We start from the raw sequence: 72,089 nt of genomic DNA on the forward strand, positions 1-72,089 counted from the left end.
TTGAAAATGAAAAATCAAAATTTTAGAATTCTTGAAGAGAAATAACGAATTTTGAATTTAGCATTTGAATTTGAAATGAAATTCAAAGTTAAAATATGAAATGTGAAGTTCAGAAATATGGATTAAAATTTGGAATTTGAAATAAGATTTAAAGCTGAGTGGAATTTTGAAATAAAAAGATAAATTTTCATTTATGAATGGAATTTGAAAATGGTTTTGAATTTTGAAAATGAAAACTGTGTTTTTGAAAATTTATTTCAAAATCACTTAGAATTTTTGAAAATAAAAAATAATTTGAAAAGATGGCAAATAATGATGCAAAATAATGAATGCCTTGAACGGATTTGTTTAAAATTAGAATTTTAAAAGCAAATTGTATTCTTTAATAGAATGGAAATGAGACTAAAATTTTAATATACTCATGACTATGGTCACAAGTATATTCTAATTTAATCTTCATTTAAATTCTAAGAAAGAATAAAATTAATTTTTGTGCTTTTATAGAATTTAAGGCAAGATAAAATTTTAATATATTCATGACTATGGCCACAAATATATCTTGATTTAATATTTACTTTTAATTCTGATAAAAGAGAAAAATGCATTTTTGAAAATATGATGTTTTTCAGAAAGGACCTAAAGTGTAGGTCAAAATTTATTTCATAAAAGATAAAAATCCTAAGTATTGTTCACATTTTGATTATGGCCATAAATGTGAATCATTTACTTAGGGTTATTTACCTCTTATTAGAATGGTGCATATGTCATTCATGTTTCATCATTGTGCTTTTTGAAGAATAAAATAAAAGAAAATGCCATAAACAATTATGAGAATTTAAAATACAACTATATGCTCATACATTCTATTCTAAACAGAAAAGTAAAAATTCTCATTAACATGAAATTATTACAATTGAAATTAAATATTGAAATTCCTAATCTAAGAAAAGAAATAAGGATCTCCCATGCTTACCTGTAAAACACAAGATAACACAAGGCAAAAGAAATGCCAAATATAGAAAAGAAATTGAAAATACCATGTTAAAATTAATATGCATGCCTAAGCTATAATGTAAATGCATATGTTAATGAAGAAGCAATGCCTAATGCATGAATGAAATGCATACGCATTTGCCTAAGTGCAATGCTTATGCTAAATGAGAAATGCATATGTGTCTACCTAAGTATGATGCTTATGCTATGAAGAAATATATGTGCATTTACCTAAGTGCAATGCCTATACTATATATGAAAAGAAAAATACATATGCATTTGCCTAAGTGCAATGCTTATGTTAAATGAAGGAATGCATATGCAATGCTAATGCCAATGGAGAAATGCATATGAGAATGTCTAAGGGCAATGTTTGTGCTAATGAAGAAAGGCATGGGATGAAGATTACAATAGTTCATTGAACTACTGTGAAAAACATGAAGCCACAATAGTTCGTTGAACTGCTGTGAAAAGCATGAAGTCACAGTAGTTCATTGAACTGCTGTGAAAAGAAAGAAACCACAGTAGTTCGTTGAACTGTTGTGAAAAGCATGAAGTCACAGCAGTTCATTGAACTGCTGTAAGAAAAGAAAAGAAAAGAAGCCACAACATGTTCATGGGATGTGGTGGGAATACAACGAGAATATGCAGTGAATGCAATAAAAGGATGATATACAACAAATTTTGGTAGTGCAGGGAACAGAGTGAGTACACAGCAAATCGGAAAAAAAAAATCGACCAGCAAAACATATATTTCTTAGCAGCTCCAAACCTTAGCTCTTTGGACTTCCCTACACTTCCTATGGCAGATTCTCAGAACAGCATACCCAAGTATGCAGGAGATGATCTCGTGAAAGCTGTCGATCCTTATGGATCAAGTGACAATGAGAGTTTCTTTTTTTTTTTTTTTGGAAAATCAAATGTTTCTGGTACATCTAGAAGTGCAACAGATTTCGCTTCAACAATGAACCGCCAGTCCAAAATAATCATTGGACAATAACATAGCCAATAAGCATTTCCATGTTATTTTTTTGAATTTTATACAGGGAAGAAAATTTCCACATAACTATACCTTGTATCAACTTTTATAATACAAGTTGCAGAAACCCTCTGTGATTCCAAACCAAGACCCTTTCAGCTTGTTCACTCTTTGATCATCTATCTATCACAGTGAACCCAGACACGAATACGAAGAATTCCAATTTCTACAGTAAAGTCTCCATTCACCACCTTAAGTAGTGGAGACTGCAACGATGATGAAATGTCATTCAAACATACTAAGAAAGTAGCAAGGTCTTTTTATGAACCGAAACAAAAAAAAACTCTATGTTTTTGGAATGCAACTCATTTTATAGTGGTTGTTCAGCTTGAAGCATCAACAACAAAAGAGTTAGTCTTGGACTATCACATTAAGCCAAGGCGAATGGTGGGAGGTATATCCAGGAGACGAAACAAGAATCTTGCTGACAATTAGACTAGTGGAAACATGATTCATCTCACCCTAATGACAAAGAAAGAGAGTAATCTGAACCAATAAGAATGCTTTCATCATCTATAAATTGCAATTGTTATCCATATATATATGTACATTATATATATATATATATATATATATATATATATATATATATATATATATATATATATATATATATATATAAACTGCGATAAGTAGCTCATGAGAGTTCCTGACAGAGCATTCTCTAAGAACAAATACCTTCTTATTCCTCAATTCAGTCCATTGATATAAGACAAAATGAATTTGTCGCAGATTTAGAAGAGAAAAGCACAGGAATCAAAGTCCCATAAGAATATCTATGCTTGCATCTTCAGGTACTGCTCCTGCAATATTCTCTTAAGCATATAAAACAAATGCATCTTTAATGATCTAGAAATACCAAGATACAAGAATGCTAGAAATCACTTGGACATGATATTGAATATATGTATGGTTAAAAACAAGAAGTGTTCCCTGATCAAAGTATATGATAACGACTCCAGGTTTCAGTACATCAAATATAGAAAGCAAGATAAGCTTGCTTATGCTGGATAGAGTGGTAAGTGAGACATGACCGAAATTTTCTCTTCATTGTGTAATCCGCAAAGTTTGGATCAGTGGTTTTAAGTTCCTAACCTCTAGGAGATTTAGGCTAAAGAACTGGCTAAGTATCTTGCTATACTATTATGGTAACGGGAAGGGGATGTCCCCACCATCATCAAGATATAGTTGGAATTTAGAAATAACTGTTGATCTATAGGAAGTAGGAGCATGACACCTGCGCTACAGGATTTTCAAAATGCATTAGGTGAGTCAAACTTTCTAGCAAGCAAAAGGACCTTTATCATGTAAAATGATGATGATCCAGTTGCAATGCTCCATTGATTTTCCTCCTCATTTTCCCATTCTCATTTTGGAGATCAAAGCACTTTAGTTCATTAAGTGTACCTTATCTGGTTTTCCACAATCATAAAAAGCTCACAAGGCATGAGTAGGGTCACCGTGGATTTCTTCAGCCCAGAAATACCCCTGAATAACTAGTTTTCTGGTCTACTTAATGAACCAGATCAGGAACTCTTACTCTGTCAAGAATGCTCTTATAATAGAAGATCCATCCAGTGTCTCTGTAAAAGATGCATAGATAGAGGATACAGATGGATGCTGGATGTTGTGATGCTAATACAGAGATGTAACTAATGAAATGATGAAGATGCAGAGAGATGAAAATACACAGTAGGTGTATGCAACACCAAAAAATGAAAACAATGATCAAATGAAGTGTAGAGGATGCAAAAAAAAACTGAAACATGATTGATGCAGACATTAATATGATCCATGGAATAAAACATAGCAAATCCGACTACTGTGATACAAATGAAATGTTAAGTGCTGCTACAAAGGATTATCGATTCTAGTAGTATAAACATATATGTATGCCAAAGTTTCAGAAAATAAATTGCAAAGAAAAAAAAAGTGTTGGAATATAAACATTCTGATGATATTGCAACATGTAGATCAATACTGCTATATGCAGATCGATACTACAAGGATGCTTGCCATTAAACAGTGAAAGACAAACCAAAAAACTCGTTAAAAAAAAAAGAAAAATAAAAAAAAGGGAATAAGAGAGGGGATAACTCTTACCTTGGATACTGTTGCAGGGCTGATTTCCCTCAGCCGATCAAGAAGAGCCAAGAAAAGAGAGAGAGAGAGAGAGAAAGAAAAGGAAGAAGGAGAGGAGGAGAAGAAGGGCAATGGGAGATGCGAGAGGTCCTTTGCAAAATGATCGATGCTTGATGATCTCCCCCTCCCTCCCACAATGGTGGTTATAAAAAGGGAGACCGTTACCTTTCCTTCGAAAAAGGTCCCTCAATATTTTAAAGAATTTCAAAAAGAGGTTTTAGTTAAAAAAAGAGTTTCAAAAAGCGGGTAAAGATACTTTTTTGAAATTTTTTCTTTTATATTTTTGAGAGAAAAACCTAAAAATATGAGGGAAATGCGAGGGATTTAAGAGATGGGATCCAACTGAGGTTTTTGAAAGTTTTACGAAAATATTAAATTTGAAATTTTGAGGATTTTACAAAAAGAGAGTTTTTGAAATAACAGAGTTTAGTTTTTTAAAAAGTTTGAGTTTTAAAATGGGTCTGGATCTGAGGTTTTGAGCAAATATCGAGTTTGGATCTTGAATTGAGGAAATATGATGAGATTGGATCTGGATAAAATACGTGAACTAATATAGAGAATTGTTTTTTGAGTTTTGAAAATAGAAGATTCGAGCACAGAATTGGATTTGGATATCTGATCTGGATTCAGGATTGCGTCAAATATAGAAAATGAAATTGGATTTCGGATCTTCAATAACGAAATGAATCTGAGAAATGAATAGAAATTAACCTAATTGCTCAGAAGGTGGGGGCCAAAGGCAAAAAGGGAATTTTTGAAAATTTAAAAATTTGGAGTGTTCACACATTCTAATTGTCATGAACTTAGAAACAAGCTTGGTTGGGTCAGACTGACAGAGTGTCTAAGGTGACCTAGGGGTAAAATAGAATTTTTTCTAACAAAAAAAGCAAAATGACACCTAAATGAGGACAAACTTAGGGCTAGACTCCTAAGAAGATTGGCATCTACTAAAGGGAGGTGTCTGGAATGAACGAGAAAAATTTGGGATGTTTACAATAAGCAATTGATTGATTAATTTGTCATATACATATCAAACATATTTTTAGGATAACTTGACTTAGTATAAACATACATTTACTAAAATGACTAGTTTTATTCTCACAATTCATTGATTAATTTGGGTGTAAATTTGAGTTTGAATTTTACACTATGAATTGAATGTGTAAGATAACTAGTTTGAAAGACTATAATTTGAACTTTGAGTTGGAATTGAATTATAAGTTTGAAGTTGAAACTGAAATTTAATTGTACAAAAAGGATATCTAGATTAGTTTGTATTTTAATTTAGAATTTTAAATATTAATTATAATATAAAATTTAAACTTCAAACAAAATTTAAATGGTGAGTTTAGATTTGAATGTAAATTTGACCATCACCTTAGAAGACATGTCATGCATCACTAGACTGAAGTGCCACAGGGAGTTAGTGAATGTACCACAGTTTAGAGATTTGAAGCATCAATATAAAGTCTTATTGGGAGCACCTGATGATGCATTCAAAGGTGAAACATTGAAATTATCATGGTTAAGGAAGACAAGACAACAACAAGGCCTGAAAAATAAAGAAAAAAAATATTATGTGTTGGAAGGAAGGTCAATCATAGGGTAGAGAGAGAGTTGAGGGCATTCTTGCTCTACTTCTTGAGTACCTGTTTATTCATTGACAGTGATGAAAAGTCAATCTATGCATTATATGTATAACTACTGCAAGACCTGATCACGTCGATGAATGTGCATAGGGAGCAACTTCACTTGCACACTTGTATGCAATATTAAGTCAAGTGAAGTGTGAAAAATAACCCTCACCGAAATGTTGGTGTTGTTGGAGGTACAAATATTGATTTTATTTGATTAATATAAAAACATGATTTTGTTATATTTATTTACTAATTTGTGTATTAATCCATGTATTGATCCTTGTAAGTTTGGATAAGAGAGCACATATCCATTAGAAGGCCCTTTGAATGTGTCCTACTACCGTATTTTTCATGTATTGCTATATAGACTAGGTCATGCATTGGGGAGTAAGAGTTAAAGAAAAAGTTGCACATGCTGACCAAAGCATATGTAAGTATACATTAAAAAAATGATTCTATTTTTATAAATAATGTAATATAGGATTAACCATGAATGAAACTTCATTCTTTAGTTAACATAGTGCCCCCACAAAAAAGATGCAGTAGAGGAGGATGTGGTTGTCCAAGCCTTGGACTTTGTGAAGAAGAACATTTGGTTGCACAACATGAATGAAGTTGAATGCCAAATGACCAGCCAAGTTGTCTGATAATTTGGATATACTCAACAACAACAACCCTATCACCCTCTCATTGTTAGCAGAAGCATGTTAGCTTATTTGAAGAATAGGTCAAATGATTACCCCATGTTGTTCTCATTCGAACTGAAAAACTGGCATGATGACAACAATGATATCAGCTTGTATTCCATGGGACTCCGTCGCCATGAGAATATACCTATTGACACCTAGCACTTGCCAAGCCATTCCGTGATGAAGAGGGGCATTGAGATGATAATGCATGTATATATATATATTATAAATGAAAGAAGGATGGACAAATAAGGGCAAAAAGACAAAATCAACAAATGACTGTAAGTGGAGAGAATGCAAACTTAGCTCTTGCAAGAGCTGAAATCCATAGGATGCAAGATCAACTTGAAGCAAAGGATATGGATCTCTCTAGCAAGGACCTCATTATATATAGTCTACAAAATCTTTCTCAAACTCATGCAACACTACTTTCTAGCAAGAACCTCATTATCTCTAGCAAGGATAGGGAACTTGAGGAGCTAAGAGCACGAGGGTAGTAGTTGCAGCCTCCACAACATGGTGCTTCTATTTATTTATGTTATATAGATACATTTATAAACAAATATAATTTGTATACATATATTCTTTTATTTATATATACTTTTTTTTCATTGTGAATATATATACTGTCGATGTGTGGATGTATATACTATTTTTAACAAAAATGTATACACTATGAATGTTTGTAACAAGAGTTTATATACTATAAATATTTATAACATGTTTATTTTGAATAAATGAAAGAATGTATGAATAAATATTTTTATTTTTTAATAAATAAAATGAATATATGTATGAACAAATTCATTTTTTAAAGAATAGAATAAATGTATGTATGAGGAGGTTTATTTTTTAATAAATAGAATGAATATATATATATATATATATATATATATATATATATGAGCAAGTTTATTTTTTATTAAATAAAATGAATATATATATGAGTAGATTCATTTTTTAATGAATAAAATGGTATGAAAAGTTTATTTTTTAATAAATAGAATGAATATATGTATGAGCATGCTTATTTTTTTTTAATGAATGAAATAAATATATGTATGAGCAGGTTCAATTGAACGACATTCATACATCAGAATGTGTGAACCTTGGTTCATTTGGAACTGAGGACAACCTTATCAATTGGATGACATTTGCACATCAGAATGTGTAAACCTCATGATAATTGGATGATATTCGCATATCAGAATGTGGAAACCTCACCTTAACCTTATCAATTGGTCAACATTCGCACCTCAAAATGTGTGAACCTCATGACATTCACAACTAATGAATTAACCTTGTCAATTGGATGATATTTGCAATCAGAATATGCGAACCTCATGACAATTAGATGATATTCTCATATAAGAATATGTGAACCTCACAACATTCACAACTGATGAGTTAACCTTATTAATTGGATGTCATTCACATATCACAATGTGTGAACCTCAAGACATTTGCACATAAGAGTGTGTGAAAAACATTTTGTAACAGACAGAAGATTCACATACAATCAACACATTTTTGTGCACCTAAAAACATATTTGTGATTGTGGCAACATATTTGTGGATGTGGGGACCTTCGCGCATAATTTTTATGTGGATCTCGCAACTCTTGAAAATAGACATTTGCAAATATGTGACTATATTCGCAAATATGGTTTCTAATTCACATATTCTGATATGTGAATGTCATCCAATTGATAAGGTTAACTCCTCAATTGTGAATCTCGTGAGGTTCGCACATTATGATGTGCAAATATTGTCAAATTGCCTTAAGGTTTGCATATTCTGATGCATGAATATCATCCAATTGATAAGGTTGTCCTCAATTGCGAATGACCTGAGCTTCGCACATTCTGATGTGTGAATGTCGTCTAATTGATATGGTTGTCCTTAGTTGCAAATGACTTAAGGTTTATAATTTTGATATATAAATGCCCATGGTTTCACACACTGTGATATGTATTTACATTCATACATTCATTTCATTCATACATTCATTTCATTCATTCAAAATGAAACTGCTCATATATATATTCATTCCATTCCTTAAAAAATGAACTTACTCATACATTATTCATTCCATTAATTAAAAAATAAACCTACTTATACAATCATTCATTAAAAAATGTCCTGCTTATCTATATATTTATTTTATCCATTCAAAATATGCATACATAACTTTGTAATCAAAGTAAATTTAACAAAAAAATAACACTAAAAGTGCATAATTTTGTAATAAAAGTAATTTACAAAGTAATTAATAAAACATCTGATTATAATGTTGTCAACGACTCAAACAATCTCATATTTGCTTCATGTCAACTTCCTCATCAAGGTCCTATAGCGCCTCCTCCTCTAGATCCCTTTATTTTGCCTCTGGACCTTTTTGCTTTGTTGCTTCCTCCACTGCCTTTTTTTGGGCTGCCTCTTTTTCCTTATTCTTTCTCATTTTCTTATAGTAATTGACCACATTCTTCCTTCATTTTATTGCATTAGCCTAAAAAAATAGTTATTACCAAATAACTAATTAGCTTATCTTACATCACAAGAACTTTTCAAAATAAGATATATAAACACATACCTTTGTGAAATAGAGGTTCATGTTTCTGCCCAAGTCTAGCATGTACATCAAGACAAATATATCATAATCTTTGTTGTAATAATCATATAAAAAGTCAACATGTACAAGTATATATTGAGTTTAGATACATGTGCAAAGTAATTACTCATTATCTTATTCAGAACATCCATGAGACAAACTATCCAATCAAAGTAAGTGACATAGCCAAAGCACTCTGCAAAAAATTTAACCTACAACCTAACATTAATCCTACCTAATATAAGAGAAAAATAAAGATATTATTAAATAAGTAATGACTTCATACAAGATTTTTGATGTTTTTATCTACATTATATACATACCACGTAGAATTTTGGAACTTGAACTTATTTTCTCTCATAGCTATCTCCCATATAAACTAGTGTTCATTGCCCCAATTGAGAGGAATTAAAATCTGCAACATATATCAAGTTCAAGACATAAGCAATTTATATCGTATGTTGTAAACACCCCAAATTTTCACTCTTATCCAGTGCTTACATTTCATGTGTCATTGCATATCATTGCATGCATTCAGCATGTCATTTCATTGCAATGCATAGCATTGCATGTCATCCCATCCCATTTTCGAGATCCAGCACTCCTGTTTTCAAAACATTCAATCTAGATTTGAGTTTTAAAACTTTTCTTTCAAAAACAATTTTAAAACCTGGGTTTTTATTCAACATTCTGTCATTTTCCAACCCCCGGGACCTTATATTTTGAAATACTTTCTTAGAAAACGATCTGGATTCATTTCAAACTCAATTTCAATTGATTTTAATTCTCAGATGAGGCCCATTTAGGTGGTGTCGCTTCTGGATTCCTTCACTTATCAAAAATCTCAAAAATCTTAGAGTCCTAATTGGATCAGGACTCTTTTTCCAGAGTCTTAGTCGGATCAAAACTCTACTTTTCACTACCTTTTTACCTGTTTTTGAAGAAAACCTTTCAAAATCTTCTGTTTTGGCCAAAATTTTAGAGTCCTAGTTGGATTAGGACTCTTCTTCAAGAGTCCAGTCGGATCAGGACTCTTCTTCAGAGTTTCAATTGGATTGGGACTCTAATCTTTTACAGCTATTTTATCCATTTTCAATCAAATCTTTCAAAATCTTTCAAAATGAGTCAGAAACTTAGAGTTTTAGTCAAAATAGGACTCTGTTCAAAGAGTCCTAGTTGGATCAGGACTCTGATCCTGATTTCAATTTTGAGAAAATCTTTCAAAAATCTTTCCAGTTATCAAATTTGTTACACTTTTATCAAAGAATTTCAAAATTCTGAGGTTTTATCTCAGAGTCCTGATCAAATCAGGACTCTACCCCAGAGTCCTGATCGAAGTAGTACTCTATCCAAAATTGATTTTCTCACTTCATTTTCACTAGTTTTCAAAAAGCTTTGCTTAAATTTCATCATTTACTTATCAGAAAACCAAAATTTTTTAGAGTTCTGATCGAATCAGGACTCTTTCTCAGAGTCCTAATCAGAACAGGACTCTGAACCAAAACTTCAATTTCATCCCATTTTTAACTGTTTTCCAAAATTCTCTCATTTGTTTTATCAGAAAATCCAAAAATCTGAGAGTCCTAGTTCAATCAGGACTCTGTTCTCAGAGTCTCAGTTGAATCAGAACTCTGTTCTTTTTCAATACTTGTCATTATTTACATTGTTCTTTCATCTGTTTTTCAGAAAATACCAAAAAAAATCTAAAGTTTCAGTCTAATCAGAACTCTGTCCCAGAGTCCTAATCCAGTCAGGAGTCTGTTTTGAAGTCTGTTTTTATTCCATTTTCATTTATTTCCATTTATTTTCAAAAATTAGGTCATTTTACAGAGTCCAGTTAGTTCATGACTCTATTTCAGAGTTCGGTCGAGTTAGGAGTCTAACCCTGACTGTGTTCTTTCAACTCATTTCACCATTTTCTGATAAAATCTTTCAAAAACCTTTTATTTGGCTTTTTAAAATCTAAAATCTCAGAGTCCTAAGAGTTCAGGACTCTAGCTCGGAGTTCCAGTTCGCTTGAGACCCTATTTTCAAAAATCTTGAATTCCAAATATTGATTTTAACCCCTTTTCAAAGCTATTTTCAGTGTTTATCTCAAAATTTCCAAAACTCGATGTGGGCCCACTCAGTTGGCACGATGTCCAGAGAAGTTCTAACCCAGTTAGAACCCTATGCAATTTCAAAACTTTTAATTTCAAGATTGCTTTTGAAAATCCTTTTGAAAATGCTTTCAATTTCAGGTTTTAAAATCGCTTTTTGAAAAACTCAAGTAGGGCCCACTCGGGGTGGCGCCATATTCGAGTAAGTCAGGGCTAGACTAGGGTTAGTCATTGTCCTAGTTAGGTTAGGGGTTTAGAGGAGTCAAAATCAATTTTAAAAATCCATTTTATTTAAGTTTTAAACCATTGGTTTTTAAAGGTTTTAAATTCAGGTTTTAAAAACCAAATGTGGGTCCATACTAGGTGGTGTCACATTTGGACTTTTTAGGGTTTAATTAGGTGTTAATTAGGGTTTAGTTAGAGTTCATTTAGGGTTAGTAAACCATAAAAAATCGTCCTCCCTTGGTGGTTTTAGATAGAGTTTGAAAAAGTCAAAGTTAGGTATTAATTAGTCCTAATTACATGGGTTTTGGAAATCTATAAATAGGGGACCTAAAGGGGGGCCAAAAGGGTTCTTTTTCTCTCAAATTTTTGTGGCTTCTCTCTCCTCTCCAGCACCTCCACCTTCCTCCATTGCAGCTGCAGCCCCAAGGTGAGTTTATTTAATATTATTTTATTATTATTTTTTTAGTTTTTATGATTTTTCAATAGATTTCACCATGGAAACTCTTGTGTTCATGGATTTAACCATGGATTTCATTCAAGAACCCCAAAATCGACCCAAAAAGATGATCTAACTCAGTTTGAGGGTGATTTCAAGGATTCTAATCCATTAGAATCGATAAGAGGTACGTTTTTCATATTCTTAACCGACGAAACGTGAGATTTACCCGTTAAATGGGTTAAATCCATGATTTCAAAGGTGAAAGCAAATTCCAGCCATGGATTCCCTGTATTTTATTTTTTTATTGGCTTATTCATGTTTATTACACGTTTTCCAGCATATAAATCATTTTTATTTTACTGTTTTAGTGTTTATTTTATTATTTTTCATTAGTTAATGCATGGTTTCCTATGTTTCTTAGATTTCTGTGTGTTTTTAGTTTAGAACAGAAAAGAGTATGCTGTTTCGGATTGAAATATGTGTTGTTAATTTTGGGTTTTTTTATATGTGATGCATGCATATGTGATTGAACTACTGTAAAAAAATCAGAGATTTTGGACTTCGGGAACCCTGTCAGAAAAATCAGACACCAAATCGGGTTTTTAAAACTTTAAAATCGTTGTTAAAATCAAGAGGGTAACTTGTTGTTATGATATTTTTTTTATCCTATGTCCGATTTTAGATCTGTAAAGTGCCATGGATTTACATTGATTAGGTCTGTTTACTGTGAAATTTTCAGAATTTTTTATTACAGTTCAGTATTTTTCCTCTGTCAGAGACTCTGATTTTCAATTTAAAACTCGTTAGGGTTTTCCAAAACCCTAATCAGACTTGTGTTGTTTATAAATCCCAAACTACAGATTCGATTCATGATCTGTAAAAAGTGAGTATTGTTATTTTTCTGTCAACTGTTCACTGTTAAAATATTATATTTTTAATGAGTACTGCTATTTGTCCCAGAATTTTCAATTGAAAGTATCAGTCAGGACCAAAGTTAAAATCAATGTATTCAAGTCCAGATTGTCGGATGGGGATCTCCCTGGTTTTAAAAGCTTTTTCATATCTGTAAAAAGGAAAAGTTATGTTTTCTTGTCTATTTGTTCTCTGTAAAATTTCATAGATTTCCATGGAGGTTTGACCCCTGGTTCGGGTCTTGGACTGAGACTGGTTAGTGAACTAGGTCAAAAATAGCATATTTTTAGGGTTTGATGCTATTTTCGGATTAATTTAATGCCAAAAAATTATTTTTATTATTCTAATTTGATATTAGGGTTATACCAAGTTCAGGTACCAATTTTATGGATTTTGGAATCCATTTGATGCCTGAATTAATAAAATTGCAAAACAGGGTCCCTGAAAGATCCAAAAACACTGCTAAAATCACAAATTTTGTGATATTCTTGGATTTTCGTGCATAAGTATATGTTTTTAGGGTGTAGTCATGTTTATAATCATATTAGGGTAGTTAATGTTTAATTTTATGTTCATTTGATTTCATTTAGTACATAAAACCTAATTTTTACCAAAATCTATTTCAGAAAACCCTGATTTCAAGGCCATAGTCTTGCTATCAGGGGTAATTTGGTCATTTGACCTCAATTTCCAAATACCTAACCCTAATTTTCTTATTTTTAAGCATATCATATCATATTTAGCTTGATATATTTTTATTTGAATTTCAAAACTTGCATTTTACCAAATATCTTTCTAAAAACCCTAATTTCAAGGCCATAGTCTTGTTATTAGGCGTATTTTGGTCATTTTAACCCCAATTTCGAAATTTCATATCTGATTTTCCTTATTTATTCAATTTTATTTCATACTTTATCATTTTGATTTAAGGGAATCATGGCAAAAAGGCTTATATCTAGCAAAATCCAACAATTTCCTGATATTGCTGGATAAATCTAGAAAAGCCAACATATCATCACTAACAAAGTTTTCTAGTTTTGTAGGTACATTGAAGACTTTATTTTTCATGTATTTAAATTTCAATAGTGATGTAATTTATAATTAAACTTTGGAATAAGAATTTACATTTCTTGCTTAGCTTAGGCATCATTGTATATAGTTTACTTTTTTTTTTAAATAATGTTAATGTGTGATGGATGATGATTCATGCATATTCAAACTCACTATGGTCCACACGAATGGCACATACACTAGCTTTTATGAAGTTTATAAACTTGGTGGAATTCGTATTTATGGCCATAGTCAGAATATGAAGGATATCCAGATTTATGATCTTCACATTAGCCACATTCAGCCTACACTCTTAGGCTAACTTCAAAATGCACTGCATTTCTCAAAAATACAAAAAGTATTTCTCAATTCCTCAAATCCATATTCATTCATTTCATGCATTTGCCAATTCCAATTCAAATCTCAATTCAAAGAAGTTCATTTTCTCAAAATCTTCTAAGTCTTATTCAAAAATCGATTTTCTCAAAATATGGATTTGCCCATGATATTCCAAGTATTTCCCAAGTTCCAAATTCGATTTTCTAAGTTATATTTTTAATTTCAAAGTTTGAATTCAAAGAAATCAAGTTTTTTAAAGTTATTTCACATTTTGCAAAATCAATTTTCACAAAATCTCAAGATTTCTTCAAAAACCGATTTTTACTTTTCTCAGAAGTACATTTCAAATCCCAATTCATGTTTTTTCATGTGATATCTATTCTAAGTGTTTCAGTTATTCAAAGCAAACATCATGTTTTCAAATGTGCATTTTCAGAAAATTCATAGCACATGCCTGATTCTATGTGCATTTAGAAATTAGAATATGATTTAGATAAGTTGAATAGAGCAGAGCAGTAGATTGATCCTTGGTTTGATTACCCCTGTTAAAGGTGGCAGGAACGGTCGAACCTCGTACCGACAGGCGAGTCCCATTCTACGGAATTTTCCCGCATTTTAAAACGGAGGCGAGTTATTTTCAAAAACTATTTCAAAGGTCAGTTTGACTCGCAAAAAGTAAACAATTTTGCGATGATAACAGATTTGGCGACCGTGATGGGACCTGTCTTCGCCTGATCAATCTATTGCTCTACTTAGTTCAAATTGTCAAAATCGATTTCCATGGAATGTCAGCTTTACTTTATGATATCATGTGAACCTTGGAGCCTAGACCTGAACCCAGCTGACATGGAATGCATATAGACTAGGTATGGTTTGGTAGGACCATATTGAGGAGGAAATTATTCATGCTCACATAGACTTAGGTCTAATACAACACTCCTCAATCTAGGTTTGTATGAAAACAATGTTTGCTTCTTTAAATATTTCAAAATTCTATCTCTATAGGACTTAGAGCCCTTTGTTTTCTTGCATGTGCTCATATTTCAAAAATCACCCCACCTATATTGTCCTGGTCTTCACGTTGCTGGGCTCTCTTCCAGAACCATAGTTCGGGACAGAGCCTCACAACTGAGCCACCTATTTGGGTGAAAACCCCGCTGCCACGTACCAAGGGCCATAGTCCAACGTATATCGGCAGGCGCTCAAGGATGTTGGAAAACTTGAACTTAGAACCGGAGGAATTGATTTTATGCCACGTACATCGAGCCTTGGCTTGAGTATATAGGCATAGCATGATTGGACACAGATGATCTGAACCTTAGAGTTAGGATTAAGGTCCTACAACTATTTCAAAATTTGTGCATCTAGAGTCAGCTTTTAGGGAATGCTGTATGTGCATACTTGTTTATGCAAAATGTGATTGAATGTGTTATTTCCTTTTTATTTTCTATATTTTCCCAATTTTCTAAAATACTGGACGATTTTCTCATAATTCCCCAATCTATGTCCATGTACTGTCCATGTTTTAAACCTTGGACGATTTTCTAAATACTTCATTTTCCATTTATTTCTTCATATTTCATCAAACCCTGGACGATTTTCCAAATTTCCCTTAATTTTCTTCAAAACTCCAGGTGATTTCCCATCTTTCCTGTATTCTGGATCTCGAATTTCCTACTTTATTTTTATTCTGCCTGCATTTTCCTCAAATTTCCTGTATTTTCCTAAGTCTTATTCCAATTTTCCATATTTTCCAGTCTGATGGCATCCAGTCAGCTTGATTCAGTCTTCCCTGAGGGTCACATCTCCTACGAGGTGCGACAAAGTCTTCCCGAGCATCGAGTCCTCAGCACCGGATCCTTCTTTCCTCGGTGGTACTATTTATGGTTCAAGAATTTCTCTCGTATGTTTCCGGACCACTTGGACGATTGTAAGTTAGAACTGGCGTCCGCAGTGGGAAAGCAGACAGTCAACGACAACTTGATCCATGCACTAGCAGAACGGTGGAATCCGAGCACTTCTACCTTCTGGTTCCCGTGGGGCGAGATGACAATACTGATGGATGAATTTTCAGAAATCATGGGATTGCCTGAGCCAGCCGGTCAGCCTGGAGATCCATTGGAGAAACAGTTTTTGATTAATGTCAAGGGTCTGGACCCTAAAGATGCCTTAGCTCGCATGACGGGACACAAGTCTTGGCCTTTGATTGAAGAAGATGGAAATGAATATGTGGACCTGCTCGAAATCTACAAACAGTATGGAACATTTGTAGAGGTCAGCTCATTGTCCAGGACAGCTCGAGAGAGAATCCAGCATGCGATGGTTCTGTGCACGGTGGGATTAGCCTTCTTTCCTGATGGGCGGAATTATATAGATATCAGAATAGTTCAGCTTCTAAGGAGATGGGGAAGTCGACAGACCAGCCACCTCTCCATAGCCATGGCCGCACTCGCTTTTCTATACCGAGGGTTGACCCATTTTACACTCGGAGAGTCGATCCTAGTCGAAGGGTGCACCTATGCCTTGCAGTCTTGGTTCCTCCGGCATGTGCCAGTCCGAGCCAGTTCATTCAGATACAATGGAAAAAAGCTTTTGCCAGTTGTGCGATACTGGTTCTTGATCGACAACCTTCAGGAGGAAGAAGTCGTATGGGATTACTTTGATCGTCAGGAAGCGCCTCCCAGATATACTTATGCATATGGCAAGTGATTCAGGATACTTGGTCCATTCTTCTGCGCATACTATCATCCAGAGCGGTGTGTCAGGCAGTTCTCTCAGAGGCAGAAGCGCGTAGAGATTCGTCCACTAGCAGGGGTTCTGCCAGAATTCGACCTCGCATCAGATCAATTGTTCGAAGCATACCATTCTGCCAGACATGGCTGGGATTCCTTTGTTAATCTTACTATTTTTTCTGGCCCTCGTGTGACTTTTGATTATCCGGAGTGGTGGAAAATTGTCTGTCCCCCTCCCTTTTGTCAAGTGTATTATTAAAATCATATTCCTTTAATCTTCATTTCATCTTGGTTTGACGACCTCACCTAGGTAACAAGGCATATTTTCAATTGTTTATTTTGCAAAGAATAATAGCGCAATTGTCGTAATTTCAGCGACGACTCAATCCCTAGTAATGAGATATTATTTCAATTGTCTACCAAAATTCTCAACAAATATTTTCCTTCAACCAAATTTCCTTCAAAAGCCTATTCATCAGTTCTACCTTGCAGAGAGCATCAGTAACATTCAGGAGAGCATTTGTGATACTCGATGGGTCAGACAAGGTCCGAAAAGAAAACCTCATCAGTTGAAGGCGTTGCATACTCAGTCACTTCAGAAGAGGAAATGGACTCACCTCGATCAGTCAGAAGTCAAGGTCAGCAAACAGAGGATGATGTTGATCCTCAGATATATGCTATGTTCAAAGAGATGATGACCAAAATGTTGACAGAACAAGCTGAAGCTAGTACAAAAAAGATCCAGGTCAAGCAGAGGGCAAAAGGCCGGTCAGCCAAGAAAGTTTTAAAACTATCCAAGAAATATATCCAACACGAGGATGCATCTGATGAATCAGAATCAGTAGTTGGCACTGATGAAGAGTATAAAGTCTGGCAAGCACTTCAAAGATCCTCTCATAGATAAGGGACAGCCTATAAATTGAAAGATCAAGCAATGGATGATCCAATCCAAATACAGCTGAAGGAAATGGCCAAGATGATTAAAGATTTGCAAGCTCATGACAAGGGAAAGAAGGTCTTCAGGAACAAAGATTTTCATGATGGCATCACCTCCGTCAGGAATAATCAAGATTCAGAAAAGAAGACAAAACACATCTTCTTCGTTGATGCCAATCGCAGTGATTGCAAAAATAACAAAGGCAATCATACAAGTCAGAAAGAGAAATCTTTAAAGCAGAGTGAAAAATTGAGTCAACAGAAAGAGAAGAAAAAGCATGACGGTTGGGGTTACAATCACGAATTCACTCCTCTAGATCAGCTCCTCGAAGAGGTCCTTGAATACATGCTGAGCAAAGGAATGGTTAAGCTTCCAAGAATTGCTAATCCTCTGGTCGCCCTAGGGAAATGGAAAGACCGCTTCTGCAAATTCCACCAAACAACGGGGCACGATATTGAACATTGTTTCATCTTTAAGAATATCGTCCAAGATTATATCGATAAGAATTTCTTTGTTAAGGGTGAGAAAGAATACCAGTCGACTGTCTTTGCCAAGTCCCAGCAGAAATCAAGCACTCGGCAAGAGGTACAACATGATGATCGAAATCAGGACCGCAAGATGGCCCCTTTGGGTCAAATATTTGAAAGTTTTTTGGAATACATGCTCGCGAAAGATATGATCCGTTTACCTAAAGCAGCTGATCCCGCAACAATCATGGGCAGATTCAAAGGAAAATTTTGCAAATTTCATCGGGCAGTGGGACATGACACTGAGAATTGTTTCGTCCTGAAGAATATCATTCAAGATTGTATCGACAAGAATATCCTTATTGAAGATGAGAAAGATACCAGTCGACCATCCTGAGCAAGTTTTCTAAAAATTGACAATGTCGAGACTATGTCACTTTCATCATTTTGTCATTTTGAAGGGACAATGTAGTCCCAGTTCTTCTATCAATTTGTTATTTCCTTCTTCAATGCATTAATAAATTTATCAATCTTTCTTATGGCTTGGCGTCATCTTTTATATTCCTTATTTGCAAATGTTTAAATGTCTTCTTATAAGGGGTAACCTTTTTCAAAGTGCCTCTCTGATCAACCAAGAAGCTCATTGTCAGTTTTTACCTCGTTATCCTCAGAGAATTCTCATCAAATATCAACTACTTATCCTTTCATCCAAACTCTCACTCCCCAGTTATACTGGGGCATTATTTTGAAAATTGGCTTCAAAACTTTCTGTATGCAGGCAAGATCAAACAAATCTCTCATTTTGCACACATGTGCACCCATCTACATTCATTTGCATTTGCATGCATTCATTCGCATTCATCTGCATTCATCTACATCAATTTGCATTGAACTCCCCATTCAGGATAAGGGATAAATCCTGAGGCCCCGACAGTCGCCCAAGTTGTCGTAAGGGTGAAGACTGAAAATTTCCCATCAAAATCAATTAGTAATTCCTCAGAATCCAGTGTTCATGCTGGTAATTTTTCAAAAATCCAATATTCGTGCTGGTAAACTTTCAAAATCCAGTGTTCGTGCTGGTAAACTTTCAAAACCCAGTACTCGTACTGGTAATCATTTAAAACCCAATGCTCGTACTGGTAACCATTTAAAATCCAGTGCTCGTGCTGGTAATCTTTCAAAATCCAGTGCTCGTACTGGTACTCTTCCAAAATCTGATGCTCGTACTAGTTGAACTAGTCCCAAATGTCATCTTTATACTTATTAACTTTTCTTTCCTTTTAAATGTCTTGAATTGGTCTAGAAGAGTCGAGTTCCGATTCGAATCTTCTTCCAAATCCAATTCAGAATTGGTTTAGAAAATCCAAGTTCCGACTTGAATTTTCTTACAAATCCAATTCGTATAATTTTATTTCCTCTAGATTCTAGAATTGGTCTAGAAGAGTCAAGTTCCGATTCGAATCTTCTTCCAAATCCAATTCAGAATTGGTCTAGAAAATCCAAGTTCCGACTTGAATTTTCTTACAAATCCAATTCGTATAATTTTCTTTCTTCTAGATTCTAGAATTGGTCTAGAAGAGTCGAGTTCCATTTCGAATCTTCTTCCAAATCCAATTCAGAATTGGTCTAGAAAATCCAAGTTCCGACTTGAATTTTCTTACAAATCCAATTCGTATAATTTTCTTTCATCTAGATTCTAGAATTGGTCTAGAAGAGTCGAGTTCCGATTCGAATCTTCTTCCAAATCCAATTCATAATTGGTCTAGAAAAATCAAAGTTCCGACTTGAATTTTCTTACAAATCCAATTCGTATAATTTTCTTTCCTCTAGATTCTAGAATTGGTCTAGAAGAGTCGAGTTCCGATTCGAATCTTCTTCCAAATCCAATTCAGAATTGGTCTAGAAAATCCAAGTTCCGACTTGAATTTTCTTACAAATCCAATTCGTATAATTTTCTTTCCTCTAGATTCTAGAATTGGTCTAGAAGAGTCGAGTTCTGATTCGAATCTTCTTCCAAATCCAATTCAGAATTGGTCTAGAAAATCAGAGTTCCGACTCGAGTTTTCTTTCAAATCCAATTCGCTTAGCTTTCCTTTACAAGTTTGAAGTTCTACTCAAACTATCCTGCGAGTTGGTCTAGAAGATCCGAGTTCCGACTTGAATTGTCTTTCAAAATCCAATTCATCTAGTTTTCCTTAAAGAATTGAATTCCGATTCGAATCTTCCCTCAAAAACCCAGTTTAGCACCTGGTCCATTCAAAGCTCACAAGTTGGAATCATTCCTTCTTAAGCTATGATCCTTAGGTTGAATTCCTATAGAATTGATAGTTCGTAGGTCGAACCCCTGCGGAACCAATGTCGTTCTTAGGCTGAATCCCTATAGAACCCATGTCGTTCCCAGTGAACCAATGTCGTTCTCAATTGAACCAATGTCGTTGTTAGGCTGAATCCCTATAGAACCCATGTCATTCTCAGTAAACCAATTCACAATTTCGACCTTCGGGTCAATCAATTTCCAATTTTCAATTATCAATTTCCAAATTTCCAATTTCCAATTTCCAATTTCCAATTTCCAATTATCAATTTCCAATTTCCAATTTCCAATTTCAAATATCAAATTTCAAAATTCTAATTTCCAAAATTTGACCCTTTTGAGTCACCCAATACCCAATTTCAATTATTTTCTCTTGCGAGAGACCCTTTTTATAGGGAGAGTTCGAGGGAGCTCGCTCTTTTCGCATGCTATCCAATTCGTTCACTTAGCCCCTTTTTAGGGAGAGTTTGAAGAGACTCGTGTCTTTGTGAACCGTTTGCAAAACAAAATTCCAAATTTCACACAAGGAACCCTTTTTATAGGGAGAGACTCGACAGAGACTTGCTTTCCTTGTGGCCCCATAATTTCAGACTAGGCCATTTCATCATGAAGAACCCTCTTTTCAGGGAGAGTGTGATGAACTCGTTCCTTCATGACCAATTTACCAACCTCACCAATTTCGGCCCTCTTTCCATAAGAGAAGCCTAATGTTAGGAAGTTTTGACGAAAGCTTAATTTCTCTTAGAAAGTTCATTTTGCAAACACCTCCTCTTCAGGGAAGAGAGGAGTAATTCCCAATTCTAATTTCTGAATCTTCTCCTTTGGAGAAAGGAGAAGAGAATTTCTGTCATGTATGTGTTGCGTTGCGCTTCAAATGCTCGCTTTCACAAAGGATTTCAAGAAAATTTTGCCAATTTGTCACTAAATATTTGTTGATTTCAAAAATCTTTATTGCACAAAATTATTACTTCAAAATACCTCCACTATTACTTCCGAAAGGACAATGCTTTCACGAAAAAGGATTCAAAGTTCAAAATCTTTTTATTGGCCAACCAAAAGGATGAAGAATAAATCCGCGATATGGCCAGCAAAGAAAATTCAATGTTGTTGCAAAGCCATGAGTGATCGATATTGATCGTAGTCAATGGCACATTTTTAAAGACCATTCTTGAAAAATAAAGCAGTCGAAATATCCTGGGTGATACAGAAAAATCAACTCAATTTCCATATCTCCTCAATCACCTAAGCTGCAATTAAATATCTGCAAAAGGGATCTCTCAATTGTCGTCAAGATGAAGGCGAATTAAGCGAGTCGACCCCCGGGGCCAAAGAAGATTTGGATCATCTCCAAGATGACAGAGTTTGTGACGGATCCTTCCAAGGAAAGTTGAGATCACCGTCGAGATGAAGGCGAGTGTGATAAACCTACCGACAAACCCTAAAGAATATTTAATTCCCGCTATCATCAAAGAGATTCCCAACCAAAGAGCCAATAACCGTCAATATAATCCCTGAGAGAAAAGAAGGATCAGAACATCTCTGAGATGAAGGAGTTTGTGTTATACCCTTCCAAGAAAAAAAGAGAGAGAAAAGTCAGGACATCTCCAAAATGAAGGATGATGTAATTCCCGAAAAAAAAAATCCAAGAGAGCTCCAATTCTGTTAAAAAGAGAGTGCAGAAAGATCATCATGAGAAAAGAATCCCAGGCTATCAGACTTCCAAATCTATCAAGAATCTTCTTTAATTTTGTGAAATTCTTTTATCAATATTCTTTCACCAATAGCTCTCGCAATATCAAGAATACTTTCTTTTCCGTCCATATCAAGGAAATTGATAGCTTCCTTTAAAAAAAGTCAATCGCAAGCAATTTGAATTCGAATCTTGATTCTACGGAGTTAAGCTCAGTCGGAGGTAATACTTCAGGTAGAAAAGAGGGAATACTTTCAAAACAATGTGCATCATTTTCAATTATTTTGAATCAACAACAATTTTCAACATTTTGACAATATTTTCTAGCTATCCTGACATGAAACGAGAGCTTGAGGTTCATCTTTGGTGCATCCTGACATCAGTTGTTATCCCTTTTTAGGACTTGATAACGGGAGTTTTCAAGATTCCTTCCCTTCTTTGGTATAATCTGAGCGCACGGGCTCTCAGATTCGCACACTTCCTTGTGTCCCCACTGTCCCACCATAGACAGTCCAATTTCGGCTTGAGGTTAAGCCACCAATTTCAGCAAAAGGCAATTTCAAAAGTTAATTAGTCTCAGCAATGAGGCGCCCAAAATCAATCCCTTTTCAAACTTTAGGGACCCTAATTTCCTTCCTTTTGCAAAACCCCTATCGGATTCATTGCGCGGAAATCCGAAGGTTCCATCACGGTCTCTTCTTTCGAGAATTCCGTTCATTTTCTGCCCAATCAGGTTAAGGGTATAAACCTGGGCCTCCTTTGATGAGGTATTCCATTTTCTGCCCAATCAGGTTAAGGGTATAAACCTCGGCCTCCTTTGATGAGGTATTCCATTTTCTGCCCAATCAGGATAAGGGTACAAACCTGGGCCTCCTTTGATGAGGTATTTCATTTTCTGCCCGATCAGGTTAAGGGTATAAACCTGAGCCTCCTTTGATGAGGTATTTCATTGCCCAATCAGGATAAGGGTACAAACCTGGGTCTCCTTTGATGAGGTATTTCATTTTCCGCCCGATCAGGTTAAGGGTTAAACCTGAGCTTCACTTTGATGAGGTATTTCATTTCCCGGTCAGGTTAAGGGTCAAACCTGAGCTTCGTTTCTACATGAGGTATTTTCTGTCCCATCCGGGTTAAGGGCAAAACCTGAATCTCACTTCTTTTTGAAGTAAAATTTTCTCCTTATTCTCCATTTCATATCTACCATCATCACTTGGATTAATTCTTTCATATCCAGTCAGACTCATTTAACTGGGGCATTTTTATGATCCAAATTTGGTGTGTTTTTTTTGCCACTAAGCTTGGCTTTCAACCGGCTTAGCAGCAAAGAGGGGCATCTGTAAACACCCCAAATTTTTACTCTTATCCAGTGCTTACATTTCATGTGTCATTGCATATCATTGCATGCATTCGGCATGTCATTTCATTGCATTGCATGTCATCCCATCCCATTTTCGAGATCCAGCACTCCTGTTTTCAAAACATTCAATCCAGATTTGAGTTTTAAAACTTTTCTTTCAAAAACAATTTTAAAACCTGGGTTTTTATTCAACATTCTGTCATTTTCCAACCCCCGGGACCTTATATTTTGAAATACTTTCTTAGAAAACGATCTGGATTCATTTTAAACTCAATTTCAATTGATTTTAATTCTCAGATGAGGCCCATTTAGGTGGTGTCGCTTCTGGATTCCTTCACTTATCAAAAATCTCAAAAATCTTAGAGTCCTAATTGGATCAGAACTCTTTTTCCAGAGTCTTAGTCAGATCAAAACTCTACTTTTCACTACCTTTTTACCTGTTTTTGAAGAAAACCTTTCAAAATCTTCTGTTTTGGCCAAAATTTTAGAGTTCTAGTTGGATCAGGACTCTTCTTCAAGAGTCCAGTCGGATCAGGACTCTTCTTCAGAGTTTCAATTGGATTGGGACTCTAATCTTTTACATCTATTTTATCCATTTTCAATCAAATCTTTCAAAATCTTTCAAAATGAGTCAGAAACTTAGAGTTTTAGTCAAAACAGGACTCTGTTCAGAGAGTCCTAGTTGGATCAGGACTCTGATCCTGATTTCAATTTTGAGAAAATCTTTCAAAAATCTTTCCATTTATCAAATTTGTTACACTTTTATCAAAGAATTTCAAAATTCTGAGGTTTTATCTCAGAGTCCTGATCAAATCAGGACTCTACCCCAGAGTCCTGATCGAAGTAGTACTCTATCCAAAATTGATTTTCTCACTTCATTTTCACTAGTTTTCAAAAAGCTTTGCTTAAATTTCATCATTTTCTTATCAGAAAACCAAAATTTTTTAGAGTTCTGATCGAATCAGGACTCTTTCTCAGAGTCCTAATCAGAACAGAACTCTGAACCAAAACTTCAATTTCATCCCATTTTTAACTGTTTTCCAAAATTCTCTCATTTGTTTTATCAAAAAATCCAAAAATCTGAGAGTCCTAGTTCAATCAGAACTCTGTTCTCAGAGTCTCAGTTGAATCAGAACTCTGTTCTATTTCAATACTTTTCATTATTTACATTGTTCTTTCGTCTGTTTTTTAGAAAATACCAAAAAAAAATCTAGAGTTTCAGTCTAATCAGGACTCTGTCCCAGAGTCCTAATCCAGTCAGGAGTCTGTTTTGAAGTCTGTTTTTATTCCATTTTCATTTATTTCCATTTATTTTCAAAAATTAGGTCATTTTACAGAGTCCAGTTAGTTCAGGACTCTATTTCAGAGTTCGGTTGAGTTAGGAGTCTAACCCTGACTGTGTTCTTTCAACTCATTTCACCATTTTCTGATAAAATCTTTCAAAAACCTTTTATTTGGCTTTTTAAAATCTAAAATCTCAGAGTCCTAAGAGTTCAGGACTCTAGCTCGGAGTTCCAGTTCGCTTGAGACCCTATTTTCAAAAATCTTGAATTCCAAATATTGATTTTAACCCCTTTTCAAAGCTATTTTCAGTGTTTATCTCAAAATTTCCAAAACTCGATGTGGGCCCACTCAGTTGGCACGATGTCCAGAGAAGTTCTAACCCAGTTAGAACCCTATGCAATTTCAAAACTTTTAATTTCAAGATTGCTTTTGAAAATCCTTTTGAAAATGCTTTCAATTTCAGGTTTTAAAATCGCTTTTTGAAAAACTCAAGTAGGGCCCACTCGGGGTGGCGCCATATTCGAGTAAGTCAGGGCTAGACTAGGGTTAGTCATTGTCCTAGTTAGGTTAGGGGTTTAGAGGAGTCAAAATCAATTTTAAAAATCCATTTTATTTAAGTTTTAAACCATTGGTTTTTAAAGGTTTTAAATTCAGGTTTTAAAAACCAAATGTGGGTCCATACTAGGTGGTGTCACATTTGGACTTTTTAGGGTTTAATTAGGTGTTAATTAGGGTTTGGTTAGAGTTCATTTAGGGTTATAAAACCATAAAAAATCGTCCTCCCTTGGTGGTTTTAGATAGAGTTTGAAAAAGTCAAAGTTAGGTATTAATTAGTCCTAATTACATAGGTTTTGGAAATCTATAAATAGGGGACCTAAAGGGGGGCCAAAAGAGTTCTTTTTCTCTCAAATTTCCGTGGCTTATCTCTCCTATCCAGCACCTCCACCTTCCTCCATTGAAGCTGCAGCCCCAAGGTGAGTTTATTTAATATTATTTTATTAGTTTTTATGATTTTTCAATAGATTTCACCATGGAAACTCTTGTGTTCATGGATTTAACCATGGATTTCATCCAAGAACCCCAAAATTGACCCAAGAAGATGATCTAACTCAGTTTGAGGGTGATTTCAAGGATTCTAATCCATTAGAATCGATGAGAGGTACATTTTTCATATTCTTAACCGACGAAACGTGAGATTTACCCGTTAAATGGGTTAAATCCATGATTTCAAAGGTGAAAGCAAATTCCAGCCATGGATTCCCTGTATTTTATTTTTTTATTTGCTTTTTAATGTTTATTACACGTTTTCTAGCATATAAATCATTTTTATTTTACTGTTTTAGTGTTTATTTTATTGTTTTTCATTAGTTAATGCATGGTTTCCTATGTTTCTTAGATTTTTGTGTGGTTTTAGTTTAGAACAGAAAAGAGTATGCTGTTTCGGATTGAAATATGTGTTGTTAATTTTGGATTTTTTTATATGTGATGCATGCATATGTGATTGAACTACTGTAAAAAAATCAGAGATTTTGGACTTCGGGAACCCTGTCAGAAAAATAAGACACCAAATCGGGTTTTTAAAACTTTAAAATCGTTGTTAAAATCAAGAGGGTAACTTGCTGTTATGATATTGTTTTCATCCTATGTCCGATTTTAGATCAGTAAAGTGCCATGGATTCACATTGATTAGATCTGTTTACTGTGAAATTTTCAGAATTTTTTATTACTGTTCAGTATTTTTCCTCTGTCTGAGACTCTGATTTTCAATTTAAAACTCGTTAGGGTTTTCCAAAACCCTAATCAGACTTGTGTTGTTTATAAATCCCAAACTACAGATCCGATTCATGATCTGTAAAAAGTGAGTATTGTTATTTTTCTGTCAACTGTTCACTGTTAAAATATTAGATATTTTTAATGAGTACTGCTATTTATCCCGGAATTTTCAATTGAAAGTATCAGTCAGGACCAAAGTTAAAATCAATGTATTCAAGTCCAGATTGTCGGATGGGGATCTCCCTGGTTTTAAAAGCTTTTTCATATCTGTAAAAAGAAAAAGTTATGTTTTCTGTCTATTTGTTCTTTGTAAAATTTCATAGATTTCCATGGAGGTTTGACCCCTGGTTCGGGTCTTGGACTGAGACTGGTTGGTGAACTAGGTCAAAAATAACATATTTTTAGGGTTTGATGCTATTTTCGGATTAATTTAATGCCAAAAAATTATTTTTATAATTCTAATTTGATATTAGGGTTATACCAAGTGCAGGTACAAATTTTATGGATTTTGGAATCCATTTGATGTCTGAATTAATAAAATTGCAAAACAGGGTCCCTGAAAGATCCAAAAACACTGCTAAAATCACAAATTTTGTGATATTCTTGGATTTTCGTGCATAAGTATATGTTTTTAGGGTGTAGTCATGTTTATAATCACATTAGGGTAGTTCATGTTTAATTTTATGTTCATTTGATTTCATTTAGTACATAAAACCTAATTTTTACCAAAATCTATTTCAGAAAACCCTGATTTCAAGGCCATAGTCTTGCTATCAGGGGTAATTTGGTCATTTGACCTCAATTTCCAAATCCCTAACCCTAATTTTCTTATTTTTAAGCATATCATATCATATTTAGCTGGATATATTTTTATTTGAATTTCAAAACTTGCATTTTACCAAATATCTTTCTAAAAACCCTAATTTCAAGGCCATAGTCTTGTTATTAGGGGTATTTTGGTCATTTTAACCCCAATTTCGAAATTTCATATCTTATTTTTCTTATTTATTCAATTTTATTTCATACTTTATCATTTTGATTTAAGGGAATCATGGCAAAAAGGCTTATATCTAGCAAAATCCAGCAATTTCCTGATATTGCTGGATAAATCTAGAAAAGCCAACATATCATCACTAACAAAGTTTTCTAGTTTTTCAGGTACATTGAAGACTTTATTTTTCATGTATTTAAATTTCAATAGTGATGTAATTTATAATTAAACTTTGGAATAAGAATTTACATTTCCTGCTTAGCTTAGGCATCATTCATATAGTTTACTTTTTTTTTTAAATAATGTTAATGTGTGATGGATGATGATTCATGCATATTCAAACTCACTATGGTCTACACAAATGGCACATACACTAGCTTTTATGAAGTTTATAAACTTGGTGGAATTCGTATTTATGGCCATAGTCAGAATATGAAGGATATCCAGATTTATGATCTTCACATTAGCCACATTCAGCCTACACTCTTAGGCTAACTTCAAAATGCACTGCATTTCTCAAAAATACAAAAAGTATTTCTCAATTCCTCAAATCCATATTCATTCATTTCATGCATTTGCCAATTCCAATTCAAATCTCAATTCAAAGATGTTCATTTTCTCAAAATCTTTTAAGTCTTATTCAAAAATCGATTTTCTCAAAATATGGATTTGCCCATGATATTCCAAGTATTTCCCAAGTTCCAAATTCGATTTTCTAAGTTATATTTTCAATTTCAAAGTTTGAATTCAAAGAAATCAAGTTTTTCAAAGTTATTTCACATTTTTCAAAATCAATTTTCACAAAATCTCAAGATTTCTTCAAAAACCGATTTTTACTTTTCTCAGAAGTACATTTCAAATCCCAATTCATGATTTTCCATGTGATATCTATTCTAAGTGTTTCAGTTATTCAAAGCAAACATCATGTTTTCAAATGTGCATTTTCAGAAAATTCATAGCACATGCCTGATTCTATGTGCATTTAGAAATTAGAATATGATTTAGATAAGTTGAATAGAGCAGAGCAGTAGATTGATCCTTGGTTTGATTACCCCTGTTAAAGGTGGCAGGAACGGTCGAACCTCGTACCGACAGGCGAGTCCCATTCTACGGAATTTTCCCGCATTTTAAAACGGAGGCGAGTTATTTTCAAAAACTATTTCAAAGGTCAGTTTGACTCGCAAAAAGTAAACAATTTTGCGATGATAACATATGTGGTATAAACATAAATATAAGAATGTAATGTTGTTCAACAAGTACCTTGTTATATTCTTTAAAAGGATACAATATATTTTGGTTCTTCAAGAAATTATGAACCTCTCCTTTCGTATTGATCTGTAAATAAATTTGTACTTCAATTGTGTTCGTTATTTCAAAAAAAAAATTTATTTCTAGGAACATGGTCAACTATAAATTCTTATGTTTGTAATTTTTTATCCATCGATACAGAAAATGATCCAGTTTTCTATTCCCATAGGAGGCCAAAAAGTAGATAGGCAATAGGTCAGCATGATTCCACATTCAACCATTTGTTGTGAACAATTGTAAGCAGTTAATTTCTTTTAGTCAATAAAAAAAATAGGACTATTGCTTTTGAGACTCATTAAGAAATACGAGGTAAGGTAAATGGTCTTTGTTTATTCATTGTTTCCTGCTGCTATATCCTAATTGTGTTTCTAAATAAGTCTTTCTATGAATCAACATAGATGTTACATAATCGCCATATGTGATATATTCATGTTAGATTCAAATACGACTATATACAAACGTAAAAACTAAGAAACAAGCATGCAAACCTAACACTTATATTACTGTATAACAAAGTGTTCATGTAGAAATCATGCTCAGGCAACTCTACAACCAAACCCTTTTCATGTGGCTAGTTGTTATCAATATATTTTTTCTTCTTGCTACCATATTTTTCTTTATGTGACATATCACGAAAGGCCTATGATACACATAAAAGACATGACATTAGAGCAGTTCATTAAAAATTATTTGATAAATACATAGAAATAAACAATTCTTAACAAATACACATGCAAAAACACACTCAAACAAACACTAATTCCGTAACAAGAGGTACTCAAACATGCTTCTACCTGTTATGGTCAACCTTAGCACATATATATCTTTTATTGATGTTATCTCTCTCTTTACCTTAGGTAGCTCTGGTTTACACATCACCTTTGGAAGATAGACTGAAATAATAGTTAATAGAACGTTATGTGAGACATTACTAGGTAATAAGAGGAATGCAAATATATGATATGTATGTGGATACAATTTAACTTTGAAGTACTCATCACAATAATCTTTCAGTATCTTGACCTCATATAAAATGCATTAAATCACATGTTCGTATGGAATCCCACTCACCTGCCACTATTTACAAGAGCATTGCATAGCCTAAAGATCAACACTATAACTATGAAATCGATCATGGGCCTTGTACAAACATTGGTGGCAATGTACGACAATCACACATAGTTTGTGCCTTTCTCATATATGCCTCTACCTTTTCTTTTACCCCATTTTCTATCAAAATTTGTTTTTTTTTTCTCAAAGTATCATCAACATGAGATTAAACCTCTCCAGAAGAAGCACTAGGGGCTTGTCATGCATGGAGAGAATCTAGGAATTGAAGGACTCTACTATATAAGATATAAAACACCTATATCTTTTTCCTAGAAAGTGAAATGTAGCCTAATACTTCGATTTTATGTTGATGGCAATATGATAATATGCGATTGTATCTTGCTTCTTATTTTTTCGATAAATTGTTACACTATCATTTCATGGCTACTCGAGCAACACTCCACCAAAGTGAACTAAGTGATGAACCAAATTTCTTATAAAACATTTCTGTTAAGTATTTTATACAATATCCAATATGACATTTAAGAAAGGTATGGGAGACAACATACTTTAGCCCTGAGTGCCTATATAAGATAATAATCGATTTTGTATACTATCCAAACTCGTTGAACTGTCTGCATTAGTGCCCTATAGACTAAAAAAATCCACACCTATGACTCCTTGGACTACTTATCTACAACTGCAAACACTATAAAAAATATCTACCCATAATGATCAATACTATGAGCTGACAACAATATACTCAAGCATTTTTCTTTTAAGATCTACCATAAAAATTGGAGGACACCATTTTACAAAGCCATTGATGCATGGATGAAAGGATAAAAACATGTAATTAAATTGATCATTTCTATCAGGCTAAGAAATATTTTACCATTCCTGGGTTTCTCGTCATTAAATGATCAAAATAGCTCGAAAGCTTGTTGAAGGAGTCTTCATATGAACCATATAGCTCTTCCTTATGTGTTTACGTCACTAAAAAAATGAAGGTCAATAGCATTGTCTCTTTTCTAGTGAGAAAAATCTCACCACCATTGATAAAGCAATAACGATGAAGTAGTTTTCTCGCTATTAGCTTTATCAATAATGGTGAGTCATGTCACTACAAAAAAAATGTTAATTAGTGACGGAAATTTGTGATGAAAATAATTCATCATAAATTTACGACAGATTAGCTAAGGAAAACTAGTCATCCCTAAAATTGGAATTAGTTGCAGAATTAGCGACGGACAAATTCTGTCTCAAAATCCATCACTAATTAGCGATGGATTAGTGACAAAAATATTCCATCTCAAACTCTATCGCAACTTCGTGATGGATGAGCAACAAAATTTTTTCATTTCTACTCCATCGCGAAGTTGCGATGGAGTTTGAGACAAAATATTTCTGTCGCTACTTTTCGATATAAAATGGCCCATTTAGGGTACAAAATTCTCTCTCTTTCTCTCTCTCTCTCTCTCATTACCCCCAAATCGGCCGGAGTTGCGCCACCGCCGCCGTGACCACCGCCTCCTCCTCTATTTCTTTTCTCCCCCCTTGCACACAGTTGCCAGAGTCCTTTTCTCCTCCTCTTTTCCTTTCCTCGACCAGAGACCAGACGAATTCCTTTCGGGTCTCTCACAGCTGAACTCTCTCTCTCATGCAGATCCTTCTTTCACCGTCTGTCTCTAAACCTCTCACGTAGGTCTCTCTCACGTCTGAACTCCTCTCTCTCTCACGCAAGATTTCTGTTCCCGTCGGGTCTCGCTCACAACCAGACTCTCTTTAGTTGTTCCCGTTGTGTCTCTCTCTGCAGGAGGATCGAAGGAATGCGAAGGGATCGATTCCATTTATTCGCCGACTTTCTGCAGTAAAGGAATTTGCAAGTTTGCATTTATGGAGGGATCAAATGATTTTGAGCGTTCTGGATGGGGGATTTTCCTTATCGTGGTGATGAGTTTGTGTCTTGAGATGGATTTGATTTATTTGATGTAGTTGTTCACAATCAGAGTTTTGAGTTTTTATGGGAAGTTTAAAGAGTTTTTACGGTATCTCCCTCTCTCTGCTCTACTATTATTGGTGATTGTGATGATTTGGGTCTTCTGTTAAGATTACATTGCTTGTTTTTTTTTAATGTGGCTCTTTGCCTTTTTTTTGCTCTAGCATTCGACTAATGTGACTGAGGTTTAGAGTTCTAATATTTGCAAAACGTTTCCTTTTTTGTTATTTGTCTTCCCGTTAAAAAAGGCAAAAAAGATTAGCATAAATATCAATTCTTAATAGGAAGAGATGAAAAGTTGTTGTAGACTACAAAGAAGCAATACTGAAAACATACTAAGATGAGGATCACCATTGAAAAATCATCAACATATATTTGGTATGCAAAAGCATGGGTGATTTCTTCAACATATATTTGATGTTGTAGCAAGTGGATTTATAAGTACGATGATGCATAGTTCAAGATTGTTGTAATTTAGAGGTGCAATTTGATGTGCATGAGGAAGACTTGGTTCTGATAATATTACATTTGCTTCTTGCTCTGTGTTTTGCTGGCCTAATCTCTCTCTCTCTCTTTCTCTGCATGTGTGTCATAGGGCAATTTATGAACAACCTCATCATTTTTTTTCTCTTTCTTCCTCTTCATTTCTCAGTACTCCAACTATTTTCTATATGAAACATTGTTGTGAGCAGTGAGAGAAGGGAGAAAGACACCCTCATGCAAGGATAAGTCTTTTTTTATAAGATAATGAAGAGTGGTTAGGAACGGGAGAATACAATGAAATAGACACTGCACCATGGGCACAACGTAGAAATATATTGTATTGTTTTATATATTTGTGCTTTGCAGGTGCGTAGTAGAGAAAAATGCATGATGTTTAGTGCTAAGCATCGCATGTGGCTTAAAATGCCATGCAAAAAGAAACAAGAAAAATGCAAATGCAAAAACATGCAAATCGGGTAAATACCCATGGTGAGTAAGTGATGCAAACACATTACAGGTTATTTACTTTCTTGGATGCAACACTTTCTTGCTCACACACTCACTTAGTTGTGGATATCTAGGATTGTTTTATTGGAATTTGGAGATCATGTTGAGCATGATTTGAATATATGAGAATATAAGTGCTCTTATTTTTGTAGTTCACAGACTATACTAGTCATGATTGTAGTTAGTGGGATATTGGAGTGTGTTTATTGCAGGTACATGTTTGACATTGTTGTGATATGAATGATTGAATGTATTGCAATGTTTGACATGACTATCCATGCTTGCATGAAGTTATTTTCAATTTGATTATGCATTCCATGTGAAATTGTATCATGAAAACATGCTTAAAATGAATGTATCATGTTTGTGAATATGATTTCATCTTTCTAAATATCCTTGTGATGTGTGTAAATATGATGCGATTGTGTTATACAGAAAAATATTGAATTAACAATGCATGCATAATAGTTCATGGAATTGCATTTTATGTTAAACATGTTTGTGGTAGAGAGGGGAAGAAAATTTATGCATTAACTGAAACAAAGAAATTACTCACCAACAATCACTAAACAAGAATTTCTAATAGATTTCTAAACCACAACAAAGTGTTAACCAACTCAACACAAGCAACAAGCAAAATAAAGACTTTATGACCTACAATATGCAAATTATAACAAACCAACAAGGAGAAATCAATCATTTCATTCTCATTAACTTGGAAAAATAGAACCTACTTTGTAATTTCATCTGAATGTGTGAAAACTACTTTTGCTTGACAATAGTTTTCTTGGAGGTGAATGACATCATATATATATATATATATATATATATATATATATATATATATATATATATATATATATATATCAAATCATTACATCCACCATCAATGCATGATAAATTAGATATTTTCTTCATCATAGCATTATTATGATTTTCTCTTAACTGGTTAAGATAATATACGTAACATCATAGAACAAAATGGCTGCAAACCTTGAATGAATGTACCGTAGGATAGTTGATAATGAGGTGTCGCTTGAATATATGGATTGTGTTGACAGTTATATTGATTTTGCAATGGCAGGTGTCAATACAGTGGATCCCACCAGTCGAATCAGGTGCCTCTGTATGATGTGTAAGAATAATCGATTTATAGAACCTCATGGCATTAGACATCACCTATACAGGAAGGGTTTTATCAGTGGTTATCAGAATTAGACGCTTCATGGTGAAGAGTTTTGGAACAATTTTGACGCACGGGTGGATGTGGTGCAGGATAATCCATATGTAGATTTGATATTTGATACCACAAGACCAGAACTGGTTTTGCTATGAGTCTTAGTGATGTACCAACTGGGGTAGAGGAAGAAGCAACAAACAATGCAGCTAGTAGATTTTATGACTTACTTAGAGATGTTGATGAGTCATTGTAGAATGGTTGCGAGAGTCACACTATTTTGTCTGCAGTTCTTCAACTACTGAATTTGAAGTCAGAGTATAATTTGAGTCAATCATGTTTTGACTATCTGTGCTCTATTATGAAGAGTATATTGCTTAAAGATGAGAAATTATCACAAAATTTCTACCATGCAAAGGTTATGATCAACGCTCTAGGTATGGGGTATCAAAAGATAGATGCTTGTCCAAATCACTGCATATTATATTTTAAAGATCAAGAAAATAGCAGATCATGTTCGTCATGTGGGCATCCTCGGTTCAAGCCAAAGATAAAGGGCAATGCTAGCACGAGGTCAAAAGAAGTGCCATGCAAGTCACTCCGCTACTTCCCTCTCACCCCTAGATTGCAACGACTGTATATGTCTTCGAGGATAGTTAAACACATGAGATGACATGCAAATAAAGTTTGACATGATAAAGACAAGTTCACGCATCCTGTTGACGCGCAAGCTTGGAAGCACTTTGATTGTACTCATCAGACCTTCGCAATAGAAGTGATAAATGTTAGACTCAGTTTATATACATATGGATTTAATCAATTTGGAGATAGATCAACCCCATACTCGTGTTGGTCGGTATTTGTTACCCCATACAACCTTCCTCCAAGCTTGTGTATGAAGTTTCAAAATCTTTTCTTGTCTCTATTGATCCCTGGTCTAACGTCTCCGGGCTAAAATCTTGATGTATATTTGAGGCCATTGATTGATGAACTGAAAATACTATAGGATGACAGTGTTCTCATGTATGATGCCCATAAAAAATAAAACTTTAATATGAAGGTTGTTGTTCTATGGACAATTAATGACTTCCTTGCATATGGTATGTTATCTGGTTAGAGCACACATGAGAAGTTGGCATGTCCATACTGCATGGAGGATATAAAATCTTTTAGATTGACGCATGAAAGAAAGACATATTGGTTTGATTGTTACCGTCAATTTCTACCTAGTGACCATCCATTCCGATGATAAATGAATGTGTTCTGAGCAGGCACAACTGAAATAGAAGGTCCACCTACACGATTGTCTGGCATAGAGATTTTAAGACGATTGCGATATTTTTCATATGAACTGACAGATGCCCGTTGTGCAACACCCTTCTTTGGATTTGGGAAGGATCACAATTAGACAAAGAAATCTATATTTTGAAAACTACCATATTGGTCGACCTTATTGATACAACATAATTTGAATGTAATGCATGTTGAGAAAAATGTGTTTGATAGTGTGTTCAATATGGTAATGAATGTCAAAATGAAAATAAAGGATAATCCGAAGGCCCATATGGATTTAAAAATAATATGTAATAGACCAAAATTGGAACTCCAAGAGTACGATGGAAAAGTATTGAAACCAAAGGCAAGGTACGTGCTTGGACCAGATCAAGTAAAGAAGATATGTCAGTGGTTGAGACAATTGAGATTTCCAGATGGATACATCTCTAACATTACTCGAGCTATGAAGATATACTAGGGACAATTATATGGGTTAAAGAGCCATGATTGTTATGTCATCATGCAATAATTGATTCCCCTAGTATTCCATGATACGTTAGACAATCCTATATGGGAGGTATTATCCGAGTTGAGCCAATTTTTTAGAACATTGTGTGCATCGAAAGTTGTAGTAACTGAGGTAAAGAATCTTGAGGATTCTGTCATCACTACTATTTGTCAGCTAGAGAAAATATTTCTGCTAGCATTTTTCAACGTTATGAAACATGTGATCATACACTTACCATATGAACTTAGGGTTGGTGATCCTGTGTAATATCGATGGATGTACCTATTTGAAAGGTATATTTTTATTTATATTTTTCTCTCTAATGCTATTGAAAATTTATTGTATTACGAGATATATATTGTTGACAAATGTATGTTTGACTTAAAAAAAAAGGTTCAAATAAAGCAAGAGTAATTTGTGAGGCATACACTTTAAAAGAGATTTTAAATTTCTCATATATGTACTTTGAACCTCACATTCCAACATGTTACACTTGTTCACTTTGTAATGATGATAGAGAACAAGTTATTGTGGCTGACAAACTATCGATATTTAAACCACTTGGGCATGCCTTTGGCAGTTGCCAAACTAGACTCTTAGAAGATTGAGAGCAAGACACAACACAAATTTATATCCTTTTTAATTGCTCAGAGATCGACCCCTACATTAAGTAAGTATACATAATATGTTATACTAAGTTCTCTACGTACGTACATGGTTCGATAATATAATTATTTGTTAAGTACGAACAATTTGATCTGGAATTGCGAAGCGAACTTCCACATCTCACTGGTTCAGAAGTACAGAAAGAACGTGAAAATAAGTTTAGGGCATGGTTGAAATAGTTGGTAAGGATGATGATATGCATTCTTTCCGTGTAAACAACAATATGTTACTTAATTGATCATGTTTATAGTCATTATTTATGCTTGTAGGTCCGCCATGGTCATGTTAATTACCAAGGAATATGTGATTCAAAAAATGGTTCATCCAAAGTTGTGCAATGTTATAACGGGTACATCATAAATGATTATCGATTCTATATAAAAGATTACGGTGTAAACAAGTCAATAATGAATAGTGGCATGTGTGTCAAGGGTAGCAGTTACGGTGAAAATAAACTTGACTACTATGGTGTTATTGAAGAAATAATGGAGTGAACTTACTTAGGCATAAATAACACTGTAACTTTATTCAAGTGTCATTGGTTTGATCTCACAACAACAAGAGTCGACAAAGCCTCAGGCATTGTGGAAGTGAATCATAAATCAAGGTTTGGAACATATGAACCATTCATATTAGCATCACAAGCTCAACAAGTTTACTATACTTCATATCTGAATACAAAAAAGTTAGATAGAAATGAATGGTGAACGGTTTGCAAGGTGAAGTCTAAACTATACCCCGAGTATGATCAGTTACAGGAAGACAAGATTGTTGAAGATGGTGATTACTATCAATCAGATGATATGTATGACTTCTCTTATTGTCACAATGTCACACATGGTCTACATGTCACATCTTTATTGTCTGATGGAACACGTATTAAAGAATGTGATCCAAATCACATACCAAGTAGATGGTCGCCTAATAAAGAAGAAGACAAAGAGGATGAAGAAAAGGAGGAGGAAGAAGAAGAATATGAAAGTCAAACAAGTGATGATGAAGCATACTCGAGCTAGTGAAATACATCTTATAATACATACCACATCACTTTCTCATATGCACAATCTATTTTAACATTATATCTTGCATATCATGTTACATTTCAAGCATACTTATCATGTACATGCACAATTCATGCATAGTTCTAAAACTGATTCATGTTGGACCTTTAAATTTTTATATTTCATGCATATGTCATGTCCATGCTAAGATCAAGAGTTATATAACTGATCCAAATAACATTTTTATTTATTAGAATATGGTTCGTGGAGGTCGCAGTGGTCGAGCACCCAGTGGTCGAGAACCAAGTGGAGGCCGTAGGACAACATTAGGTAGATGTCTTTGTGTTATATTTAAATATAAGCATTTATTATGTTTTTGCTTATATGTTGATATAAAAATTGTTACTTGTTAATCATCTTTATAGGATCCCAGCTCACTGATAGCCAATCTTAGCCTTCGTTTTCACATAATGCTTTGATAGGTATATCATTTAAATAATTATATACTTGATTAGTTTAAATGTTCATTACGTGAATTTTTAACTCATTGTTTTATAGATGATGTTTCACCTGCACATGGTCCACCTACACCAGCTACTCATACACATCACGAGTCAACGCCGATTGGTATGTATAGTTCCATAATGGTTAAAGTTATTTACTCAACATGTAGATAGAATGTGTACATAAATTTTCTTATTTTTGTACAACAGTCTAAGAAAGTCGTACGGATGCTGGGTTTTCTCAGTCTGACACACGATGACTCATTGAAATAGTGTATATCGATAATCGATCATAAGTATTTCATTATCACTTGTCCAATACTTATCTTATAAATAGTGTATATCGATAGTCGATTGTTAATGTGCACCAATTCACATACACCGCGAGGTTCGAGCCACAAGAAGTAATTTGAGAAATTAGGAAGTCACTAGTTCAACATCTTCCAGGACCAGTCGCTCAATGGAAAGAGTACTCAAAGGAAGTGTTGAACAGATTATGGTTTTCATTCATGATATACAATCGTTTATCATAGCTAATGTATTTCATATTTAATTTTTTGTTATAGTCATGTGTACTAACTTTCTAAAATTATTTATAGGCTTCGAATCGCTTCGCGACTGCGAAGGAGAAGCAGGACGTGAAGCTAGTGTGACAGAAGGTGGCTGTCAGTCGATTTGCCAACATGCTTCATAATATGAAGATTGTAGCAATAAAAGCAGTTGGTGGGATAAATGATCCATTGCAGTGGAAGGGCCATGACCCTTCTACTATAAAGACAGATTATTGGGATGCAATGTGCGACAAGTGGGCAAGCCATGAATTTTGAAACTGCTCAGCAAAAGCTGCACAGAACTGAGTGAAGATGCCCGATGCCCATCTACACACAGGTGGTTGTAGGACTTTTGAGAGTCAGTAGAAGAAAATGGTAACTCATCAATATATATATATAGTCAAATTTATAAGTAATTTTGCATACTTTCTAATTGATTTTTTTATTATTTAACCTTATAGGAAGCCAAAAAAGGAGGCCCTGTGCCTTACAAGGATGTATTTGTTAAAACACATAAACGTAAGAGCACAGGAGAGTTCATATCAGAGAAAGCGAGAGCGACAATGGTATGCATTTATTATATTAATAAAAATTGTAATATACAAGTTACCATGAATTACATTATCATAAATATTGTAATTCTTAATTATTAATTCATATTATAATCATTACTTTATAGGAGTCATACGAGCAGCAGATGGCACAACGATATGGCGATGACTCCACTCAACATCTGCCTTTTGATCCTGCAGCATGGGTGACTGCAATCAGTGAACCCAAAAAAGGTCATGTGTTCAGGTTTGGGAGTAATATGAATACCACAACAGTTGTTGCCTCCTCCAGCTAGAGCTCTTAGAGTTCTCCTGCCAGCATCAACTCTCAGTGTCCGATTGACCCTGCTATTTCTTGGGATGGTGTTCGTCAGCTTCTTCAGGACACAATGCGTGACTTTTTACATGAAGCCCTTCCCAACCTTGTTCATAATGAGTTATGCAACTTTTTTCGGGACAGAAGAACTTCATCTGCCTTCAACATGAGCTTCGGTGCCGGTCAGGTATTGTAAACACCCCAAATTTTTATTCACCTCTCCAACATTTCCACCAAGCATCATCATCCAGCCTTTGAAATCGCCGAAGGGCAAAATGATCATTTTCTGAGCCTAGACCTTACAGAAGTGTAAATTGCATCTGCAACTCTCAAAATTTCTCTATTTCAGCTCAGATGTTCAAAATTTTATTCCTGACAGGAGACAGGAATCTCCAATTCCTGGTTTAAGATTACATTTCATAAGACATGTCATTGCATGAACATTTCATATCACTGCACTGCACAACATGTCATTTCGAGGTTCAGAACTCTTGATTTCAAAATTTTCAATCCAGATTTGAATTTCAACTCTTTTCAAAATCGATTTCAAAACCCTAGGTCTTCAAAATTATCAATTCTTCCCATTTTACCCCCAGGACTCTGAATTTCAAAATATTTTCTCAGGAAAACAATCTGGATAATTTTCAATAAGGATTTTGATTCTAGCCCTTTCATCTCAGATTTTACCCCTTTATCAGCAATCTCAAATATCATTCTTTTTCCAAACCGCCCTGCAGGAGCCATCTCTTTTCAAAATTTCTGTTTTGCCAATTAGAACAGGTTTTCATAAAAAATCCAAAAAAAAGGTTTTGATGTCTTGTTTTTATAAAGAAGCAACGGGGGGCCCACACTGAGGTGGTGTCACATAGGCTTTTTCTTTTGAAAAACCTAAATTTTGAAAAACCCAAAAATATAGGAGCCTTGTCCCTGGATTGGCGCCACTTGTCTTTTTCTCTCTCCTCCCATTTACCTGCCATGTGTCAGCGTGGGGTCCACCTAGAGGTGGTGCCACATGTCATTTTCTCTCTCCTTCCATCCTCCGACACGTGTTAGTGTGGGGCCACCTTAAGATGCCGCCACATGTCATTAGACATCCTCTTTATTTTATGCCATGTGTCAGTGTCCACCATCTTCACCCTGTGCCATGTGTCATTCCAGGGTCACCCTGAGATGCCACGTGTCATGTGCTGCCTTGTCTAGAAAAAGTAGAGTTGTCTCCTTCTGAGGTAGCGCCATCTGAGGTATTCTCTCCTGCAGCAGACACGTGTCATTCTCTGCTCTTCTCAGAAAAAGCAAGTGACACATGTCACTCCCTGCTTTTCTCAGAAAAAGCAAGTGACACATGTCACCCTCTGCTCTTCTCAGAAAAAGCAAGGGACACGTGTCTCTCTCTGCTTTTTTCAGAAAAAGCAAGTGACACATGTCACTTTCTGCCTCCTTCAGAAAAAACAACAATTCAAATATTCAAACTCCAGGATGAGGTGGCGCAAATCCTGAAGTCTCCTCCCTAAATTCATTTTTTGAGATGGTGCCACGTGTCCCTTTCCCTACTTTTCCTCTCTCTTGCCACATGGCATTGTAGGAGCCACCCTGAGGTGGCGCCACATGGCCACCCTCCCTTCTTCCAGAGCCAACCTCATTTGAATTTCAAGTTTCTTCCCTGAGGTGGCACCATCTGAAGAACCTCCTCCAGCAAGCTGACACTTGTCAGGTATGGAACCATCATGGACTGCCACATGTCCATATCTCCTTTCATCAGAAAAAGTAGAATTCAAACTCCTCTGAGGTGGCACCTTCTGAGCCCATTGCCCTGTTCTTCTGATATGTGCCAAGAGCCACTCTGATGTGGCGCCACATGGCTGCTCCTACTGCTTCTAGATTCAAACCTCAAACCCCCTTTTGAGGTGGCGCCATTCCATAGCCCCACTTGGCCTCAATTTTCATTTTTTATTTTATTCAAAATAAAAATAGCCCCATGAGGTGGCGCCACATGAGGGCTCCCTGCAAAAGGCAATTTTTGAATTTCAAACCCCAAATAGCACCCTCTGAGGTGGCTCCATTTGGGAGCCTTCTGTAGAGAAAATCAAGCTACATTTTGAAAATTCCAAAAAAATCCCCTGCTGAGGTGTCTCACCCACAAAATTCTCATTTTTATTTTCTCAAAAATCAAAATGGCATGCTCTGAGATGGCGCCATATGGAGGGCTCAGATTAAGCTTCTTTGAATTTCAAAATTTTCCAAAAAATTTATATAAATACAAAGCCCCACGCCCAGCCTAGGGGAGCTCCCCTTGGGATTTAGCATTTTCACTCTGAGTGTCCTACTACACGGTTTCGAAATTTTAGAATTCACGCCCCCTTTGGGCTCAGTTGAGAAGGTGCATTGAATCCCTAACCTTGTTTGTATCAATTCGAACTCAACCTAGGCGTGTGGATCGAATTTCGTGAACCCTTGGAGGCTCAGATCGAAGGACGAAAGAAGTCGTTGATAGCCGTTCATTTCGAGAGTTACAAAGCTGCATAAGAACACAAGGTGCACCTCTATTCTAATTGGTTTTATCGAAATAATGCATTTGTCTTGATTTGCACTTTCGTTTTGAAGAAAGAGCTCATCCGAATGATGAATCAAACTATGCTCATAAAGTGACATATATTAAAAGTAAAATTATGCTTTCTTGATTATTTTAACATTCATGCATTAATTAAATTTAGTTCATATTTCATTTCATTGATTTAGTATATTTTAGGAATTAATTAAATTTGTTTTAGCCTTTGTTTCAATTCTGCTTCATTTTTGTAATTTCCTGTTTTTGTCAGTCAGTTCACTCATTATTTCATGTATTTATTTTTCCTTAAAAATTCCACAAAAATCACAGTACGCGTTTCTAAGTGTCCCTAGCAATCTGGAAAAAATTTGGAATGATTTGAATTTATTTACTATAGTAAATGTTCAAAATGGTAGGTCGGGTTTTGTTACCCGGGATACATTTTGAAAATTTACTTCCGACTTGTAAAATCAAGATCTCTCTTATATGAGGTCCGATTTTCTATCCGAAAAATGTCCTGAACTCGGGATGATGTCTAGTAGTGAAGACGATTTGCTCAGATTTTTCTAAAATTTTTTGATATCTGAAAAAAATCTGAGAGTTCGGGACACGTGTCAGAGCCTGATTTGGGTCTCTGAGATTTTGGATCGATTTATGGCGATGGGTTCTCTTTGTGTATTACTCCAAATCCAAATTTGTAAAAAATGAATGGCATGTTCGGGATGTCCTCTATTTGAATCTGAAAGCTCATGATTTTTAGAGCAGTTTTGGTATCTGTTTCGGATTTTTCTTGTCAGTCTTCTTTTTTATGATATTCGTCCAATCTGTTGATTTAGGCATGAAAAGTCGTATTTCTATATCTGTTTCTGTTGATCAAATGCCACAATCATAAAAAAAAAGTTGTTCCTGTGTGTGTTTTTAGTTCTTTTGTTAAATATCAGAAATTTCTATGGTAGGATGCTATTTTTTATGTAATTTTATATCGAATCGAGTGTATTTTTCCTCCGTCAGAACCAAATTCTTGTTACCGAACTCACCGTAGCTCAAATCCCGGGGCTGTAAAAGACAAAATTGTTTATTTTCATGTCATTTAGCAGTATGAAAAATATCAGATGTTTCTATGGTGGAATTCTTGTATTACTGCATTAAGTGTTACATTTGGTTCGGGTCCGTAGGCGAAATCTGCCCTTTTTAGGATTTTCTTTAAACTTTAGTATCTAAACCATGTCATTTCATGAGTTTTATCATTTTAGGTTGTTTATCAGAATAGGTAGATGCTTCATACCGAATTTGGTGTGATTTAAAATTCGTTTGATACTCGGTTTAGCCATATCATCAAAACAGGGCCTTGCGGAACCCTGATCCAAGCGAAAAACAAACGAAATTCATTATTTTTGATGAATGATAGCATGTCAAAATTCTGATTTTACAGTCCTAAGGTGTTTAGCAGCATGTCATAATGTCTTATCATGCATTTCATCAACATTTGTTTCAATTCAAATTTCAAAATCTCAATTTTACCAAAAATTCCTTCAAAAAACCCAGATTTTAAAGGTATAACTTCAATATTAGGGATATTTTGGTCATTTTGACCACAATTTCAAATTTCAAACTATTTTCTACTGAATTTTTTGCATTTACATCATTTCAAATATCAAGAAAGCATGAAAATAGGGTTTATATCCAATTAAGTTCAATAATTTCAGAATATTATTGGAAAATCTTGGAAAAACCCACATATTTGAACTAACTCCATTTCAAGCTTGACAGGGACATTCAAAGGAAGGAGTTGAAGTCTGCAATTCCCTTTATTTCATTTATTTAGTGATGTAATAATGTAAATTTTGGAATAAGAGATTTAATTTCTTGCTTAGACTAGGATGCATATCATATAGTTTAAATTCCTACAATATCCTGTTTATGTGATTCATGCATTTTATTTCAAAAGCACTATGGATGTACACGAATGGCACATGCACCAACTCTTAGGGAGTTAATGAACTCGATGGAGTCCATATTTACGGCCCTAGTCGGAATATGGACGAGACCCAGATCCATCATCTTCCTACTAGTCACACCGAGCCTACACTCTTAGGCTATCTTAAAATGCACATCATATTTCCAATTTTGCAAAGTATTGTGCATTAAATAATATAAACTCTGAACATATTCATGGCCACAGATAGAATATGTGAAGAATTTATTTTGACTTAATACACATTTTTCCAACCAATTCCTCAGAAAATCTTTTCAAAGTGAATTCATTCACTCATATCATTTGCATCATGGCACCATCTACTTTTCTCAGGATTTTCTAAAGAAAACTTCATTCTCAAGAAATCGATTTCTCAAGAAACTCTGAGAATTTTTCAAAATCGGTTTTCTCAAGTCAAGTTTTTCCACAGTTTTCCATGGAAAAGGTTATTTTGTCAAGATTTTCAAAAGAAGTCTCCCACCTGTCTCAAAGATCAAAATCGATTTCCAAGTGTTTCAAGGCTAAGATTCTCAGGATTTCAGTTTCCCAAGTTTCAATTCTCCCTTTCCAAAGAATTTTCCAATAAATCTCAACCATTTTCCAAAGAAAGCTTTCAAAAACTCGAAGCTTTCCTGACAAGCATTTTCCCTTCAAATGTTTACCCTTTTCTCAAGAATTCTTTCCATTTTTTCGAGATTCTCATTTCTTCAAGATTTTCCAAATCTTTATAAACTTTCTCGAGATTTCAAATCTTCTTCATCTGAGTTTTTTGAGAGATTGATTTTCATCTTTTTCCTGAGAAATGCTTTTCAACTCTAAATATTTTCCAAGCATACATCACGTTTTTAATACTTCCATTTTCCAAAATCTCATAGCACATGCCTGAATTCTCTTTGCATTTAGGATAGAATACGATTTTGATGATTTAACTAAGTCAAGCACATATTTGGTCCTTGGTTCGATTACCCCTGTTAGAGGTGGCAGGAATGGTCGAACCTCGTACCGACAGGTCGAGCCCCATCCCATGGATTTTCCCGCAATTTTCAAAACGGAGGGGAGTATTTCAAAACAATTTCCGAAATCCGGTCAAGTTTGACTCGCGAAAGCATTTTCCTCTCTCTTCCGCAAGGAAGGGAAGACGGGAAAATTTTTGCGATGATAACAGGTTTGGCGACCGTGATGGGACCTATCCTTGTCTGACCTAACTTGTGCTTGACTTAGTTCAATTATCGAAATTATGTTCACAAAATGTCAACTCTTTTACTTCTGATATCATGCAAACCTAGGAGCCTAGATTTTGACTTAGCTTACATTAACTGCATATAGACTAGGCATGGTTTGGTAGGACCAGATTGAGGAGATATTTTCATGTTCACATAGACTGAGGTCTAAATACAACTCTCCTCAATTTAGGATCTGAATGCAAACATTGTATGCTTCTTCAAAGTTTTCAAAATCTATCTCTCTAGGATTTAGAGCCCTCTATTTCTTACATGTGATGATTTTTCAAAATCTCCATTACCTATCATTACCCGGTCTTCACGTTGCTGGGCTCTCTTCTAGAACCCTAGTTTGGGACAGAGCCTCACAACTGGGCCAATTATTTGGGTTAACACCCCCCTACCACATACTGCGGGCCACAGTCCGAAGTATATCGGTAGGCGCTCAAGGATGTTGGAAAACCTTACCTTAAGAACCAGAGTTGAGATTATATGCCACGTACCTCGGATTTCGATTCGGGTATATCGGCATAACTGGATTAGACAAAGGTGATCTGAACCTAGAGTTAGGATTAGGGTCCTACAACTGTTTTTAAAATGATGCATTAAGAGTCAGCATTTTAGAGAGTGCTGTATATGCATAAATGTTTGTGCAGGATGTGATTGTTTGTATATTACCTCTATTTTCTTACATTTTCCCAAAAATATTTTTCAAATATCCATATTTCTCACCTTTTCCTTTATTTTCTCAAACCCTGGATGATTTTTCCTAAATATCCAATTTTTTTCAAAACTCCAGGTGATTTTTTCATTCTCCCGTTCTACTGGATCTCGAATTTCCAGCTGCATTTTCATCCTGCCTGCAATTTTTTTCAAAATCATATGTTTTCTCTCTTTGGATTTCAATCCTTTTGTCTATTTGCAAAATCCTTCATCTTATTTTCCTCGTGAATACCTTGACTTTTTGCGGTGGAAATTGTTTACCCACTTACCTTCTCCTTATTCTAAATCCGTTTGCGGATTGTTTTCCAAGAGATATCTCTTTCCTTCAAAATGGTGTTTTCCTCGTGGTTGACGACCTCGCCTAGGTGACAAGGCACATTTTCCGTTGTTTATTTCTCTTACAAAGAATAACAACACAATTGTCGTGATTTCAGCGGCGACTCCATCCCTAGTAATGGGATATTCTTTCAATTGTCTACCATATCATTTTTCTCCCAATCCAAAATTTCCTCAAAGTCTAATCAAGACTTTGCTCTGCAGAGAGCCTTCTTTAAATTTTATTCCCTCTTCCCAGTTACACTGGGGCATCTTTTGAAAATTTGTTTTCAAACATCCTGTATGCAGGCAGGATAAACCAATCTCTCATTTTGCATGTATATGCACCCACTTGCATTAATTTTGCATTCATTTACATTTCATGTGCATTTACATTTCATTTTGCATTAAATTTGCATCCATTTTTTTCCCCTTCAGGTTAAGGGATAAACCTGAATCATTTTCCATGATTTTCCAATGTCTATTCATATCCTCCTTCAGGATAAGGGGTTAATCCTGAAAATCAGACCACATACATCTAAATATGATGGTCTTTTTCATTGCAAGTCAAATAATCCAGTCCTCGAATTGGCCATTCTCAAAACTTTCAATCCCAGCTCTTGCACTATCGATTTTCGAAAATTCAATCTTCTGATTAAAGATTTTTCTTTTGAGATTCGAGCCCTGACTCGAACTTTCTAGCTTTCCTTTGAAGATTTGAGTTTTAACTCAAGTTTTCTTTCCTTCAAGACCTAAACTTTCCAGTTACCTTTCGAGATTCGAGCCTTGACTCGAACTTTCCTGCTTTCCTTCGAAGATTTGAGTTTTAACTCAAATTTTATTTCCTTCAAAATCTGAACTTCCTAGTTTTCCTTTGAGATTCGAGCCCCGACTCGAACAATCCAGCTTTCCTTTGAATATTTGAGTTTCGACTCAAATTTTCTTTTCTTCAAAGATCTGAATTAGTCTAATTTTCCTTTGAAGATTTGGGTTTCGACCCGAACTTTCTCTCCTTAGAAACCAAACTTCCTAGTTTATTTTGAAGGCTCGAGTTTTGACTTGAATCTTCCATCTTTCCTTGTAAAAACCTGAGTCCTTATTCAGATGGTCTTTCAAAACCAACTTTTGAGTTAGGCTTACCTTCAAAATCCAGCCTTATGCCAGGACTTACCTTCGAAATTGAGTACCATCATCAGAGATGTGTCAACTCGGATGTCAAGCGATCTCTTTTACTAAGAATTTCAAGAACAATTTGTCAATTTATCAATCAATTACCTGTTGATTTTAGAATTTTATTGCACAAATTTTTGCCTCAATTTACCTTCAGTATCACTTCCAAAAAGGCAAAGCTTTTGTGAAGAAGGATTCAAAATCCAAATTCTTTCTATTGGCCAACCAAAAGGATGAAGGATAAATCCTCGATATGGCCAGCAAAGAAGATTCAATGTTTTTGCAAAGCCATAGATGATTGATATTGATCGCAGTCAATGGAACATTTTTAAAGACCATTCTTGTGAAAATGAGGCAGTGAAAATATTCTGAGCGCTAGAAAAGAGAGAATTCATCCAAGCCCTGTCTCCTAAAAATCACCTAAGCTGCAATTAAATATCCACAAAAGGGATCTCTCACTTGTCGTCAAGATGAAGGCAAATTAAGCGAGTAAACCCTCGGGGCCAAAGAAGATTCAAAACATCTCCAAGATGACGGAGTTTGCAACGGATCCTTCCAGGGAAAGTCCAAAGCACTGTCGAGATGAAGGCAGATGCGATGAACCTCCCGACAATCCCTAAAAGATATTTAATTTCAGCTATCATCCAAAGATCTCAAACCCAGGATCCAATATCGTCAAAGAAGGATCGAAACATCTCCAAGTTGAAGGAGTTTGTGACGTACCCTTCCCAAAAGAGAGCAAGAGAGAAAAAAGAAAGAGAGAAAAAAATCAGGACATCTCCAGAATGAAGGATGATGTAATAAACTCCCTCGAAGCCCAAGAAAGCTCAAAAGAGTGTAGAAAGATTATCATGAGAGAAGCTCCCAGGATATCAAACTGCCAAATCTATCAAAAATCTTCTTTAAAATTTGTGAAATTCTATTATCAATATTCTTTCATCAATTGCTTTCATAATATCAAATTCTCACTTTCCTGTTCATATCAAGGAAATTGATAACTTCTTTGAAGAAGGTCAATCGCAAGCAATTTGGATTCAAAATCTTGATTCTATGAAGTCAATCCTGTTTGGAGGTAATACTTCAAGTAGAAAAGAAGGAATATTTTCACAACAATGAGCATCATTTTCAATTATTTTGAATCAACAAAATTTTCAACATTTTGACAATATTTTCTAGCTATCCTGACGTTAAGTGAGAGCTTGATGTCCATATTGATGCATCTTGACCCCTTCGAGAGATTTTTCTTTGTCATCTTTCACATTGTTGAAAGATTGACCTTATCTCCGAAAGGATAGCCTTTATCATCTTTCACATTGTTGAAAGATTAGCCTTCTCTCCGAAAGGATAGCCTTTATCATCTTTCACGGTAAGCGAACATTCGCCTTCCTTCTGTGATTTTTTTTACTTTGCCCTTTACCAAACTACCTCGAAGCACCATCCAAAAGATCGAGCTGCATAGTTGCATCGTCGACCTAGGCGTGCAATATCAAAAGGAATGAATCATTCCGACAAACATTTTTTTTTTATTTGCTGGTTTCATTTCTTTCTTTCCTCTTCTTAGTTTGCTTCTGAATTCCTTGATATTTTGGTATGATTTACTCAGTTTATAATTCCTTTTTCTGCATTTCATTTTGGTATTTTTACTGTCTATACTTTCCATGTGTTGGGGTTATATCATCAGTATCTTGATTATAGCCTTATGGGAGAGCATTTTTGAGTTTCATTCTTGGCATGAGAAGGTAGCCAGCCGCTGTTGCTATTCGATCGAATACCAAGTCTGCAAACTTGCTAGTCTCAGATTGGTGTTGATCGCTCATTTTTTTTTCTTTCTTCCTCCAGTTCATTTCATCAAATTGATCCTTCTCTTATTTCACTATTGCTTTCTGGTGTGATCTCTTTCGTTTGTTCAAAGTAGTAATTGATACACAAGGGTATTTGGTTTTATTTTGATCGAAAACCTTCTGTGATGAGCTTGTTCCATTTTATTGTTGGTTACAAATCAATACCATCGGCCTTCCAGCACCTGCTGCAATTTGTTCACTATGCTAAATAATGGATATTCATTTGATTCGTCAAAAGCAATCGGATTTCGGTGCTATATTGGTTATATTAATGTGAGCTTTACCATTAATTTACTGTCTTGATATTATCTCTCCCAAGAAAGCATCGCATGAGTATCCACAGGTTTCACCAGCAACTGAGCATGATTCACGGTAAGATCTGTTATAAATTTCATGAATATTCAATGCTTGGTAGAATCTGATGAGTCCGGCACCAACTCCATAACCCTCAAGCACAAAGTCGAGGGGCTATAGCATCAACCTGAGCTTCCAAGCATGAGCACACTATAACACAGGATTGCTTAAGAGTTCCCATGGATTTTCTTTTGTGAACATTGATTGAAGGTAACTCCATTTTCAGTTATTACATCAGTGCCTGATTTGAATAATTATAAAGATACAAGGGCTAAGAATGGCGAAAATGCTTTAACAGTGGTGATAAATGATAGAAAGGTTAGATTGTTCGATGGTGCATCAACATCTTCCTATGCATTTTGTCGTTCATGAGTTCAGAATGATATGTCTCAAGAAATTCAGCAATAATATCTTTGGTGTTGAAGATGCTTTGTGAATCTACATAGGATTCATGGTTAAGTGAAGCTACTTTCAAGCAGTCTGAGCTGAGCTAGCTCACAAATTCATTTTCCGAGAACTAGTCTTTAAAGAACCACAATTTGGAGAAGGCTTAAAGCTTCTTCCGAGACTGCTACCTACTGCCACATACATACACCCTGTTTCAACAAGTCACATTCAATTATGTGTTCACAGTTTCGATTTTTTAGTTTATCACATAATTTAGTTTATGTTGCCTGTATTTTAGTCTGCTACATCTCCATCAATCCTATAAGGGATATGCTTTTATCTGTTATATATGTTGTATGGCACATCCATCATATTGTGTTTGTTTTAGGTGGACATCATCCATGTGTAATCTGTCATGTGGTTAATGTATTCAAGCATGCTTGTAGATCATATTACATGATATTTTCCTTCACTGCATCTGTGTATTTCGAGAATCATTACCCTTGGAGGACCATTTTTTTTTTGGCAGATCCATATATGTTCAAGGTTTGAATTGTGACCCTCGGATATTTGAGTGTGTGGATGGACAACTTATTAGAAAATTGCAGGATGTGATAAACTGTTCCTGCTGCTAGTATGCCATGGTGATTTTTAAGCCATATCCTCAGTCAAATATGACAGTGGTTGTTCAAGATTTTTGGGGTCACCCTCTGTGGGACCATTTGCTGATATGTAATGAACTTCTGTGCTGAATTTCACGGAGAAACACTTCATGTGTTGAGAGATATAACTTGGCAAAGTCGGGTGCAGAAATAACATATATATACTGTGTATTATGCATTTCTCTTGCAAATCACTCGATTATGTACCATAGTTCAAATACATTAGGGTATGTGATCTGTATGTTAGACATTCACAGACCACTAGTCTCAAATCACATCCTCAGGTACGTCCCTTATCCTTCTTTCCTTATTACTTGTCATATATGTTGCACCACAGTGCAAAAACCACCCTTGCATCGCCACTCACCATTTTTTTATATTTTACAGCACCCCCAACCACTTCAGACATTAGAAGTGCTGTCTCAGTAATCACTGTATTTGGCTATGTGCATCAGGTTCTATAAAGTAACCATTTTCTCTATCAACTACGTTCAGGTATGTCAAAATATTTTCACCTGTGTAGTTTTGCATTTTATTTCCTTAGCATTAAAAGATTGACAATCCATGATTTTCATCTGTAAGAGCCATTTGCTTATCATTCGTGACATGCAGCTCCTAAAGACCAGGTATATTTGAGACATGTGAATGTGAGTAATTGGAGGATTGTATGTAGTTTTTCTTGTAATAATCAGGAGGCGAAATATATATATATATATATATATATATATATATATATATATATATATATATAGCTGCCAACCCATGTTTTCAACCCTGATTCCAAATGAAACAGAGTATCAGGATTTGTCCCAAGACTGTTAAAAGAAAAATACCATGGGTTTAGGCTCTTTCAGTTGAGCTTATGTTATAAGCATAGGGTGACCAGATTAGGATCCTTCGAGATATTTCCCAAAGAGGTTTGGTTTGCCTCGTGTCATCATGATTGCACCAAGATGTGAGCCATCTTTTGCTGCTGGCAGCTGCAGAGGGTCATTTTCTGTCTCTCCCAGCAGACAGAGTGATTTGTCTGTTAAAGTTAATATGCTGGAGTCTCCCTTTCACCGTGGGTCTTTGAAAGCTTTGAAGGACGTTGCAAAGGATGCTTTGAAATATGACGATTTGGCCCTCATCCATGATGTCTCACTGCCCTCATCGGATTCATTTAACTGAGTCCATCAAGTTTTTACATAGCCAAGGGATATCATTTGGGTTGGATCTTGGGAGAACATGATTACGGTTTAAATCAGATTCCTGTCACCAGTGGTTACTCACCCATAACATGGTTCCACTTTGATATTAGGGCACTGTCCATTAGATGCCTACAACCACCACTATAGCTTTATTAGGAGTATCATTACACTAAGTCAGCACACCATATCATTCATTGTTATTTCCATTGCCCATGCACAACTGTCCTCCTTTTCTATATGAACATCACTTACATTTCCACGCTTAGTTTAGATATAATGCTCATGGTCCTATATATGTGTATATATATATGTCTATATATATGTATACATATATATAGACATATTCTTTAGCTAGCATAAATATCATTCCATGCATCCCTTAGATATAAAAGTCCTTTCCTTTCACTTTATATAGGCATTATAAGACGGATTATGCATATTCATTCCGCATATCCACATCCTCAGGTAGCCTGGTCACATGCATATTAGCTCTAATATGATGTTCCTTTTGCATACTTACCTTTCTATTGCATTGTACTAACTTTATTTTTGCAGGAAATGTGTAGAAAATGTTATCTTATTTCTTAGCTTAGAAACTGTAATGTCAAATTTGGTTCAAGTTTGCAAATGGCTAAAATTCACAGCTTTTTAAGATAGAATGAATGAGCATTGTAAATATCATGAATTACTTGTTCTTCATGCATTTTTTTTCTTTATTTCTCAAATTCTCACAATGGTGAAACACGAATGGCACATGCACCGTTTTCGTAAGAGGTAAATTAATCCTAAGTTGAGGATCCACATCAATGGCCATAGTCAGGGTGTGGACAAAACTTAGTATTTTTATCTTTTACGAAATAACACTAGATCCACACTGGATCCGTTTTTCAAAATTCATCATATTTCCTTAAATATTTTCTCCTTTTATTAGAATTTAACTTAAAATTGACTCAAAATATATACCAATGGCCATAGTTAGGGTATATTGAGAGTTAATTTCATTTTAAATTCTATAAAAGCACCAAATGTATTTTATTCTTCTTTTGAATTTAAATATAGATTATTATATAATACATTCGATGACTGTAAACACCCCAAATTTTCACCCTCATCCAGTGTTTGTCCATTTCATGTGTCATTGCATATCATTGCATGCATTCGGCATATCATTCCATCGCATTGCATGTCATTACATCTCATTTTCGAGATCCAGCACTCCTGTTTTCAAAACATTCAATCCAGATTTGAGTTTTAAAGCTTTCTTTCAAAATCAATTTCAAAACCTCAGTTTTTATTCAACATTTTATCATTTTCCAACCCCAGGACCTCATATTTCAAAATATTTTCTCAGAAAACAATCTGGATTCATTTCAAACTCAATTTCAATTCTCAGATGAGACCCATTTAGGTGGTGTCGCTTTTGGATTCCTTTATTTGTCCAAAATCTCCAAAAAATTCAGAGTCCTAGTTGGATCAGGACTCTTTTTCCAGAGTCCAGTCGGATCAGAACTCTACTTTTCACTACCTTTTTACCTGTTTTCGGAGAAAACCTTTTAAAATCTTCTATTTTGGCCAAAATGTTAGAGTCCTAGTTGGATCAGGACTCTTCTTCAAGAGTCCAATCGGATCAGGACTCTTCTTCGGAGTTTCAATTGGATTGGGACTCTAATCTTTTACAACTATTTTATTCATTTTCAATCAAATCTTTTAAAATCTTTCAAAATGAGTCAGAAACTCAAAGTTTCAGTTAAAACAGGACTCTGTTCAGAGAGTCCTAGTTGGATCAGGACTCTGATCCTGATTTCAATTTTGAGAAAATCTTTCAAAAATCTTTCTATTTATCAAATTTGTCATACTTTTATCAAAGAATTTCAAAATTCTGAGGTTTTATCTCAGAGTCCTGATCAAATCAGAACTCTAGCCCAGAGTTCTAATCGAAGTAGGACTCTATCCAAAATTGATTTTCTCACTTCATTTTCACTAGTTTTCAAAAAGCTTTGCTTAAATTTCATCATTTGCTTATCAGAAAACCAAAATTCTTAGAGTTCTGATCGAATCAGGACTCTTTCTCAGAGTCCTAATCAAATCAGAACTTTGAACCAAAACTTTGATTTCATCTTGTTTTTAACTGTTTTTCAAAATTCTCTTATTTGTTTTCTCAGAAAATCCAAAAATCTGAAGAGTCCTAGTTCAATCAGGACTCTGTCCTTAGCGTCTCAGTTGAATCAGAACTCTGTTTTATTTCAATATTTGTTATTGTTTTCACTGTTTTGACAAGTTCTTTCATTTGTTTTTCAGAAAATACCAAAAAAAATCTAGAGTTTTAGTTCGATCAAGACTCTGTCCCAGAGTCCTAGTCTAGTCAGGAGTTTGTTTTGAAGTCTGTTTATATTCCATTTTCATTTATTTCCATTTGTTTTAAAAAATTAGGTCATTTCGTAGAGTCCAGTTAATTCAGGACTTTATTCAGAGTCCTGATCGAGTTAGAAGTCTAACCCTGACTGTGTTTTTGACTTATTTTGTCAATTTTTTATAAAATCTTTCGAAAATTCTTCCATTTGAATTCTAAAATCTAAAATCTCAGAATCCTAAGAGTTCAGGACTCTAATTCGGAGTTCCAGTTCACTTGAGAGCCTATTTTCAAAGATCTTGAATTTCAAATACTGATTTTAACCCCTTTTCAAAGCCATTTTCAGTGTTTATTTCAAAATTCTTCAAAACTCGATGTGGGCCCACTCAGTTGGCACCATATCCAGAGGAGTTATGACTCAGTTAGAACCTTATGCCATTTCAAAAATTCTAATTTTAAGTTTACTTTTGAAAATCTTTTGAAAACTCCTTCAATTTCAAGTTTTAAAATCGCTTTTTGAAAAAAACTCAAGTAGGGCCCGCTCGGGGTGGCGCCACATTTGAAGAAGTCAAGGTTAGACTAGGGTTAGTCAATGTCCTAGTTAGGTTAGGGGTTTAGAGGAGTCAAAATCAATTTTAAAAATCCATTTTATTTAAGTTTTAAACCATTGGTTTTTAAAGGTTTTAAATTCAAGTTTTAAAAACCAAATGTGGGTCCATACTAGGTGGTGCCACATTTGGACTTTTTAGGGTTTAATTAGGTGTTAATTAGGGTTTAATTAGAGTTCATTTAGGGTTAGAAAACCACACAAAATTGTTGCCTTTAGTGGATTTATTAGAAAGAGTCCTAAAAAAATGAAAAAACTCTTAATTAACCCTAATTAAGTAACTTTTTGAAAAACTATAAAAAGGGACCTAAGGGGGGACAAAAGGGGGGCTCTTTTCTCTCAAATTTTCGTGGCCTCTCTCTGCTCTCCAGCACCTCCACCTTCCTCCATTGCAGCTGCAAGCACCAAGGTAATATTTTTAATATTTTTTAGTTTTATTTAATACTTTTTCATGTTTTAAATCAATTTTAGCCATTGGTGTCATCCCCTTCATGGATTAAACCATGGATTCAACCTCAAGAACCATCAAGAATCAGCAAGAACGACCCAAGAAGGTGATCTAACCCAGTTTTGGATGATTTACAGAGATTTTAATCCATTAAAATTGATTTTAATATGATTCTTTACATTATTAACCAATAAAATATATGATTTACCCTTTTTAATGGGTTAAATCTATGTTTTAAAGGTGATATCAAATTCCAACCATTGATTCCCTGTTTTTATTTTATTTTCATGGTTTATTTATGTTTGTTTTACGTTCTATAGCATAGAAATAAGTTTTATTTACTGTTTTAAGGTTTATTTTATTTATTTACATTAGTTAATGCATGGTTTTTCAAGTTTCTTAAATTTCTGTGTGTTCTAGGTTTAGAACAGTAAAGATGGTGTTATTTCGGATTGAAGCACTCATTGTTTATTTCTGATTTTTTTATATGTGATGCATGCATGAGTTATTGGATCTCGGGAACCCTGTCAAAAAAATCAGAGGTTTTGGATCTCGGGAACCCTGTCAAAAAAATCAGACATCAAATCAGGGTTTTAAAGCTTTAAAATCGTGGTTAAAATCAAGAAGGTAACTTGCTGTGATGATATGTCTCTCATCTTATATCCGATTTTAGATCTGTAAAGTGATATGGATTCACATTGAGTAGATCTGTCTTCTGTGAAATTTTCGGATTTTTCGATTACTGTTTAGTATTTTTCCCCTTTCAGAGAATCTGTTTTTAAATTTAAAACTCGTTAGGGTTTACCAAAACCCTAATCAGACTTGTGTTAGTCATAAATCCCAAACCACAGATCCGATTTTAGATCTGTAAAAAGTGAGTATTATTATTTTTATGTCTACTGTTCACCACTAAAAGTTCAGAGATTTTTGTTTAGGATTGTTATTTATGTCTGTATTTTCAATCTGGAATAGCTGTTTTAATCCCTGTTAAGAGTGATATATTTTAGCTCAGATTGCCGGAAGGGTTTCTCCCTAGCCGAAGATGATTTTTCCGATATGTAAATTGTGAAATCTCTGTTTTTCTTCCTAGTTATTCTCTGTAAAATTTCATAAATTTCCATGGAGATTTGACCCCTGATTCAGGTCTTGGATTGAAACTGGTTGGTGAATTAGGTCAAAAATAGCATATTTTTAGGGTTTAATGCAATTTTCGGATTAATTTAATGTCAAAAAATTATTTTTATAATTCCAATTCGACATTAGGGTTATAACAAGCACAGATACCAATTTTTATGGATTTTGGAATCCATTTGATCGCTGAATTAAGAAAATTGCAAAATCGGGTTCCTGAAAGATCCAAAACACTGCTAAAATCATAGTTTTTGTGATATTATTGGATTTTCGTGTATAAGCATATATTTTTAGGGTTTTGAATCATGTTCATAATCCTATTAGGATGCTTTAGGTTTAATTTTGTAGTTATTTGATTTCATGTAGATCATAAAACCCGAATTTTTACCAAAAATCTATTTCCAAAAACCCTGATTTCAAGGCCATAGTCTTGCTATCGGGGGCAATTTGGTCATTTGAACTAAATTTCGAAATCCCTAACCCTAATTTCATATTTTTAATCATGTCATAGCATACTTGGTTTGAGTTTATTCCATTCAAATTTCAAAACTTGCATTTTATCAAAATATCTTTCTAAAAACCCTAATTTCAAGGCCATAGTCTTGTTATTAGGGGTATTTTGGTCATTTTGACCCCAATTTCGAAATTTCATATTTTACCTTTATTATTTCTTCATATTTTATCATTTTGATTTAAGGGAATCATGGTAAAAATACTTATATCTAGCAAAATCCAACGATTTCCTGATATTGTTGGATAAATCTAGAGAAGCCAACATATATTCATTAACAAGTTTTCTAGTTTTGTAGGTACATTGAAGACTTTATTTTTCATGTATTTAAATTTCAATAGTGATGTAACTTGTAATTAAACTTTGGAATAAGAATTTACATTTCCTGCTTAGCTTAGGCAGCATTGCATATAGTTTATTTTTTTAAATAATGTTAATGTGTGATGGATGATGATTCATGCATATTCAAACTCACTATGGTCTACACGAATGGCACATGCACTAGCTTCTATGAAGTTTATAAACTTGGTGGAATTTGTATTTATGGCCATAGTCAGAATACGAATGATACCCAGATTTATGATCTTCACATTAGCCACATTCAGCCTACACTCTTAGGCTAACTTCAAAATGCACTGCATTTCTCAAAAATACAAAAAGTATTTCTCAAATCCTCAAAATCATATTCATTCATTTCATGCATTTGCCAATTCCAATTCGAATTCTAAGTCAAGGAAATTGAATTCCTCAAAATCTCCTAAGTCTTATAGCAAAATCGATTTTTCCAAAAGCATTGAATTTCAAAGAATATTTCAAGTATTTCCCAAGTTCCAAATTCAAATTTTCTAAGTTAGAATTTCAATTTCAAAGTTTGAATTCAGAGAAACCAAGTCTCAGAATCGATTTTCACTAAATGTTAAGGATTTCTCAAAATCGATTTTTACTTCTCTCAGAAGTACATTTCAAATCCCATTTCACGATTTCTCATGTGATATTATTTCCAAGATTTACATTTTCTAAATATTTCAATCATTCAAAGCAAACATCATGTTTTCAAAATGTGCATTTTCTGAAAATTCATAGCACATGCTTGATTCTATGTGCATTTAGAAATTAGAATATGATTTAGACAAGTTGAATAGAGCAGAGCATAAAATTGATCCTTGGTTCAATTACCCCTGTTAAAGGTGGCAGGAACGGTTGAACCTCGTACCGACAGGCGAGTCCCATTCTTCGGAATTTTCCCGCATTTTAAAAACGGAGGCGAGTTATTTTCAAAAACTTTTTCAAAGGTCAGTTTGATTTGCAAAAGTAAAATTTTGCGATGATAATAGGTTTGGCGACCGTGATGGGACCTGTCTTTGCCTGATCAATCTAATGCTCTACTTAGTTCAAATTGTCAAAATTGATTTCCATGGAATGTGAGCTTTGCTTTATAATATCATGTGAACCTAGGAGCCTAGACTTGAACCCAGCTGACATGGAATGCATATAGACTAGGTATGGTTTGGTAGGACCATATTGAGGAGAATTATTTATGCTCACATAGACTTAGGTCTAATACAACACTCCTCAATTTAGGAATTGTATGAAAACAATGTTTGCTTCTTCAAATATTTCAAAATTCTATCTCTTTAGGACTTAGAGCCTTCTGATTTGATTGCATGTGCTCATGTTTTTCAAAAACCACCCCCACCTATATTGTCTCGGTCTTCACGTTGCTGGGCTCTCTTCCAGAACCATAGTTCGGGACAGAGCCTCACAACTGGGCCACCTATTTGGGTGAAAACCCCCCTGCCACGTACCAAGGGCCATAGTCCAACGTATATCGGCAGGTGCTCAAGGATGTTGGAAAACTTGAACCTAGAACCGGAGGAATTGATTTTATGCCACGTACATCGAGCCTTGGCTTGAGTATATAGGCATAACTGGATTGGATAGAGATGATCTGAGCCTTAGAGTTAGGATTAAGCTCCTACAGTCATTTCAAAATTTGTGCATCTAGAGTCAGCTTTTAGGGAATGCTGTATGTGCATACTTGTTTGTGCAGAATGTGATTGAATATGTTATGGTCATTTCCTTTTTATTTTCCATATTTTCCCCAATTTTCTAAAATACTGGACGATTTTCTCTAAAATCCCCAATCCATGTCCATGTACTGTCCATGTTTTAAATCCTGGACGATTTTCAAAACACTTCATTTTATGAAGTATTTCCTTATATTTCATTAAACCCTGGACGATTTTCATAAAATTCCTCCATTTTCCTCAAAACTTCAGGTGATTTCCCATCTTTCCTTTCTTCTGGATCTCGAATTTCTTGCTTTATTTTTATCCTGCCTGCATTTTCCTCAAATTTCCTGTATTTTCCCAAGTCTTATTCCAGTCTTCCATGTTTTCCAGTCTGATGGCATCCAATCAGCTTGATTCAGTCTTCCCTGAGGGTCACATCTCCTACGAGGTGCGACAAAGTCTTCCCGAACATCGAGTCCTCAGCACCGGATCCTTCTTTCCCTGGTGGTACTATTCATGGTTCAAGAACTTCTCTCGTATGTTTCCGAACCATCTGGACGAGTGTGGATTGGAACTGGCGTCCGCAGTGGGAAAGCAGACAGTCAACGGCAATTTGATTCATGCACTAGCAGAGCGGTGGAATCCGAGCACTTCTACCTTCTGGTTCCCGTGGGGCGAGATGACAGTGCTGATGGATGAATTTTCAGAGATTATGGGATTGCCCGAGCCAGCCGGTCAGCCTGGAGATCCATTGGAGAAACAGTTTCTGATTAATGTTAAGGGTCTGGACCCTAAGGATGCTTTAGCTCGCATGACGGGACGCAAGTCTTGGCCTCTGATTGAAGAAGATGGAAATGAATATGTGGACCTGCTCGAAATCTACAGACAGTATGGGATATTTGTGGAAGTCAGCTCGTTGTCCAGGACAGCTCGAGAGAGAATTCAGCATGCGATGGTTCTGTGCACGGTAGGATTAGCTTTCTTTCCAGATGGACGGAATTACATGGATATCAGAATAGTCCAGCTTCTAAGAAGATGGGGAAGTCGACAGACCAGCCGCCTCTCGATAGCCATGGCCGCACTCGCTTTCCTATACCGAGGGTTGACCCGTTTCACACTCGGAGAATCCATTCTAGTCAAAGGGTGCACCTATGCCTTGCAGTCTTGGTTCCTCCGGCATGTGCCCGCCCGAGCCAGTTCATTCAGATACAATGGAGAGAAGCTTCTTCCAGTTGCGCGATACCGGTTCTTGATCGACAACCTTCAGGAGGAAGAGGTCGTATGGGACTACTTTGATCGTCAGGAATCACCTCCCAGATATACTTATGCATATGGCAAGCGATTCAGGCTACTTGGCCCATTCTTCTGCGCATACTATCATCCAGAGCGGTGTGTCAGGCAGTTCTCTCAGAGGCAGAAGTGCGTAGAGATTCGTCCACTAGCAGGGGTTCTACCAGAATTCAACCTCGCATCAGATCAGTGGTCTGGAGCATACCATTCTGCCAGACATGGCTGGGATTCCTTTGTCAATCTTACTATTTTTCCTGGTCCTCGAGTGTCCTCTGATTATCCAGAGTGGTGGAAAATTGTTTGTCCCCCTCCCCTCTGTCAAGAGTATTATTGATAAAATCATGTTTTTCCCCTCAATAAAATTCCTTTATTTTACATCTCATCTTGGTTTGACGACCTCGCCTAGGTAACAAGGCATATTTCCAGTTGTTTATTTTGCAAAGAATAGCAGCGCAATTGTCGTAATTCCAGCGACGACTCAATCCCTAGTAATGGGATACTCTTTCAATTGTCTACCAAAATTCTCAACAAATATTTTCCTTCAACCAAATTTCCTTCAAAAGCCTAATCATCAGTTCTACCTTGCAGAGAGCATCAGTAACATTCAGGAGAGCATTTGTGATACTCGATGGGTCAGACAAGGTCCGAAAAGAAAACCTCATCAGTTGAAAGCGTTGCATACTCAGTCACTTCAGAAGAGGAAATGGACTCACCCCGATCAGTCAGAAGTCAAGGTCAGCAAGCAGAGGATGATGTTGATCCTCAGATATATGCTATGTTCAAAGAGATGATGACCAAAATGTTGACAGAACAAGCTGAAGCTAGTACAGAAAAGATCCAGGTCAAGCAGAGGGCAAAAGGCCGGTCAGCCAAGAAAGTTTTAAAACTATCCAAGAAATATATCCAACACGAGGATACATCTGATGAGTCAGAATCAGTAGGTGGCACTGATGAAAAGTATGAAGTCTGGCAAGCACTTCAAAGATCCCCTCATAGGCAAGGGACAACCTATAAAGGGAAAAATCAAGCAATGGATGATCCGTTTCAAATATAGCTGAAGGAAATGGCAAAGAAGATTAAAGATTTGCAAGCCCGCGACAAGGGCAAGAAGGTCTTCAGGAGCAAAGATTTCTACAAGAGCATCACTCCCGTCAGGAATAATCAAGATTCAAAAAAGACAAATTCTGTCAAGGCCCACCGCGAGGGGTGCAAGGATAACAAGGGCAATCATACAAGTCAGAAAGAGAAATCTTTAAAGCAGAGTGGAAAATTGAGTCAACACAAAGAAAAGATAAAGCGAGACGGCTGGGATTGCGATCGCCAGTTTACTCCTCTCGAGCAGTCTCTTGATGAAATCCTTGAATATATGTTGGCCAAGGAATTGGTAAAGCTTCCAAGAGTCTCAAATCCTCCCAGAGTCATGGGAAGATTCACAGACCAGTTCTGCAAATTCCATCGGGCAGTAGGGCATGCCACCGACCACTGTTTCGTCTTCAAAAACATTGTCCAAGATCATATCGACAAAAATCTCTTCATTGAAAATGAGAAAGAGTACTGGTCAACTGTCTTATCCAAGTCTCAACAAAAATCAAGTACTCGACAAGAGATGCAGCGTGATGATCCAAACCAGGACCACAAGATGGCCCCGTTAGATCAAATACTCGAGAGTTTCTTGGAATACATGCACACAAAAGATACAGTCGGGTCTCTGAAGGCTCACTCCACATTTTCTACCAATTCTACCAGAAGTAGCAATGGACAAAACAAAAGAGGAGGTAGAAAAAATCATACTGGAGGCTTAGGAAATCCAAACTCAGAGAAAAATGACCTCGCAAGTCGGAAGGATAAAATGGACAAGCAAGATGACAAGTCTTCCTCAAGTGTCCATTTCGAATTAAAATTCCAAGGAAAACCAAAGCATGATGGTTGGGGGTACGATCGCAATTTTACTCCCTTAGAACAGCCACTGGAGCAAGTTCTGGAATACATGATAGCCAAAGGGAAGGTTAGACTCCCCAAGATAGCAAATCCTCCTGTGACCATGGGAAGGTTTAAAGATCAGTTCTGCAAATTTCATCGGGCAATGGGTCACGATACCGAGCATTGTTTTGTCCTTAAAAATATTATTCAAGACGTCATTGACAAGAATATTCTCGTTGGAGATGAAAAGGAGGACCATTCATCCTGATCATGTTTCTCCCCAATCATTCAAAAAATTGATAACACTAGCACTTTCCTAATTTCTCATCTTGCTTTTATTATTTCAAAGGGATGATGTAATCTCGTCTGTCTTTCCTCTATTTGTTACCTTTCCTTCAATACATCAATAAAGTTGTCAGTTTTTCTCGCAAGCTCGTTGCCATTTTTTTTATTCTCCTCGGCAAAATGTTCTTTTATGAGGAATGACCTCTTCAGAGTCTCTTCTGAATCAATCAAAAGCCAATTGTCGTGTCACCTTCAGAGAGCGCTCCTCAAACATCAATCATTTATCCTTTTGTTCAAATTCTTCTTTCCCAGTTACACTGGGGCATTTTTAAAATTTTTATTTTATCTTCAAAACTTTCTGTATGCAGGCAGGATCAAACAAATCTCTCATTTTGCACGCATGTGCACCCATTTACATTCATTTGCATTTGCATACATTCATTTGCATTCATCTGCATCGGTTTGCATTTGCATCGAATTACCCATTCAGGATAAGGGATAAATCCTGAGACCCCGACAGTTGTCCAAGTCGTCGTGAGGGTGGAGATTGAAAATTTTCCATCAAAATCAATTAATAATTCTCCAGAATCCAGTTTTCACTGGTCGAACTTCCTAAATCCAGTTTTCGCTGGTCGAACTTCTTAAATCCAGTTTTCACTGGTCGAACTTCCTGAATCCAGTTTTCACTGGTCAAACTTTCTAAATCCGGTTTTTACTGGTCGAACTTCCTAAATCCAGTTTTCACTGGTCGAACCTTCTAAATCCGGTTTTTACTGGTCGAACTTCCTGAATCCAGTTTTCACTGGTCGAACTTCCTAAATCCAGTTTTCACTGGTCGAACTTCTTAAATCCGGTTTTCACTGGTCGAACTTCCTAAATCCGGTTTTTACTGGTCGAACTTCCTAAATCCGGTTTTTACTGGTCGAACTTCTTGAATCCAGTTTTCGCTGGTCAAACTTCCTAAATCCGGTTTTTACTGGTCGAACTTCCTAAATCCAGTTTTTACTGGTCGAACTTCCTAAATCCAGTTTTCACTGGTCGAACTTCTTAAATCCGGTTTTCACTGGTCGAACTTCCTAAATCCAGTTTTTACTGGTCGAACTTCCTAAATCCGGTTTTTACTGGTCGAACTTCTTGAATCCAGTTTTCGCTGGTCGAACTTCTTAAATCCAGTTTTCACTGGTCGAACTTCCTAAATCCAGTTTTTACTAGTCGAACTTCCTAAATCCAGTTTTCACTGGTCGAACTTCTTAAATCCGGTTTTCACTGGTCGAACTTCCTAAATCCGGTTTTTACTGGTCGAACTTCCTAAATCCGGTTTTTACTGGTTGAACTTCTTGAATCCAGTTTTCGCTGGTCGAACTTCTTAAATCCAGTTTTCACTGGTCGAACTTCCTGAATCCAGTTTTCACTGGTCGAACTTCTTAAATCCGGTTTTTACTGGTCGAACTTCTTAAATCCAGTTTTCACTGGTCGAACTTTCTAAATCCAGTTCTCACTGGTCGAACTTCTTAAATCCAGTTTTCACTGGTCGAATCCAGTTTTCACTGGTCGAACTTCCTGAATCTGTTTTTACTGGTCGAACTTTCTAAATTCAGTATTCACTGGTCAGACTTTTTCAAAGCCCAGCGTTCGTGCGGGTACTTTTTTTTAAATCCAGTGCTCATGCTGGTATCCTTCCAAAATCCAGTGCTCGTACTGGTAGCCTTTTAAAGTCCAGTTCTCGAACTGGTATCCTTTAAAAATCCAGTGCTCGTACTGGTAATCTTTCAAAATCCAGTGCTCGTACTGGTAATTTTCCAAAATCCAGCGCTCGTACTGGTAATCTTCCAAAACCCGGTATTCGTACTGGTAATTTTTCAAAACATAATGCTAGTATTGGCACATTTTCAAAATCCGGTGTTCACACTGGTACACTTTAAAATTCAGTGTCCACTAATTTAGTTTTCCTTTGAGATTCGAGTTCCGACCCAAATTTCCTTTCCTTCCACACCGGTTTAAGTTTGCCTTTGGGATTCGAGTTCCGACTCGAATCTTCTTTCCTTTTGGTTAACCTAGTTTTCCTCCGAAATTCGAGTTCCGATTCGAACTTCCTTTCCTTCAAACCGGTCTAGTTTTCCTTCGGGATTCGAGTTCCGACTCGAATCTTCTTTCCTTTTGGTTAACCTAGTTTTCCTCCGGAGTTTGAGTTCCGACTCGAATTTCCTTCTAACCGGTTTAGTTTTCCTTCGAGATTCGAGTTCCGACAAGAATCTTCTTTCCTTCTAGTTGATCAAGTTTGCCTTTGGGATTCAGGTTCCGACTTGAATTTCTTCTCCTTCCAAATTGATCTACCTTTCCTTTGGGATTCGGGTTCCGACTCGAATTTCTTCTCCTTCCACGATGGATCTAGTTTTCCTTCAAAGATTCGGGTTCCGATCCGAGTTTTCCTTTCCTTCAGAGTTGGTCTAGAAGAGTTGAGTTCCGATTCGAATCTTCTTCCAAATCCAATTCAGAATTGGTCTAGAAAATTAGAGTTCCGACTTGAATTTTCTTTCAAATCCAATTCGCTTAGTTTTCCTTTACAAGTTTGAACTTCTACTCAAACTATCCTCCGAGTTGGTCTAGAAGATCCGAGTTCCGACTCCAATTGTCTTTCAAAATCCAATTCATCTAGTTTTCCTTGAAGAGTTGAATTTCGATTCGAATCTTCCCTCAAAAACCCAGTTTAGCACCTGGTCCAGTCAAAGCTCACAAGTTAGAATCATTCCTTCTTAAGCTATGATCCTTATGTTGAATTCCTATGGAATTGATAGTTCGTAGGTCGAACCCCTACGGGACCAATGCCGTTCTCAATAGAACCAATGTCGTTCTTAGGCTGAATCCCTATAAAACCCATGTCATTCTCAGTAAACCAATTCACAATTTCGACCTTCGGGTCAATCAATTTTCAATTTTTAAATTCCCAATTTTCAGATTTCCAATTTCCAAATTCCAATTTCAAAAATTCAAAATTCAAAATTCCAGGTTTCGACCTTTTGGTCACTCAATACCAATTCCAAAAAATTTTCTTGCGAGAGACCCTTTTTATAGGGAGAGTTCGAGGGAGCTCGCTCTTTTTGCATGCTATCCAATTCGTTCACTTAGCCCCTTTTTAGGGAGAGTTTGAAGGGACTCGTGTCTTTGTGAACCGTTTGCAAAACAAAATTCCAAATTTCACACAAGGAACCCTTTTTATAGGGAGAGACTCGACGGAGACTTGCTTTCCTTGTGGCCCCATAATTTCAGACTAGGCCATTTCATCATGAAGGACCCTCTTTTCAGGGAGAGTGTGATGAACTCGTTCCTTCATGACCAATTTACCAACCTCACTAATTCCGGCTCCCTTTCCATAAGAGAAGCCTAATGTTAGGAAGTTTTGACGAAAGCTTAATTTCTCTTCGAAAGTTCGTTTTGCAAACACCTCCTCTTCAGGGAAGAGAGGAGTAATTCCCAATTCCAATTTCTGAATCTTCTCCTTTGGGGAAAAGAGAAGAGAATTTTTGTCATGGATGTGTTGCGTTGTGCTTCAAATGCTCGCTTTCACAAAGGATTTCAAGAAAATTTTGCCAATTTGTCATTAAATATTTGTTGATTTCAAAAATCTTTATTGCACAAAATTATTACCTCAGAATACCCTCAGTATTACTTCCAAAAGGACAAAGCTTTCGCGAAAAAGGATTCAAAATTCAAAATCATTCTATTGGCCAACCAAAAGGATGAAGAATAAATCCGCGATATGGCCAGCAAAGAGAATTCAATGTTGTTGCAAAGCCATGAGTGATTGATATTGATCGCAGTCAATGGCACATTTTTAAAGACCATTCTTGAAAAATAAAGCAGTCAAAATATCCTGGGTGATACAAAAAAATTCACTCAATTTTCATATCTCCTCAATCACCTAAGCTGCAATTAAATATCTGCAAAAGGGATCTCTCAATTGTCGTCAAGATGAAGGCAGATTAAGCGAGTCGACCCCCGGGGCCAAAGAAGATTTGGATCATCGCCAAGATGACGGAGTTTGTGACGGATCCTTCCAGAGAAAGTTCAGATCACCGTCGAGATGAAGGCGAGTGTGATGAGCCTACCGACAAACCCTAAAAGATATTTAATTCCAACTATCATCAAGAGATTTCCTACCAAAGAGCCAATAATCATCATGATAATCCCTGAGACAAAAGAAGGATCGGAACATCTCTGAGATGAAGGAGTTTGTGACGTACCCTTCCAAAAAGAAAAAAAGAGAGAAAAGTCAGGACATCTCCAAAATGAAGGATGATGTAATTCCCGAAAAATCCAAGAGAGCTCCAATCTGCTAAAAAGAGAGTGCAGAAAGATCATCATGAGAAAAGAATCCCAGAATATCAGACTACCAAATCTATCAAGAATCTTCTTTACTTTTGTGAAATTCTTTTATCAATATTCTTTCACCAATAGCTCTCGCAATATCAAGAATACTTTCTTTCCCGTCCATATCAAGGAAATTGATAGCTTCCTTGAAAGAAAGCCAATCGCAAGCAATTTGAATTCGAATCTTGATTCTACGGAGTTAAGCCCAGTCAGAGGTAATACTTCAGGTAGAAAAGCGGGAATATTTTCAAAACAATATGCATCACTTTCAATTATTTTGAATCAACAACAATTTTCAACATTTTGACAATATTTTCTAGCTATCCTGGCGTGAAGCGAGAGCTTGAGGTTCATCTTTGGCGCATTTTGACACCATCCCTTTTTAGGACTTGATAACGAGAGTTTTCAAGATTTCTTCCCTTCTTTGGTATAATCTGAGCGCACGGGCTCTCAGATTCGCACACTTCCCTGTGTCCCCACTGTCCCACCATAGACAGTCCAATTTCGGCTTGAGGTTAAGCCACCAATTTCAGCAAAAGGCAATTTCAAAAGTTAATTAGTCTCAGCAATGAGGCGCCCGAAATCAATCCCTTTTCAAACTTTAGGGACCCCAATTTCCTTCCTTTTGCAAAACCCCTATCGGATTCATTGTGCGGAAATCCGAAGGTTCCATCACGGTCTCTTCTTTCGAGGATTCCGTTCATTTTCTGCCCAATCAGGTTAAGGGTACAAACCTGGGCCTCCTTTGATGAGGTATTTCATTTTCTGCCCAATCAGGTTAAGGGTACAAACCTGAGCCTCCTTTGATGAGGTATTTCATTTTCTGCCCAATCAGGTTAAGGGTATAAACCTGAGCCTCATTTGATGAGGTATTCCATTTTCTGCCCAATCAGGTTAAGGGTATAAACCTGAGCCTCATTTGATGAGGTATTCCATTTTCTGCCCGATCAGGATAAGGATATAAACCTGAGCCTCCTTTGATGAGGTATTCCATTTTCTACCCAATCAGGTTAAGGGTATAAACCTGGGCCTCCTTTGATGAGGTATTTCATTTTCTGCCCGATCAGGTTAAGGGTATAAACCTGAGCCTCCTTTGATGAGGTATTTCATTGCCCAATCAGGATAAGGGTACAAACCTGAGCCTCCTTTGATGAGGTATTTCATTTTCTACCCAATCAGGTTAAGGGTATAAACCTGGGCCTCCTTTGATGAGGTATTTCATTTTCTGCCTGATCAGGTTAAGGGTATAAACTTGAGCCTCATTTGATGAGGTATTTCATTGCCCAATCAGGATAAGGGTACAAACCTGAGCCTCCTTTGATGAAGTATTTCATTTTCCACCCAATCAGGTTAAGGGTATAAACCTGAGCCTCCTTTGATGAGGTATTCCATTTTCCACCCAATCAGGACAAGGGTACAAACCTGAGCCTCCTTCGATGAGGTATTCCATTTTCAACCCGGTCAGGTTAAGGGTTAAGCTTGAGCTTCGTTCCATACGAGGTATTTCCCGTCCCATCCAGGTTAAGGGCAAAACCTGAATCTCACTTCTTTTGAAATAAAATTTTCTCCTTATTCTCCATTTCATATCTACCATCATCACTTGAACTAATTCTTTCATACCCAGTCAGATTCATCTAACTGGGGCATTTTTTTTATGGTTCAAATTTGGTATGTTTTCTTTGCCACTAAGCTCGGCTTTCAACCGGCTTAGCAGCAAAGAGGGGCATCTGTAAACACCCCAAATTTTCACCCTCATCCAGTGTTTGTCCATTTCATGTGTTATTGCATATCATTGCATGCATTCGGCATATCATTTCATCGCATTGCATGTCATTACATGTCATTACATCTCATTTTCGAGATCCAGCACTCCTGTTTTCAAAACATTCAATCCAGATTTGAGTTTTAAAGCTTTCTTTCAAAATCAATTTTAAAACCTGGGTTTTTATTCAACATTTTATCATTTTCCAACCTCAGGACCTCATATTTTGAAATATTTTCTCAGAAAACAATCTGGATTCATTTCAAACTCAATTTCAATTCTCAGATGAGACCCATTTAGGTGGTGTCGCTTCTGGATTCCTTTATTTGTCAAAAATCTCCAAAAATTTCAAAGTCCTAGTTGGATCAGGACTCTTTTTCCAGAGTCCAGTCGGATCAGAACTCTACTTTTCACTACCTTTTTACCTGTTTTCGGAGAAAACCTTTTAAAATCTTCTATTTTGTCCAAAATGTTAGAGTCCTAGTTGGATCAAGACTCTTCTTCAAGAGTCCAATCGGATCAGGACTCTTCTTCGGAGTTTCAATTGGATTGGGACTCTAATCTTTTACAACTATTTTATTCATTTTCAATCAAATCTTTTAAAATCTTTCAAAATGAGTCAGAAACTCAGAGTTTCAGTTAAAACAGGACTCTGTTCAGAGAGTCCTAGTTGGATCAGGACTCTGATCCTGATTTCAATTTTGAGAAAATCTTTCAAAAATCTTTCTATTTATCAAATTTGTCATACTTTTATCAAAGAATTTCAAAATTCTGAGGTTTTATCTCAGAGTCCTGATCAAATCAGAACTCTAGCCCAGAGTCCTAATCGAAGTAGGACTCTATCCAAAATTGATTTTCTCACTTCATTTTCACTAGTTTTCAAAAAGCTATGCTTAAATTTCATCATTTGCTTATCAGAAAACCAAAATTCTTAGAGTTCTGATAGAATCAGGACTCTTTCTCAGAGTCCTAATCAAATCAGGACTTTGAACCAAAACTTTGATTTCATCTTGTTTTTAACTGTTTTTCAAAATTCTCTCATTTGTTTTCTCAGAAAATCCAAAAATCTGAAGAGTCCTAGTTCAATCAGGACTCTGTCCTTAGAGTCTCAGTTGAATCTGAACTCTTTTATTTCAATATTTGTTATTGTTTTCACTGTTTTGATAAGTTCTTTCATTTGTTTTTCAGAAAATACCAAAAAAAAATCTAGAGTTTTAGTTCGATCAGGACTCTGTCCCAGAGTCCTAGTCCAGTCAGGAGTTTGTTTTGAAGTCTGTTTATATTTCATTTTCATTTATTTCCATTTGTTTTAAAAAATTAGGTCATTTCGTAGAGTCCAGTTAATTCAGGACTCTATTTCAGAGTCCTGATCGAGTTAGAAGTCTAACCCTGACTGTGTTTTTGACTTATTTCGTCAATTTTTTATAAAATCTTTCGAAAATTCTTCCATTTGAATTCTAAAATCTCAGAATCCTAAGAGTTCAGGACTCTAATTCGGAGTTCCAGTTCGCTTGAGACCCTATTTTCAAAGATCTTGAATTTTAAATACTGATTTTAACCCCTTTTCAAAGCCATTTTCAGTGTTTATTTCAAAATTCTTCAAAACTCGATGTGGGCCCACTCAGTTGGCACCATATTTAGAGGAGTTATGACTCGGTTAGAACCCTATGCCATTTCAAAAATTCTAATTTTAAATTTACTTTTGAAAATCTTTTGAAAACTCCTTCAATTTCAAGTTTTAAAATCGCTTTTTGAAAAAAACTCAAGTAGGGCCCGCTCGGGGTGGCGCCACATTTGAAGAAGTCAAGGTTAGACTAGGGTTAGTCAATGTCCTAGTTAGGTTAGGGGTTTAGAGGAGTCAAAATCAATTTTCAAAATCCATTTTATTTAAGTTTTAAACCATTGGTTTTTAAAGGTTTTAAATTCAAGTTTTAAAAACCAAATGTGGGTCCATACTAGGTGGTGCCACATTTGGACTTTTTACGGTTTAATTAGGTGTTAATTAGGGTTTAATTAGAGTTCATTTAGGGTTAGAAAAACACAAAAAATCGTTGCCTTTAGTGGATTTATTAGAAAGAGTCCTAAAAAAATGAAAAACTCTTAATTAACCCTAATTAAGTAACTTTTTGAAAAACTATAAAAAGGGACCAAAGGGGGGCCAAAAGGGGGGCTCTTTTCTCTCAAATTTTCGTGGCCTCTCTCTCCTCTCCAGCACCTCCACCTTCCTCCATTGCATCTACAAGCACCAAGGTAATATTTTTAATATTTTTTAGTTTTATTTAATACTTTTTCATGTTTTAAATCAATTTTAGCCATTGGTGTCATCCCCTTCATGGATTAAACCATGGATTCAACCTCAAGAACCATCAAGAATCAGCAAGAACGACCCAAGAAGGTGATCTAACCCTGTTTTGGATGATTTACAGAGATTTTAATCCATTAGAATTGATTTTAATATGATTCTTTACATTATTAACCAATAAAATATATGATTTACCCTTTTTAATGGGTTAAATCTATGTTTTAAAGGTGATATCAAATTCCAGCCATTGATTCCCTATTTTTTTTATTTTCATGGTTTATTTATGTTTGTTTTACGTTCTATAGCATAGAAATAAGTTTTATTTACTGTTTTATGGTTTATTTTATTTATTTACATTAGTTAATGCATGGTTTGTCAAGTTTCTTAAATTTCTGTGTGTTTTAGGTTTAGAACAGTAAAGATAATGTTATTTAGGATTGAAGTTCTCATTGTTTATTTCTGATTTTTTTATATGTGGTGCACGCATAAGTTATTGAGTTACTGTAGAACAATCAGAGGTTTTGGATCTCGGGAAATCTGTCAAAAAAATCAGACATCAAATCGGGGTTTTAAAGCTTTAAAATCGTGGTTAAAATCAAGAAGGTAACTTGCTGTGATGATATTTCTCTCATCTTATATTTGATTTTAGATCTGTAAAGTGATATGGATTCACATTGAGTAGATCTGTCTTCTGTGAAATTTTCGGATTTTTTGATTATTGTTTAGTATTTTTCCCCTTTCAGAGAATCTGTTTTTAAATTTAAAACTCGTTAGGGTTTACCAAAACCCTAATCAGACTTGTGTTAGTCATAAATCCCAAACCACAGATCCGATTTTAGATCTGTAAAAAATGAGTATTGTTATTTTTATGTCTACTGTTCACCACTAAAATTTCAGAGATTTTTGTTTAGAATTGTTTATTATGTCTGTATTTTCAATCTGGAATAGCTGTTTTAATCCCTGTTAAGAGTGATATATTTTCACTCAGATTGCCGGAAGGGTTTCTCCCTAGCCGGAGATGATTTTTCCGATCTGTAAATTGTGAAATCTCTGTTTTTCTTCCTAGTTAGTCTATGTAAAATTTCATAAATTTCCATGGAGATTTG

The sequence above is a fragment of the Nuphar pumila genome, chromosome 16 (assembly GCF_984573655.1).
Source record: "Nuphar pumila chromosome 16, dmNupPumi1.hap1.1, whole genome shotgun sequence".
Lineage (NCBI taxonomy): Eukaryota > Viridiplantae > Streptophyta > Magnoliopsida > Nymphaeales > Nymphaeaceae > Nuphar > Nuphar pumila.